This window comes from Corvus moneduloides, chromosome 1 (assembly GCF_009650955.1).
Source record: "Corvus moneduloides isolate bCorMon1 chromosome 1, bCorMon1.pri, whole genome shotgun sequence".
Lineage (NCBI taxonomy): Eukaryota > Metazoa > Chordata > Aves > Passeriformes > Corvidae > Corvus > Corvus moneduloides.
Window position 1 is genome coordinate 122,346,531 of NC_045476.1, and position 72,089 is coordinate 122,418,619.

The 72,089-nt window shown below is 38.1% G+C and overlaps 1 protein-coding gene and 1 long non-coding RNA gene across 4 annotated transcripts; one reads left to right on the forward strand and one right to left on the reverse strand.

The window, feature by feature from the left end:
* Positions 1-1,522: 1,522 nt before the first annotated feature.
* Positions 1,523-29,874, reverse strand: LOC116451573. 3 transcript variants are annotated; one of them, XR_004243233.1, is made up of 6 exons: positions 29,791-29,874; positions 5,202-5,356; positions 3,746-3,825; positions 3,443-3,490; positions 2,841-3,007; positions 1,523-1,596 (listed from the first exon to the last, which is right to left on the reverse strand). It is a non-coding gene; the product is annotated as an uncharacterized LOC116451573 (long non-coding RNA). The 3 variants fall into 3 exon arrangements; XR_004243232.1 differs by lacking the exon at positions 5,202-5,356 and having other exon boundaries at positions 29,791-29,869; XR_004243234.1 differs by lacking the exons at positions 3,443-3,490; positions 5,202-5,356 and having other exon boundaries at positions 29,791-29,869.
* On the forward strand, positions 29,851-31,850 carry NPBWR1 (neuropeptides B and W receptor 1). Its single transcript, XM_032125168.1, has 2 exons — positions 29,851-29,936; positions 30,371-31,850. Exon 2 carries the CDS (start codon positions 30,415-30,417, stop codon positions 31,396-31,398), a length of 984 nt encoding a protein of 327 aa, XP_031981059.1. The 5' UTR covers positions 29,851-29,936; positions 30,371-30,414; the 3' UTR covers positions 31,399-31,850.
* The last annotated feature ends 40,239 nt before the right edge of the window (positions 31,851-72,089 follow it).

The window sequence follows — 72,089 nt, forward strand, 5'->3', positions numbered from 1 at the left end:
ACAGCGGTTTTCTATCTTGGAGTCCTGAAGTAGATTTAAGTTTTGTGTCTGATGCTGCTACTGATAATCTATTTCCCTGGACTGGAAATAATTACTGCTATCCAACAGCTAGGTTTTTTTACTTTAACACTCACAATAGCTGGGAAAAACATTTTAAGCACTGTAATTAACGTAGTTTAATTGACAGCCCAAATGCTAAAATCTAAACAATTGAAGATTCAACATCAGTTTAATCAGGCCTCAGACCTGCATTGTGCATGTCTGTAATTATATTCTGAATTTAATGGATAGTTATTATAGCAGATGCTACTTAAAACTTATGAAATCTTTACTTTTGAGTTGATATGCCTAATTGAAGTTAAAAACTATTGCACAGAGTGTTATAAAAGACAACAATAACCATTTTATTTGTTGAAATATTGACATTAAGAACAATAAAGGAAATCCATCAAGTACACAAAATGTTTAATCACTTAAAAAGAAAAAAAAGACAACAATAATTTTTTAAAAAGGCTCTCTTTATACCCTATAGATAGAATTTTGAAAAACTATACTAGAGTTTTCCATGCACAGAGAAAAATGCAGAAATTTAATGACAAATTTAAAAGGCATCACTAAAAAGCAACTCAATAAATTATTTTCTGTCTGTTTCCTGAGAAAAGCCTCACAGGGTAATAACTCTCATCTATCTGGGAGGCAGAGAGCCTGTAGGCTGAAATTACCTACAAGATGATATGAACTATTGTGTTTTTTACTCCAGAAAAATGGCACTTCCATCTAAAAAGACGGTATTGAGAAATTCATAAAATATAAACATCATCATTAGTAATCTTAATGAGTGCTGAGCTTTTTTTCTGAGCTGTAGCCAAAGTCAAATTGAATTTCCAGACAAACCATTTCTACCAAGTCAGTATTGAATGAAAAACCATGCTGCCAGGACGGCAGAGCAATATGGAGGTAATTAGCCTTCACAAAGAGGGGTCCTAATAATGCTTACTCATTGTTCTAGGAAGTGAACAATTAGATGTGTATGACCTGATATGAGTACACACGACACAGCTTTCCACATGAAAGACACTCCTCTGATGAAGAAATCCCATCCATCTTGTAGAAGACTTCAAGCAGTGAAAAGCCTGGATATCTTTGTCCTGTCCTTGACACCAACTATTGTTTCCTTGTTTATAAAGGAAACAATATTTATATTTTATTTGTAAAGGCCAATACCTCTTGTACAAGAGGAGGGAAAATGCCACTCTTCCCTTTCTCCCTCTACACACCTCTCAGACCCTGTTACCTACTCTTTATTCAAATAAGCTGTAACAACCAGGGTCCTCAGTAGAGGTATTTATCTGCACTACACTGTGCAAGGAAGGCGTATTTTTGTAAGCTACAAAATCATGCTTACAGATACCTTACCAATAACCTTGCAAGTTTGTCAGACCTGTCAACTTGTACCATCACCATAAGAAAGTGGAAGAAAAGAGTAGACTTTAAGGAAGGAAGCTTAAGAACTCTTTACTTGCCTTTAATAATCAGAGAAGCTGGAGGCCTTAGGACTTGCTAAGAAAATGCTGTTCTAGATGATTTACAGAAATACTGCAAATAAAAAAAAAATCTCTAAGTTTGCTTCAAAACACAGTCCTGAAATTCAGCTTTCAAACTGGCAGCAGTTGTATTAGATGTCATCTCATCATCTCTTAAAAAAAAAAAAGGCCAAGTGTTCAATATTTGGGACCAATTGTAATCAAAAGCTTGATCCATGTTTTGAAGTTTGTGATCAATATGGAATCACTTTAGTGTGCCACAGCTTCAGTAGGCATTTGGCAACTTCACAACAGTCTTAAAAAACAAAAAAAATTAGATATGCAACTGTGAGTCCAATGGTCAGAAAAGAGGTGTTTGAAGTAAACAAATAGATGTGGTTTTTGCCTGTAAGCCAGAATTTTGTTATCACATAGTCAGAGACAACCTGGCACAGACATTCCATTTAAAACTTCAAATCATGTATATTTTTATCCTATTATGTTCTTATTTTCATGTCTCATTCTGCTTTCAATAACCAAACTCTTAGTCTTTAATCAAGCTTCTGGAAATCAATGTCTAGCAAAATGATTTTTTGTTTTAAAACAGATGCATGCAAAAATGTTAAATCTTCCTTCTGGCACTTTATTCAACAAATATTAAAGAATATCACAGCTTTCTTCATGCCTTCTCTATTTTTTCTCAGCAAAAGCAAGCTATGCTAGACTGACAAATTATAGATAGTGCCTTTATAAGTGATCTACTGTAGGAAGCATAAAAATACAATTAGGATAAATCATTTGAACACATTCCTTCATCTAAGAATGATAAGCTGCAATATCTCTCCATCTGTCCTGTTGACATCTATATCTTTCACACACTTGTATCTGAAAATTATTTCTTTCAAGATTAATCTGACTACATTACGCATTGTTTAAACACAAACCTTTAAACTTGATTCTGTGCTTCAAAGTATAAAATCAATGTTGTCCTTCAGAATTATTCAGACATTGAGAGGGAGTTTCATCTATGAGCAGATGAATCTTCCCATTAGAATTTCTGAATATTTGTTTTCCATCAAGCTGGCCTCTTAACCACCTCTCAGTTTTCTGTTGATTGCAGCATTATGCCACATTTCACAAGTAATTTATTTTATTCTGTCAATATTTACCTGTAAGACCGTTCAAGCTTTCCAGTATTTACTCAAGATCTTAACTTTTCTGGGAACAGAGACAGAATGTTTACTATCTCAAAATCTTTGAAATAGGTTACTAATCAAAATAAACATATGCTAAAAAAAAAGAAAGAGTAATATTTACCTTTTCTGTCAAAATGAACACAAGACTTCTCTCACTTAAGCTTATTTCAAAGGGTTATGTGCACTTTCAGAGTTCCAAAAAGGGGTAGTGACTTAATAGTAGTAACAGGAGCCAACTGGGAAACCATGTCCTTGTTTCCAATGGAAAATATTTGTCTTATTTGTTTTCTGGAAGAGAGTAAATATTTTAAATGAAAGGCAGATTTCCCAAAGGAAAAAAAGATAATAAAATGTGGAAGAAATGTAAAATATGTAGGAAACCAGAAAAAGTATGGATTGGCAATGACTGGTATTTAACAGTGAATTATTTGGTGGGATGAAGGACAACACTGAAAAGAAAAACATCTGCCTGAAGAGACTTCTCTATCACAGCTCCTGAAGGGTGGGAATTGGGATGGATCTGAATATTTTCGTCTGTATTTTTTGCATAAGACATGCACCATGTTGATGTCAGTGATACTTGCTGATAAACCTATGCTAGGAGCACTGCCAATACAGATGAAAATGAAAATATTCCATAGGAAAAATTAAGGGGACTTGATATTTAATTACATTTTTGTTAATGTTATAAATGCCCACAAGTTTGAGGTAACTGAGAATGACCTGGATATGGCAGGCAATTTCCAACCACAAGTCAGTATTATGATCAACCTGTGAAAAAAGATAGATGTTATTCTGAGTTGCTTCCAAAGACTCAGTCATGAAGTTCAACATGTGATGTGCATTCAAATTATTACATACAATGAGATCATATAAATTCAAATTATTGAATTAATTGAAATTTAAAAATACGAGACCTATTAAAAGCCACAAAACCTCTCATAATTTGTGTGGCCAAATGATGAGAAATAAAAACTTCCAAATGTAGAGTGAGGAGCTAATATATTGAAGATACTATTTCCATACCTGTTCCCAGAAAAATTTTGGAAACACTTTTGAGGCAAAAATTCAAGTTACAGTTCAGGCCATCACTGAGCAGGATTAAGCTGAAAAAGAAAAAAGAATCACAAGCAAATCAAAGCTGAATTTTTCTGGGGGAATTTTTTATTTATTGTCTGCTGGGGGTTGTTGTTTGAAAGCAGAGACTGTAGGAAACATGAAGTGCAAGTTTTCAGTAGGCAGCTAAGAAACCACTTCCTGAGACCTGTTACTATACAGAACATTATATGTTGGAATTTTATTGTTGCCCACAGTATTGCAAAATTACATTCCCTGGAACATATTAATTTATTTGGAGTTATATGAGGAAAGAAAACTAAGGTATTGCGTGTTTTTTGAACAATGGTATATTATAGAAATTTGTTGCCTTTGGGAAACATTCTGTCAGAAATTCTTCTAATATTCAATAACATCAGGTGGGGAACAAAACCTTTGAGGCAGGAATGGGTCTGAGCTCAGAGCTACACTGTGAAAATCACAAAACTGGATTTCACTGTGTAATGGCTTCCCTGAGCCATTGTAATACAGTTTCCTAGATGTCATCTATTCCAACACAGGCTCTCTATTCCCACCATTTTAAAATAAGCAAAGGAAACTCATTAAAGCAATATCAATTTGATTTTAAGCATTTGATTCATCTTTTTTAGAAGAATATCATGTGGAAAAATTTGTGCAACAGATTTGAATTTTGCAATTGGCCCAATTCCAACATAAAGAAAGTCTGGACATCTAATGTCATCCCAGAATAGGTAGGATGTATCTTGGATATCAAAGAAGATACGAGACAACACTTCCTCCAGTTGTTACACGCTAATCCAGTTTGTATTCTTGGGCTCCTTTCCTTCACTACTCTCATTTCACCATAATAACTTTAAAATCTGTGACTCTCTGACAAACATTAAGCAATAGTTCAGACAAATCCTCCATTTTCACTTGTTTCTCTGTAGTGCTTGAATCCCCAAGTCTACCTCAGTCTTAAGCATAGTCCTGTGCGATTTCCGACTGTGTACTGGTGCAAAAAAAACCCCAAAAGTGTCAATGAAGTTTTAGTGGCAGTCCTTAGCTTTGAAGACGTTTTTCTGAAACTACAAGTAATTCCAAATACACCTGCATACAAATTGTTTATTGATTTCTCTAATACTCCCATGCAATTTTTCAGACAGTTGGAGTTAATGAACTTATTTCCAAGGAATCCAAACCTATATTCAACATATGAGACCCAACAAATAAGTCTTTTTCTTGCCTTTCACATTTCTTTTTTTTTATGTGTCTAGAAACAGTCTTTCCAAAACATTTTCTTTTGCCATAGTCTGATCAACAGAAACCAAGGTAGTAAGTAAAGTTTATGATTTTTCAATGAGCTGAATCCACTTCAAACTAGTTTTTCAGGTGTATGAGACTAGGAGAGATGTTCAGATCTTACCCTGTAATATCTCACTGTAACAAAGCAGCATTCAAATGTAATTTTGTCAGCTTCTGATCATCCAGATCTGGCCTAATCACAACAAATTAGAGCTCCTACTGGAGCTGGAGTTTGTTTGCTCCAGTAGGCAGTGATTCCATGGGTCATGTTCATGTCTGAAAACATTTGTGAGAAGCATTGTAACCAGCTGAAATAAGCTTTATAGATAATCTAAAAAAAATTATTTCATCCTAGTAATATGACAAGATGTTACACCATTCCACTTGTAAAGAAACTCTGTAATAAATGACCTGTGATTCACTAGAGAACCTGAAGTTCAGATAACTGATTCAAATGTTATTTTGAAGTCTTGTTTGACCTATTGCATTGGATTGGAGAATGGAAACCCTGGCCTGCACCTGCTCCTTTCTTCTGAAGGCAATATTTCCTTTGCCCCTTAGTATATGTGACAATATGAAAGTTACATTAATATTAACTCTGTTGGTGTTAAACCTCAAACTTTAATTTAGGCAAGCCAGCCTGTGACTGATGACTGGTGAACCCACTTCCATACATACTCTGAATGGCGGTTTAATTGCGTTTCATGAGATTGAATACATAAATCAAAGCCCCTAGGATTGGAAAAATTTTATTGAATAACCTACTTCATGCCCAGGTATTCTGTAAGATAGGACTGATTTCAATTAGTATCTGCAATAAAGGAAAAACTGTGAGCAAACCGACAAGGATGCAAAATCAACTATAAGGATATCTTCAAAATATTTCTCCTGATATTTTCCTAGCAAATGTTTTGTATAAACAAACAAAAGAGAAAAAAATGGTTATTTAAGTTTGTGATTTTCTGGGTCTGAAGCCATCTCTACTTCTGGTCATAGTACAGACTGAATGAGAGCCTCCTTGCTTTATTTAGGTGACAGATTATTACAGTAACAAATGTGAAAACTGACCAAAAATGTCTGGAGATGGCAGAGGCTGATGGAGCTGGAGCACATGCGCTTGTTTCCCTGTTTGTTACAAAGTACATTAAAAGTCAATGGAGGAGAGAAAAGGTGGAGAGCATCATCCAACGTGTTGAAACACATCACATCTCCTACAAAAAGGTTGTCTGTCTCAACATCCTTCAGCATTTCCATTTCTCACGACTATATATGTCCTTACCTATTTCCTTATCTGTATGCAGTCAAAAAATTGACTGGTTTCTTTTATGCTGAGTCTCTTTTAAACCAGTTCTTCTGCTCACACTCCTAGGAAAAGCTCTCAAAACCTCACTTTACAAAGATTAGACAGAGTCTTTTGTGTATTCCAGATTTTTTGTCTGCTTCTCCATCATCTACACTCCCTCCTTTAAATGTGTGTGATTAGCCTTCAACAGTACCATTACCCTTACTTCTCTTGCAAGTAATCCTTCTCACTGGACATGGTCCTACTCTGAGGCTCAGACCCATGACTGATTGCCTGAAAAGCTGTCTTACACAACATGAAAATTAAAAGCTCACATTTTCTCCTGCACTGTGTACCTCCTCCAATGTGGGGGGAAAAAAAACGGAGTGGCAAAATCAATAATGAATAGTTTTGCAATTTGTTCAGATGCAGAGAATTTCTCTCCCAGGACCAGGAACAGAACTCAAAAACCATTTTTTAATCAACATAATAAAGCTTGGCCTCATTATTCTGCCTCTATGAATTCAGTGCTTTTGGTATACTGGCATTGTTGCTGTTGGCACCTGCAGCTTAAGAGGCTGAATTATAAGACCAGCTATTTAAAAACATGAGAGGACACAGGATCTGTACTTTTTTCCTCAATAAATTCCTATATTTTCCATTTTTCAAATGTTTTTATGCTAATTATTCCTTGGCCAAAGCATTGAAACAACTTATTTTCTCCACTCCACAGTGGTTCCCCAAACAGAAAGCTGCAGTCCTGCTTGTTTTCATCATTTGGCCCTCTCTGGTTTATGGAATTTCAGTCTGTAAGGAAACTGCAGTCACATAAAAGTCAAAGTTATTACTCTCTATCAAAAAAAAAAAAAATTCAAAGGCAATTATGCTATTTTTGCTGTTAATGATCTTAATTCAAGGTTTTCATCAATGCTATTATACTGTAGATACAAAATTCTTCCTATGGGCTCTCCAGTGGCTTTTTTGGAAGATAAATTTGTAAAGACTCCGGGGATAAACTTTGCCTCAAAATTACAGTCAAAACTAAATAAAAGTAATTAGCAACCTTTTACTGTCTGTTAGGTCTTCACATATTCTGACTTGAGCCACAAGAGATGGCCAAGTCTATTTGTCATTATCATTTTTTCTGAGTGTGTCTGTGGTTCTCCCAGTCTCCAGATTAATGCATTGTGTTTGTCAAGTATTAGCTGTCCTCGGTGGATTTCAATGCCCTCGTCTTAGAATTCAGTTAATTAGCTCAGGGTGCAGGGGATAGGGAAACAAAAAAAGAAAAAACTAACAAATGGGGGAAAAAAAATGAAATAAAAAAATCCAACCAAAAAAACCTTGTGAGAACCTTAAGTGTTGGAATTGTAAAAAGATGAGAGGCCCGGCGACTCCAGCGGGGAGAGTTACTTGCAGACCAGCCAATGTGGTTGATAAGAGCAAAACTCCGTTTATTAGCAATCCAGAGGCACTTATATAGTATACCAGCTTGTTAACTCTTAAGTGGCTTAAAACTTATTAAAGCAAATTTCTACTTCTACATAATTGGACTTACATTGGCAAGCTTCTACAGTTATGTTATGATTAAAAGAATTCAGAGTTTATCTTCCTTCTCTCTCGGTCTTATCTACACAGCTGTACCTTCTCAAAACTCCCTTCTTGTTCCCAGCTTGGTTCTCACAGAGATTTTTCTCATGGAGAGTTTTTCTCACACACAGGCCTTCTGCTTGCAGACTCTTGCTACAGTTCTTTTATTGATCCCATATTTCTATGAATGATCCATGTCCCTGATCCTTTAATAATTCCCAACACTTAAGAACCCTGTATTTTATAGCATCCTTTATATATAGAGAGAGAGAATATACTATATATATATAGTTCATACATATTTTCCATTTTCAGTTATGTTCCTGATTCTGTCTTCACACCGTAATTTTCCTGTAAACAAAGTATTGCCAGTAGAGTGAATATTCTCAATTGTTACTAAAAGAGTGAGTTGTATGCTTGAATAGTGTTTTGGGAGTAAGAATCAATATTTAAGGTCAAAAAGTTGTCTGGTTTTTAAATTCTGGTTTTGGTTTTATGCTGCCATACATGTAAGAGGATTTTCACTATGATTAAATTATCCCAGAGAAAAACAGGATGTGAACTGGACCACATGAATTTCAGAGCAGACAGACACAACCATGTGATACCCTACACAACTGTGACCCAGTTATTAGGTGGAGGAATGAACTTTGTGCTTGTGGAGCCCCAGAATTTTCCAGATACTGCATTTATGAAAAAGTTGGACCTTTTATTATGATCTTTTGAAAAGGGTAAGAGGACAATTTACCACCATTTACTCCTCTACTATGGAAACTATGAAAACTAGGACACACAAAAAGTTAAATATTCCTAAACATAGCATATAATTACAAAGGCACCTGAATGGAGCATGCCATTTTCTATGAAGCTTCTCAATAATTCATTATATTCTTCAAAACTTGTTGCAGAACTGTGAGGTTTCAATGCAGAAGTTGATTACCTCATTAAAGAAAAATGAGGATTTCACTAGAACTCCCCATTCAAAACCTTATATAAGGTTATATATAAGGGATAACTTTAAAAGTAAATCAAACTTCCAATTTATATCAAGTTGATCAGGGCCATGTCCAAGCAAGTTTAAGCATCCCCAGTGGATGAAGGTTGTACAATCTCTCTGGTCACCTGCTCCAGTGATTGTCCTATCTCATTGCTAAAATATTTTTTCTTGAACGCATCAGAAATTTCCTTTCCTGCAAATGATGATTAAGAGACTGAAATTCCTGCATGTCCTAGTTTCAAAAATCCTTCAGGGCTCTCTGCTCTACTGCTGCTAAACCTGTGACAACAGTTGAGAAAGGTTTTAATAAAAATAGAGAGAAAAGAGGCAGAGAACTGGTTTGAGGGCACAGATGATAATTGCATGTTTCCTCATTTGCTCCCTGGTGGGACCATACACACACAACTGGGTAGCTACCAACAAGAGAGATGTGAGTAGAAATTGGCGTTTCAAATGTTGACTGTTTAACTCCAGAGAGTTTATGTTATCTATTTACCACGGGTTTTTTTGAAGTCCAGCAGACTGTGGAACCCAGAAGAAGACAAAGGTTCTGAGATGCCCCTCTAACCCCCCTAAGTTTTTAGCCTGGTGAAGTAATTCTTTGACGTGTAGTGAAAGAGCTTGTTGCTGTGACACTGATTGCACAGATTAGTGTACAACCACTGATGCAGCAGCATAGATCAGTGAGACTTAGACCTTGGCTCCTGATGTCCAGCCACAGTAATCAAGTCCCAAGAAATTCAGGATATATGCCTAGCAAACATGCAAGCTAACACACATTCAAAGTTTCAGATTTTAAGTGAGTAGAAAATAAAGACATATTGTATCTACAGCCTAGATCAAAAGATCACCGGTTTTACACAGTCTCAAAGTATTTAGTGAGTTACATGTGCCTATATTAGATACACAGATAGACACAATACTGTAAGGAAATTAAAATTACATTAGTGTGCGTTGTACAGATTTATTGTATTTTAATTTTAACTAAATTTGAAAAGAAATTAAATAGAAATAATGAGAAACTTATTCCAACATTTGTCCCACTAGATACCTCGTAATTCTTATTCTGTGATTTTAATATTGACATATAATGAACAAAAGTTACTTCCCAATGTGGTTATCTAATACCACTACACCCTCAACAACGCCCCTAAAGTAATTGAGGCTCGTGAAAATTATGTATCTAGTTCTATTTCTTGTGTCAGAATAAGAAACACTCCAGAACTTTCAAAATACTGAGTAAAGCATGCTACATTATTCACAAATATTTCTTTCAAGCGACCAGCTCAATTTATGCCAATTTATATCATACAGCCATTTCAAAACTGTGCAAGTCTCCCCCCAATGACACTCCAGTCCCAGAAGGGAGAAAGGCTTGAAGAGCAAACATTTAAAGCTGAGCTGAGTTTATGCTTCACAGGAGCACAGGGCTTAGAAAACAGTATGAAACTCTGGCAACAGATCTGTTTGCCTATGAAAACATGACTGAATCTTTTGAATTACTGAAGAATAACAACATGGTAAATCACTGCCTGTAGGCAGTACTTTATTGACCTGTGGAGCAGGAGATGGTGTGACTGTGCTGTTCAGCCTTAGAGTGGGCTGTGACAGATGGGGGCTGTGGAGAAATTAAACCAAATGATAGTTTGGTGCCTGAGCTCTGAGTGCTGAGATGAGCACATCAGAGTAACTTTCACATTAGCTGAGGAGAGTGCAATAGATCTCAGCATTGCACCCAGTGATGCTTTTCACCTTTTAAATTTTATCCCATGAACTACTTTGGCTTCTAATGAGAATGTCTTTTTTCCTCAAACAACATAGTACAATCTGTTCCTGCAAGTCATATTGAAAAATCTGTTCGTAGGAATTGTTCCACAGCAAAAGCAGAATGTTCATGAAAGCCCCAGCCACAGTGAGGTGTTCTGTTTCACAGGAAGTCCCATTAAATTTCATTTTTGATACAAAGAAAAAGTGTAAATATAAAGATTTATAGCTGGGCAATAAAGAGAATAGAAAGACACATAAATGTAGCAATAGACAAATATGTATCTGACTAAATTATGGTGTTATATTCTTGCCACACTAAAAATATTGCAAGTATTTTATGCTGAAAACTCAGGTGATCCTTTGAGAAAAATAATGCTAACATTCAGAGGAACTCCTGCTTTGGTGATGGATACTCACTGAGAATTCAGAACATCCAGGAAGATGTCAATGAACTATTCCAGTTTAAAAACAGCAGCACTGGTTTATTGACTGGTTCTGTGTAAGAGGCCTCCCAACAACCAGGTTGGCTGCAAGTCCTACCAAAACAGCCAGACTTACTGACTCTGACTGGAGTTTCCAGGAGTTAATATAATTGCTTGTAGAAAATCCAGACTGCCAGTCTTTTCCAGACCCATACGAGTACCTGGGTACTACTTTCACCTAGCTACAGATACGATGCTCCTCAGAAAAAAACACTCAGGCAACTAATCTGTTGAAGTTGAAGGAAGAATTCTGCATCTTCCTGCTTGAAAACACCTGCTACTGGTCACCTCACAGGACTCAGAGTAATCCCTCAGTGTCAAGTTTAGCTTCATAATTAAAGAAAGAAACCTATTTCCGTGATTCTAAAGCTCTGGTATTTAGTATGATAAACTAATATTCTTTTCTGGCAAGTGTTCTTCATTTTTAATCATATAACAAAACAGTAGTTTGTTTCAACAATAGGAAGGCTAGATATGACAAGCTGTTGTTCTACAAATGAGTCACTGTCCTATTATTCTGGTTCTGAGGCCTGAGGACAAAAATATGCCATTCATTCTCTATAGATATCCCAATACTCTTCCCAGAAGTATCAAACCAGATAAGACTTCTTTTCTTTGTCAAAATACTTTGGGAAGATGTCTTCTAGTGACTTTTTTATGACCTACTTTTTTTTTTCCCTCTGAGGCCATGAAGAGGAAGAATGAGCACACTGTTTAAAGTGTTGGCCAAGCAGTCTAGAGTGGGCTCCAGCATCACTTGAATGCTTACACATTGCACCAGTGTGCAGGTAAAGGTGTGGAAGGAAAATTTCCTCCAACAACCCCACTCTAGGTGCTGCTGTTGGACTCTGGACATTTTGCATATCTGGAAAAGAGCAAACCAAACTGAAATGATGACACCTTGAATGATGGGTTCTTGGTTTCAGTTCTATAACAGTATAATAGCCTGAAAGGAAAAAGCCTTCATTTTTAACCATAGAGTGGTTTGTGTATTTGACTTTCAAACTCTTTTTTATTTACCAGGTTTCCATTTTAACTATCTTCTATCCACAGCTGATTGCTGAGCAATTGTTCTCTGGGGCATACGGATAAGAAGGGTTTGGTTTCCCATACAGCTCCATAGTGGTGTTGATAACTTGCAGCCTGTGGAACAGCTATGGGCACTACAAAGAACATTCAAACAAAGCTTTGCTTTCCTTGCTTTTCAACTTGCTCTGAGTAAAATCCAACTATAAGTAATGCCAGAAAACACAACTGTGGCAAATGCTATTTTGGAAAATAATTTGTAATGCTACTAGAGAATATGACTATGAGAGGAAAACATTGAAAGTCTGAAGAACTGTCATCACCCAGCTGCCTATTCGGGCATCTCCAGCATCACAACTTCTCCATGAAATGCTATTTGAGAGCTATTGTAAAGAAAATGAGAATATCTGCAAAATACTTCACTGTAGAGCATATGAAAAGTTTCAGAGGACCATTCATTTGCTGCACAGATAGAATGAGCAAGGAAGCAAATTACTTTTAATCAAAACCACACTAAAATATCCTATAACAAAAGACTAGGGAAAAAAAGGTAATCTAAGTGCAGACAGAGAGATCCTACACTAAAAGACTGATGTCTGTATTTTACCAATCTTTACCTTTTTATCTTCGTTTTGGAGATAGAAAATCATTCATTTGACTTGAAAAGTGATTTAAAAGGGCTCTAGTTATCAAGTTACAGCTTGCTAGAAACATATGTAGCAGGGTGGTGATAAATTTGTCAGGTTCAAATAGCCCTGTTTATCTAGACACAGACATTGAATTCAGAGTTGCAAGCCAGACAGTGCAGATTTAACAACCTTTGCTTGGCAGCAATCTACTCTTTGTACTCAGGAGGCTGATTAAATTGGAGTGGTCAGCCTGCAAGACTAATAAGACTCAAAAACACAGTCCTGTGTCTAGGCTTCATCAAGGGCAACAGTATTTGTTCCTCACTTTTGCATTTTTATTTTACAGAAAAGCTTGTTTAAATTCTGGATTAATAAATTAATAAATAAAAGGACATTTCAATTGCTATTGAAAACTGCTCTATTTCACTGCAACATCATCTGTAATTATGGAAGAATAAAATAACAAAAAGTATAGCCATATCTTTATTTTCTCAACATCCACTGATGTAAAAGTGACAATTTCTCATTAACTAGTATCAATACTGATCTCTATTTTTGTAAGAATAATAATAAAATGACCTATTCTAAATTCCCCTTTTTAGAATACTTCAAAATTGCAGCATGAAATACTTTCTTCTACTCAAATTCTAAGCTATTTTTGGTTGTATAATAATGAGTGAGAAAATGTAAAAGGCAGAAGTTTCGCTTCCCTTGAAAATACATAAACTTCACAACCACCACCATCCTTTTTAGATATTCATGCTACGAACCCATAGTTGAACATTAATCTATGATTAATGAAAAAAATATTAATAGGGTTATATAATTCTGAAGAACACCTCGTTTCTGTTGCTTTGCTGAAGAGATGTTTATTTGCATAACTGGATGTTTAGGAACAAGGAGTGTAAGTGCAGCTGGGTTTGGGTCTGCTCAGAGGCCCATTCAGCCTGGTAACGTGTCTTCAGCATGGCCATAGTTACAGTAAAGAAATGACATCCTGTGGTTCTCACACAACAAAAACCAAAGGTTTAAAATAATCTTTGCATGAATATAATTCCAATAGGACCACAAAATTAATGTGGACTTGAAAGGATGATTCAGCACTGTCATCTTCAGAATTTGCAACCACTCTGCAGCTAAAAGAAGGAAACTGCAGATATTCATGTGAGTATTCCTTAATCCCGTGCAGATTGTGAAATTCAGTCTTGACAGATTTCTTAATTTTTAGCTTTTAATTTCTTAATTTAAAACAAGCCAAAAAAAGAACAAATAAAGATATCGGTAATTTACCTCTCCCTATAAAACACTTCGCAATATCTTGTTTGCATTTAGAATGAAAATATGTTATCAATAACATGATTCCATTGAAGATGTTGGTTTGCCAGAAATGAGTTTAGCTAATACTTTTAACAAGTCATTTATGGTATTAATTAAGTAATTTAAGTATTTTAAAAACCTGGTTTTAATATATTGCAGTTTATCTTTGTCTCATGAAAAAGTTAGCTATTAGGCAAAACAATTATTTTACTTTCTTTGAAGGGAAAACTGAGAACAAAAGATGGTAAATTGCTGATCATCACGGATACATGCTCCCTTGACAATACTTTTATGGTACTCCCTTTGAGGAAAACGTGTAAATTTTCTGATAAGATGCTTTTCTTTGGTGGAAAAGAAGGCAAAATTTTAACATCTCCCTAAGCCTCAAGAAACCAAGAATAAATTATTTTTCACAACATGGTGAGTGGAAAAACTCTGAGATGTATGGGGCGGGTGGGTAGGATTTCAAGATTTTTCAATCATTTGACTTTTTTTTTAGATTAAAAATTCCAGTGGTATGCAATTACCATACTAACAGAGCTAAGTATTGCTGCTTTTGGGTAAGGTCAATCTAGATGTTCTAGAAACAGAAACACTCCCTATGAAGAGTTCTAGATTTTCTTAGACTATAATATTTTATATTTTAAAAGGTGATTTTATGTTAAAATAATTGGACATGAGAGAAGGCAAATTTTCCAGCAGGAAAAGAAAATTCCTAAGACAAAAAAGTAAGCACAGCCATGTCCCATCCAACAGCAAGTAGTTATGGACTACTTTGCTTCTTGCTAAAGAATAATGTTGGTTTTAGCACATGACAGTTTCCTTTGCAATCTTTTCAGGACAAGAGGATTATTTATTTCTAGTGTAAATCATCCAACTGAAAAAGTAGAACCTGTTAGTGATGAGCAAACAGCACTGTGTGTGGGCATGATTAATGCCATGAATCCCTCCTTATTTTATTCATAAAAGGGAAAAAAATAGATGTATGAAAGACAAGAGAAGGTACAACACACTCTAAAGTGAATTTTTAAATGTAGGTCTCGTGCTGCCTTGAGCCAAGGATGAGTTCTGCAATGTGTTTTTACACACACTGACTTAGCTAATTCCAGGACTTTTGCTGTTTCCAATCCTGGAAATACGAATCCCAGCATGCATGGCATGGGTAACTGTGACATTCAAATGGATTTACACAGGCCACCTTATCTGCTTTACCAGCTGTGTATGGTCTTTTACACCACAGTGCATTCCAAGGCAAGCAAACTTCACTTCTATCATAATTGGTGTAGAAAAGAAAGTGTACATGGGGAGCATCTGTGCAAGGTGAATAAGACATGAATGGGGCCAAGTCTGAAATCGTCCCAGAATGTGGCTCTCTGATATTCTGTATCTAAGGCTAACCCTCCTCAAGACTCACTGAAACCCTTAAAGTTTCCATTATTGTTTATTTCACTCTGTGGAAGACTAACATCAAGGAGCATTATCAAAAGTATTAATTAATAAATCAGAGTGGAAGACAATAAAAACCACAGAGAAAATCAAATTGCAGAATATTAAAAAGAGCTTGGCAATGTGGTAAACAAATGTCACTGTCAATCACTTTACATGAGGGACATTGAATCTGACTGTTCTCACCCTGGATTAATGGTGTACTAGGAGGCAACTGTGGAAGCACTCCATCAGTCCACATGCAAGGTGATAAGGATGGACAATGACAGAGTGCACACAGTCACTGCACTGGGAGACAATGGATTAAAAAAAAGCTGGTTGAAGAATGGATCCCACTGATTTCCTTTTGCCTCAATCCAAGTAGGGTACACTGAGATTCAGTGGGCATGTGAAGCTCAGTGAAGTTCACTGGAGATTTTTACAGGTGTATAGAATGTCTGTCCCCATAATAAAGTTCTTGAGTTCTGTTTGTTAAGGCTTTGTGTTGTTTTGAATGGTGCAAAAAAGAATGTTTTGAAAGATTATTTATTTCTTTGTGGTTTCAAAATATGAAACAAATTCCTAAACAAGGTATTTTTAAAATAGTTTCTCCTTTGAAGATGTCAAGGTTTTTTGGTTTGATTTGGTTAAGAAATGAAAATCAATACCTTCAGAACTAGTAAGAAATGTCTAATTAGTTAACAGAAAGGCTAGCTTCAGAAGAGATGTAGTTTTGCTAGTGAAGCTAAGGGGGTCTAATGTCTTCCTTCACAGTTTTACTGACAGGAGCCAGCATGGTACAGTGCATGCTAGTTTCCTGATGTAGAAATGTTTGCACAACTGCACAGTTCTTCTCATATCTCCTGAAATCTCATGGATTTTCTAGTCCAAATTAGATGTGCTCACCACCTAGTGCAGTTAGGGTTGTCATTACTATTATTAACCTTAGGAACGGGTATTGTTCAAGAGAAACAAGAACTGCATCCTGGGGCTTTTCAGCACTGCAGTCCATTGCCCTGTCCCCAGGCGTGAAATGGTACTGATGGAAGTGGGGCTTCACAGCAAGTAGCTAATTCCTACTTGGCTCAGGACTTTTTTCCCCCTAAGTACTAAAATCTATGACTTGCAGAATGCAGAAATTGGCATGCAAGCAAAACTGATTTGGGGTGTGTTTGTTGTAGTGTGTAATCATTTCATCTGCAGAAGGAAAGTTAACTGTTATCTGGAATTAGTGCAATATCTGAAACCGACAGTCAATGTGCAGATCCACAGTTTAGTATTTCTACCTCTAGAACACACTAAGCCAGAGAAATCACACCTTAACAGTTCTGTCTCAAAAGATATCTTACTGTATTATAAACAAAGATCAATATATATTTGTGGATTTATTTCTTAGGCACTGTCTTGCTGCATTTCACAGCATTATTTAACCAAAAGCATAAAACTAGAGACTGTCTAGCTTTAACCACCATTCAATAATCATACAAGTATTAAAGGCTACATCCTTACTCCCCTTCCCTGAGGATTGTATAAGTCTGTTCTGGTATTTGTTCCCAAAGATTGGCAAGCACAAAGATGGGTTCTTGGGAAAAGTAAGAATGGATTTAGGGTAAGCTTTTTAAACAGCTTTGAACAACTGCAGTCTATAAGGACTGAGACTCAAAAGGCACAATACTATGCCTTCACATATCTTCACATTTTATGTAAAGATGTACTGGCCGGTGCTTGTCAATATTTTTTCAGCTGTTTATGGATTTATTTTTATCAGATAATAATAATAATAATAATAATTTATTATCAAGAAGTCCTCTGGAAGAGTCTATGTTGGCCTTAAAGTCACTACCAGCCTATGTTGGAAACGCTGGTTTGGTTGATAGATTAAACAAATCATGAATTTTCCTAGTTGCTGAAGTGCAGGGTAAATACTTTTACCTGATCATCTGTGCCTCATTGAAGTCACAGACATTAGTAATTTTTTTCATTAAGCTAAATTTAAGCATGATTTTTTTTCTCCCTACCTTCACACACTCCAAAGGAGCTAAAATTTAAGATGCCACGGACACACTCAAGCAACAAAAATGATTATTCACTGGTATTCTCATTCTGCAGCTGGCAAATGTGAACATATGAAATGTGTAGTTGCTGATAATGGTACTAATGGAACAGATGTCTCTTCATATTGAATCTGGCAAAAAGTAAAAAAAATGCTGGATTTTTTCATCTGCTTCTGTGTGATACATTTGATGCCCCAGTGGACATGTTAAGTAGCAACACTTTTTGAAGATTCCTTGAGAATTGGCATCCTGACCACGGGAAAAATACATGATCTTGGAATGAAGAAAACTCTTGGCATTTACCACCTTAGCTTAATTTTCCCCTTCTAAGACATAATTTATTCTAAGAATAAATCCCCAGCTTCAGCTAAACTGAACATATTCCCCATTTTCCCTCTGTGCCTTCACCCAAGTCTCCTGCCATCTTCCTTCACTTCCTCAAGTTCACAGGATACCATTTGATGAGCAGCTCTGTGGGACAGGCCCCTGGTTATCAGCACCTGTGCAAAGCCACGAGTCTTGCCTGCCCCAGTGAATTGGGTAGATCACACCCTGCAGTGCCAGAGCACTGATGCTGCGCTGGGCACCAGCCAAGCCAACGTAGCAGCCCTTCTGGGCAGTGTACTCCATGTCTCCAAAGCTACATGGCAACAAAGGGCTTCTTTATGAATTTTCATATCAAATTCCATCAGAACTGAGAGCTGAGCATTCCTGTGGAACTCTGACTCACTGGAAACATGGCTAAAAAGTGGCAGAAATAAGGTAATGATTTTTTAAATATATGTAAATATATCCTTTCCCCTCTGGTGAGACAAATCTGAGAGGTCTGTAAGGTTCTTTTATGCTCCTGGTGAAGTTCCAAAGACTGTAAGTATGTCTTACTGGTTAGAATTAGCAGCCAGAGAAAATTAAGAGTTTCTTATGGCAATGTTGTGGGCGTGGAGTAGGGAATATCCTCTTTAGGATTACTTGGAGGGGGCTGAAGCAAAGTTTTAGAAATTATGAAAAACTTGAGACTTGGTAACACGGAACACGTGAAAATACATGAAAAAAAGAAAGTGCTAAAATGAGAACCAGAAAGGAAGATAAGCAGATTTCAAGGACTGTCAGAGTGAAGGTAGCTTTTCCAAGGAGCCTCAGACTCACAGAGAAACCTGACTTACTGTTCTCACTGACTTTTGATCTAAGTTTCATGCAGCAGGTTAAGAAGGTGAGACCAAGAACAGCCATGGACATGTTGGAGAGAAAGATCTGGAGCAAATACTCCCTCCTGCTCAGTCATGTTCCTCCCTGACCTATATCCCCACTTCCCACTCTGAGACACTCTGGCACCTCTTCTGCCTTCAACTTGCTTCATTTGCAACCAAAAAAAAAGGTGCGAACAGATTCTTTTGGCATGAGAAAGCTTTCAGACCACCTCCTCCACAATCCCAACTGTGATCAGCCTGGGTCTTCAGAGTTCAAGCTGCTCCCATTACCTACTCCCTATACAATTTTCAAGCTGTTTTTAAGCTGTTCACATAAGCACTCTCAAGTAACCTCAAAAGAACTTCTGCTATTGCAGTTAACTAAACAAGGCACCATTGATGTGCTCTAGAGTATTATAGTTATCATACTGTTCACTATAGAAAAAGGAAAGAAAAGTTCATGTTACCTACTTTACAATGCTAAAATATGATGTGGACATATTCCAGGCATACAAGAATCCCACTTCCTGTGACTGAAATAAATGACAGATCAGAATTTGCAAGGAACAAGTTCGGCTGGCAAAGAGACAGAACTGTCAGATTTCTCACTTGGGTTCATTGCTGACAGACATGGACTCCAGGCCTATGGCTCCACACACATGGACACATGTAAGCTAAACAGCACCCAGAAAAACAGTAATCTCACCAAAATTAATTATTCCTTTTAGAAAGGGAAATAGTTCCACCAACAACGTTATTTTTTCAATCTGAAGTTTCCCTGATGTGATGCATCATTATGAACTTTCCCTGATGTTTTGTCCACTTGGGCCAGCCACTTTTCCAAAGCAATTCCCTGGCACTGCTCAGGAGAGGCCAAGGACCATTCTTAGTGGGCAGCACTCCTCAAGCCAATGATTTGGAGACAGGATTTAGCACTAAGGATACTCACTGGTCACTCCTACAGGCCTCAGTGTCTGAAAAGTAATAAATAACTCCAGATAACAGTTCATTTTCCTCATGCAGACACAAAAATTACACATTGCAAGTCCCACATTAGGTTTGCTTGCATGCCAATTACTGCATTCTGCAATTTAAAGTTTTATATTTTAGTACTTAGGGAAAAAAAGAAAGGGAGTATTCAAAACCTGAGTATTCAATATGAGGCAGAAATAGCTGGATGCTGGGTTCTACTGCAAATCAGAATAGTTAATGATGTACCCATTTTTCACAGTCTTGGCCACAAGCCTGACTTTTTTGCCTCTTATACTGGCTGGCAACGTTATGGGTCCTAAGGACAGATTTAAATCAATTCTGTGCTTGCTAGCCCTGAGATATTCTTTCCAGAAGAATTCCTGGCTGCCTGGCGCTATCCAGATTGAGTTGAGGATGTCATGAATTTCTCATTTTTTTACTAAGAGAGGAAAAAGCCAACTATTTTGAGAAACTCCATCTGTGTTAGTGCTACCATGATTAGAGATGGAAGTGCTTGAACTGTCTCATTCCTTGTCCTGTAAAAAGAGTTATCAGCAGAAAGGGCAGCACACAGGTTGAACATACTCCTGTTTCTGTATCAAGAGGTTGACTGAGGCAGATCCTCCTGTTTGAGCTGTCTCTGAGAAATGCTAATGGTCCAAATCTACTCCTCTGGCTCTCTACAATATACTAGTTTTCACAATTAACTGCAAGCCTCCCCACTCTACCTTGAAAATTTTTAAGTTTTATTTAGACATTAAAACAGGCAGCACAAGAAGAAACACAACTTAAAATTGATCACAGAATTATAGAATGGTTTATATTGGAAGGGACCTTAAAGACCATCTAGTTCCAACCCCCTTGTTATGGGCAGGGACACCTTCCATGTTGCTCAAATGATAGGACGGGGGGGGATAGAAGTATTCCTAGGCTAGGGCAGTCCAGCTGGCAATTTAGGTATATTAGTCCATCAGCAAGCATATTGCTCTGTGTTTACACATGGTGGGAAGAACAGCAGGTTGGAATAATGTATCCCATAGAAACCACAGTTTACCTAAAACCACCGTCGTGCACACAAGGCTGTGTTGGCCTAGCCCCCAGCAGCTGAGAATGCCAGTGTTCCTGTGATTATATGGCAAACTGAAGAACAATAGTCTGTGTCTAGGCTTGGCACAGACCTAGAACTGTTCAAAGAGGTGAAAATTGATGTGGGCCTAGTTACCAAGCGGCCTCAGGCGACAAATACATGAGTCACTTACCAGAGCAATTAAACTTGTGACTGCCAGGCTGAAGCCACAGACAAGACAACAGAATTGCAGTCAAGAAGTAATGAAAAGTTTTCAGCCAAGGGCACTCGTCACAAAATAGGTAACAGTATTCCAAAACTTCAGAGTCTTGGAAACGTAAGTAATCAACAGTGCATGCACAAGCAAAGCATGAAACAACAAGTATGGTGCTTGCTATTTGCATGGCACAAAGTTTAATGGTAACATGAAGAGTTTAGAAGAAATTATTTTAGTTTTCTGAGTGAAGTGCTAGAAAGTCCTTGCATTTCAGCTCACATACAGAAATCATTCATTAGCTATAGGGGTTTCCAGCCACTGGGAGCTAGCAGAAGGGGGTTTTACCCCTCGTGTGCCAACACAAAGAAGCCCGGAGGTCAACGCTGAAAACCCTCTGGAAGGCGGCACTCAGTGCCCAGCACACGATGAAAACGGGGCAGAGCTCCTCACCCAAAGGGACTGGATCTCCCTGTCGCTGTCAGGCAGGCACACAGGTGAAGGCAAAGAAGAAAGAGAGGGGACTCTCCATATGTGCTCCACGCAGGTTTATTCCAGTGAAACGACAGGGACGAAGAGGCCAATTGGTGGGAGGGTCCAGGGATCTTATACTGGGTCCAGAATAGGCGGGGAAAGGGATCTCAGCCAATGGAATAGAGACAAGCAGGTGACAGGAAGGGAACCAATGGGAACAACACATAGGAGGGACTCAGGGAAGGATCCAATGGGGCGTCGAGGAACAAGGAACTTTCTAGAACTAATACATATTAAAAAAGGAACATGAATATACATAACTTCATACATAAAACAGGAAGACAAAATACTAACCAATGAGGGGAAAATATGCAAAAGACAAAACAAGGGACTCATGGGTTCTCACCATGACTGCAAGTTACGTGCTAAACTTGGGTTGCTAACACCACAGCTGGTTGCTTGTGTTTTCCTCAGGAGACAGTGGTTGAAATCACCTGTACCCCCGCAATTAACCAGCATCTAAGCAGTAATCTAGGCAGGAAATGGAGACTATCTGTAAGTTCCTCTGTATATGTAAAGGCACTATGATTTCCTTCCTTCTTTGTTTTCCTGTTTTATGTTTGTCTAAGATGTAGATGCTGCTTCTTCATTTCACTGTTTAAATGATTTCTTAATAGGATGTCTTTTACAAAGTTGACCTTCTGTCTTTCCCATCCCACAAAAATCAGACTGTATGTGATAACTTCTTTTCATAGACCTCTTTTCTTCTAGTTTTTTTCCAGTCCTCTCTGCCTATGAATTGGTTTTTTTGGGAGGTTTCTTGTTTGTTTGTTTGGGGGGGGTTGGTGTTTTTTTTTAATTTTATTTTACTTTGGGGGGTAGTTCAAAAAAGAAATCTCTGGATTGCTTTTAAGCATCTCTGAGGTTGGTTTTCTCGCTAAAAGCCTACATGAGTTTTTGCCTTCTTCTCCTACATTGTATTGCCAGAGCATTGCCTTAGAGGTACATAGACTTGTTCTTCATGCTTTGTGATGCTTTGAATAGCATGGGCTTTCTGATAATGTTCCTGATTCTGGGAAGGCTTTTTGTAGCCTGAAAGTGGTGATAAACACATCATGGCTAAGGCAGATGAAAGCTAAGCATCAGCCCCAAGACCAGAGTTGGCTTTGCCCCAGCAGAGATGACTGTCTTTGCTTCTGGAAAGGGAGTAAAACAACTCACGAAGTGCCAGATGTTGGTGGTTCACAGACTAAAAAAAGCTTGGAAGTATTTTATTTGAACGCTTAACTAAAGGGAAAGCAATGGGAGAGCAGTGGAGTAGAAAAGGTTTGAAGGAAAACTCAACTCTCTGAGACTGATAACTTTGGCTCGATAAATGTTGTAAAGAAAAAACCCACACCATGTAGTTTCATCATTATATCCAATAATCAGTATTTGCTGCTCTGCCCAGCTCTCTGATTTTTATTTCAACAAGCTTTTCTGCAGTAGGAAGCTTTTATTCGCCTTCAGCCCCAAGCAGTCCCACTGATGTTTTTTTCACATTTAAATATCTTTATTATGTGTATATTTAAAAGATATTATTAATTATTTGCACTATTTCTTAAATAAATGTCTGCAATAACAAAATTGTTCTCCTGCAAAATTACTTATTGAGATATGAAGTACTGGTGTCTTCCTGCTCCTGTGTTGTGTTTAATGCAGCCAGCCAATGGTTAAGAGCAAAGGCTCACCAACAGCTTGTCTTAGTGTGAAGTTGGACACCACAGCTGCCAAAGGTCTAATTTAGGTGTTTTCTTTGAAGATGATGTAGCTCAGTGGTGGGAACTTGTGGGAAACTTCGCTTACTTAAAAACCAAATGATAAAGCAGCAGCCATGGCTGCAGAACAGACAGGGATGAAAGAGAGAAGCTTGCAGACCCTCCTGGCTGGCTTTCCTGCTGCAGGCAGCATCATCACACTGTGGACCTTGAGATAATGCACCACTTCTTGAGACCGTATGGACATCGATGCAATCTTCCCTATATAAAGTGGAACACACTATTTAGACACTTAGGGATAGTTTCTAGATAGTTTGAATGAAGGGCTTTCCTCATAGACAGCTGTGTACTTGTCCCACAGGAAACCGAGGTTTAAATGTCATGCTTGGAACAGCAAAAAAACACAGAGAGAGGGTGTAAGCTGGCACCTACTGGACTGCCTGGGGAGTCATCAAGAAAACAGACATTAAATGCAGCAAGTACAGAAACATGGGCCTTACACAGGTGATAAACCTAAGATCAGAACTGTTTCCAAAATACATGGACAAGTTCAATAATAGCAGCCACATTAGTACTTGGCTCAATAATATGTTGTGGTTTAGGAATGGTATTTCCCAGTTTAGTACTCCTACTAAAAAGAAAACCACTCCCCTCCCCACTCTGGCTCAATATTTGCATTTGACACACTTGTCATATATCCTTTTGGTATATCAAAATTCTATTTATCCTTTCCAACAAGATTTACATATCTATATATGGATTTTTTTTTCCCAATCCAGTCCAAAAAAACTTTGTTCCTTATTTGAGAAAATTTTTTATAATTGTATAAGTAAAATGAAATTCAAAATATTGTGAAGGTTACATTGAATGTATTCTTTGATGCCTTGTCTTTGAAAGGGTGTTCTTGAACCTGAGGTTTCTCCCACATGTTTTCTTACTCCTTTTTATGACTTATTAACTTAGAACAATCTTTGTAGTAGTAACACCCATATATAAAAGGATGTCCCATTCTCTATGTTTGATCAGCATTCCAAGGTTAACAGATGGAGATTTTATTACCTCTTACCCTCAGTTTTACAGATTGCTTTTTAAAAGATTAATCCAAAACACACCACACTGGTTTCATTAATACGATGTACTGACTTTGTTGGTCCTTGTGCCTTATTATACACTCAGTTAATATAGACATGCTTGGAATAAAAGCCAATATAAAAATCAAGAAGATGTATGTGAAACTCTAGACTGAAGACACCAGCTATGAATAATATCAGACAAATCAAAGTGCATGCTGTGGAAATTTAAACAGCATGTTAAGAAAGAAGATCTGGTATGCTATCAATTATGGAGCTGCACTTCAGCAATTGCTGATCAATCTTTAACAAGTTTATGACCTTTCTGGAGTAGTTTTACCAAATAGCTGCCACATTTCAGCAGCAAAATTCTTCTTAGGAGAATTACAAAGGTTATGTGACAGTTACACACTAATTCAGTCCTATAATCTGAGAGCTTTAATAGCGAGCTAAGAAACCCAGCTGCACATGAGAAACAGTTTAAGAGTGCGAGTTTGCATGCAATGACAAGTCTGGCAGAAGGAAAAAGCAAATTCATTTGAGTGTGTTTCCATCAGGTAGGAGGAGTGGTGATGCATCATGATAGACTTGGTATATAAGAAGAAACCTCATAGTGCCCAACAGTGTTCTTTAAATGCCGGAGAGCCTGCCCAGGGAGCCTTGATTGTGTGCTGAAAACAGTAAGAGGATTGGCTGTGATGTCTCACTGCGGCAAAGCTAAAAATTCGAACAAGTTTTTTGGAGCTTGTAGAGAGGATCTTAAATATCTTACAGTTTCGTTGGGTTTTTATTAAAGATCTGCCTTGGAGAACAGTAATTCCATAAGTTAGTGACCTTAATAGCAAAGATAAAAAGCAGAATTTCTATTTCATCATTTGTAGGCTGAAGAGCACTCAAGTCTTCCAGAAGTTTTGATCAAGTTTGGACAGCTGCATTTTGTATTGCAGTTACTTCTGTCCTGTTGCTAATTTTTTGTCTTGCAAGTGGATTCCTTTTCCCTGATAATTTAAATGTCCTTCCAATTCTCATGTTAGAATAGCAAAGTCAATGAGGAATTTATGGAACTGATTCCCACTACATCAAGCACAGAGTCTAATATAAGCCCATCAATGAGTTTGTAAGAACCTATTGAAATGAATGGATTTAAAAGAATTGCTAAGTTCATCTGACTTAGGCAGGACATTCTCTTTCACAAATAGATAACAAAGACAAAGACATGTGAGGAATACATTGAAGTTTAGTGAATTTTTTATTACAAAAAACCCCAAACCCCAAAGGCAACAAAAACATGCACATAGGGGTTTTTGTTGGATTTTTATTTTATTATTATTCAGCTACTGCTTTTGCTTCTCTTCAATTACCCTTGTTATGCTTCACTCATATTGTACTGATTAACTACATGTACGCACACAGATATATATATATACACACACACTTGGGTTTAGAACAAGCTGTTTAGTTTTCTTTTGTTTTAAAAAACTCACTGCTACCAATCACATTTTAAAAGAGCTCAGAATTTATTTCTAAGGCCTGCATGGTTCAGCTGCTCACCACCTGCGTGCCCTTCCAGCACACTGAGGTCTAACACTTATTCACACTGATGCAGTGCCAGAAGTCAGCTGCTCCCACAGAATGCAGCTGTGGGGAACACAGGCAGAGAGATTAGTTCAGTCTGTGGGACACAAGCTCATCTTACTGGGGTGATATTGAATTGAAACCAGTAAGATGTGATAGACACAGGTTGATTACTTGCTGAGTAATGCAGTGCAAAAGACACCATGCACATATCCTCCCATAACAGCTTCCCAGTGTTCCAGTCCTACCTCACAGGACTCTCTATTTCTCCAAATACTGAGTTTGCAGAAGCCTGCCAACCCTGGCTAAATCAAAACAATCTGAAGCTTTGCCACAGGCCTTGTTTACTGATGCGAAACTTTGCTTTGATACTATCACAGACAAAGGGCATATAATAAATTCCAAAAAAACCCAATAGAACATACCACGAAACAAAAAACAAAAAACAAAACAAAACCAAAAAAAACCAAAAAAAAAAACCAAACCAAAACAAAACAAAAAAAAAAACCCAACCATGGACCAAATGAAAATAACTGGTCCTCTGATCTCAAACAGATGAGGCAAAAGGAAAGACAGTAAGAACTGTGTTTGTCAGCTCTAGAGAAAAGACACTGCAGTGTTCACACATGGAAAAGCTCATCACAGGGGACAGAAAATGTTCTGTTCTGAGCTTCCATTTGGGGCAGGAAAACAACCAAAGTGTTTACAATCACAACAAAACGTCAGGGTTTGAAGAACAGATTTTATAGAGCAAATTATCTGGAGAGGCTGTGGTTCTGCCATCGCTGGATGTTTTTTGAAAGGATTCATGCAAGATTGAAAAGATTGATAGAATTTGTGAAGATTGGTGTAGAGAAGTCTGATCTTGATGTCACCTGGCAAGTTTAGTCCTTTATACCTAATGAATAGCTCTATTAATCCAACATATTTTCTCCCTCAAGGGCAGGAGTCACAGAAGGAGACTCTCATGTGAAAATTTTTGAGCTCCTCCACATCTGTGCATTGTGTTGGCAAATAAGTCAGTGCCAAAGGCAGAAAATGAGTACATTGCAGAAGCTGCACCCTAGCTCCACTACTGAGCTATTTTCTGTACTGATTGATGAGGCACTCCTGCAAAGAAAATTATGTGGCGCCTTTTTCCCCACTTGAGATGATGGAAGTTCTTCAAAACTGACCCAGTTCACCACTAAAATGGATCTCTCTCACATGCATTTAGCCCACAGGAGAAAAGGATATACTCTAAAATTCAAACATGGATCAAATGAACAGAGAAGGTACGTCATCATTATGATGAAATCTCAGCTCTTAGTGGCAATTCATGAAGTCATTTTCTCGTTTGTTGCTCATCTAGGTCACCAGATCACGATACTTAAATACATTAAAGAGCCAATTATGATTTAAACTGCTCAAAGAAAATGACATATGACTTCTTCTAACTTGGACAGCATAAACTGCTTAAAGTATTCAGAAGGAAACACAGAGATATTTTGTACACACATATGATGATGATTACAAATCACTGTCTTCTCATATACTGTGAACATGCCAAATGACCATCTGGTACAACTTTGTCAGCAGGCACAGTTCCACCAGAGGTAATGGGGTCATAGTTAATTGGCCAAGAGCTGGATTTGGCCTACAGTTTTTAATGACTCCTAGAGAAGCTGCTGTGGCTATCAGTCTAAACTTCCCAATCCTGACAGTCTCAACTTGTAGAAGTCATCAGGTTATTCCTAACATTTCTCATTTCTCTTTGCTTTCAGCTGAAAGGAAGATGGTCTGTGCACCTGCTGATACATTGAGATACATGCTGTGGCTTGGACATATTCACAGAAAAATAGAATTTCTAGGTTTATAGTAGTCAGCTATAAACTTATAAAGCCCTTTGACTGCCTTTCTGGGAAACTGATGTTATAAAAGGGGAAAATAATTACTTTGAGGGCTGTGTATAAAACCTGATGTCTTTTGATGCCTTCAAACATTACATCAATATCAGCAATGAACACCTGACAGTAGAGGCAAATTGTTTATAGGTGTGCTGTACAGACAGCTACAATTCCCTGAGTAATGACAGCAGTCCACATAAGCATTGGAGGTTTATTAGGCCCAAAATCTATTTCTTTGGCTACCAAGAGAGAGGAAAAATGCAGATTCCTCCTAGTCAGATTTCTATTAGAATTGCATTTTTGACCTGACACAGTCAAAAAACCCAAACATTAACTCCACAGAGTAAAGTTATTGCTAAAGTCAGGGGATCTTTTTCTGGGAAAAAGAAGATTCCCAGTTCAGGCAATGATAAACTGAAAGGTGGGTACAAACACTACTGTGAAAAAATTTTTGCACACATTAAGGTTAGGTCACCTCCAGCACTTGCATGTTACCAAGAAAGTGCCTACAGAGGACCAGTATGGAAGAATTCCCCAAGAAACTTCTCGGTATTCAGCATGATAGGGCACCTCTGTCATACTACTGCTGCAGTATGGGGAGTAAGCACGTTGAGTTTCCAAAGCTATATTCACTTTCAGACAACTGTGCCTAAGACTTTAGGTCACAAAACCTGACTCAAATGCTAGCTTCTAATAAACTCCATAGCAAAGGTGACATTTTCATTACTTGGATTGTGAAACTATAGGCAAAAAAGGGAAGCAAAACTCCATGAGGAGCCTGCAGCACAGTATTTATGTCATTCTCATGGGAGCACACAAGAGTGTGAACACCTTTTATTCTCAAGTATTTCTGTAAAGGAAATAAAGAATCACAGAGCAGAGAGTGTGCTCTGTATGGTGAAGTATCATTTGCTATACAATGTAGCTAGTAATCTGAAATAAAATAAGACAGCTACAAAAAATCATAGTTACAATGAATCGAAGGTACTTTTCTTGTCCTTTTTCATGTATTTACTTAATAATTTATTTGCTTGGGTTTTAAGATTGGTGATATCCTGCTGATCTAGGTAATTATGCACCAGAATATGGGACAATCAGACCCAGGCTGTGTTTATCTCTCTCCATGGTATTAGCTTACAGATAATAAACAGTTATGCCAGTTTGCCAAAAGATGCATATATTACATTATTAGTAATTTTTTAGTAATTATTGACAATGAATGTGGTCAGTATTGCTTGTAGCATTAAAAAAAAAAAGAAAAAAAAAGTTGTTTGCACTTCTGATTTTAGGGATGCAAAAATTTTGTCAAATGTATTGCAAGCCCATAGAATTCTGTCATTGAAAAGGCAACAAAAATGAAACTAAAGTTAGATAGATTTTATACCATGTACTTTTCAGAAAAAAAAACCCCAAACATGATAATCAGGAAAGCTGAATTATCCTCTTGAAAAAGATTGGCTTCCCAGGGTTATATTCCAGTTTATTGCTAGCACAGCACGAAGGAGTCAAAGTGTCAGGCAGATGCATAGGGTCTATTGTTCATCCATCCTGCCTCTGAATCCCGTGAAAAATACCTTTTCCTGGCAAGATGCCAGAATCATAGATTAGTTTCGGTCAGAAGGGAACTTTAAAGGCCATCTAGTCCAACCCCCCCTCAATAAGCAGGGGCATCTTCCTCTCGTTCGTGTTGCTAGAGCCTGATGTACATCACGCTGCCCACGCCCCGCGCCGGGACGGTCCCAGGGCCAGGCAGGCGCTGAGCACTGAGGTCTCAGAGACAGCGAGACCAGCAGATGCCACCTACAGCTGGGATTTTTCTCCCCATTGCTGCACTGCCAGACCTCGGGAAGAGATGTGACTTCCGGTAAACAAACGCACAAGTCTCTTTCCAGCGCCCTAGCTTCCGACTTTTAAACCATCCTCTCTGCTGTTCGCGTTACCTGTCTCTTGCTGCCCAGATCGAGACGGACACGGCTGTAACTCTCAGGATCGAGCAAAGAGGGGCACCGGCACATCCGTCCTGCACGGACCCAGCACCGCATCCCGCCGCTCAGGGAGCCGCACCGCCGCAGCCAGGCTGAAACAGGTCAGTGCATCCTTGCTCCACTTTCAAAGTGCTCTGTGCAGTCGGGAACGGGGTGGGTTTTGCTTTTTGGGGAGCATACCGAGGACACCGGCTCCCCCAGAGGGCAGGACTCCTGCCATGGGCGCCCCGAGGTCGGCGTGGAAGGCGACCGGGTCGGACCTCTGGGCTCCCAGGCGAGCGCTGTCACCCTGCGATGGTCGGTCACTTCGGAGGAACCCGAGGCTGAGCACTGACCCTGCACGGCACTCACCTGTGTGGGAGGAGGGAAGGGGCAGCCTCTGGGTCACTTGGCTACTGGATAAGCCCTTGGTAATCTTCCTTTGCTCCCAACAGGGTGGTGGTGGGCAGTTTATGTGAGATTTTGGCTTTTGGATGTGCCAGAGGAGACAGCCTTGCAAAGAGCAGAGGTCTCACCTATTTTTCACCACTTCCAGGTCATCCTCACCACCACTGATCCTAGCCATCCTCTCCTGTAGCCATGGAGAGTTCCTCCCTCCCTGAAATCAATTCCTCATGTGCAGACTGCACTGGGAGAGGACATAGGGGCCTGAATATGTCCACTCCTCCACTTAGCCCCAGGTACTACATCATGGTGCCTGTCATCTGCTCAGTCATCTGTGCTGTGGGACTGACAGGCAACACTGCTGTCATCTATGTAATCCTCAAAGCACCAAAGATGAAAACGGTAACCAACATCTTCATCCTCAACCTGGCCATTGCTGATGAGCTCTTTACCTTGGTGCTGCCCATCAACATTGCTGACTACCTGCTCCTGCAGTGGCCCTTCGGAGAGTTCGTGTGCAAGCTCATCATCTCCATAGACCAATACAACACCTTCTCCAGCATCTACTTCCTCACTGTCATGAGCATTGACCGCTACCTCGTTGTGGTGGCCACCACCAAGTCCAGGAAGATGTCCTACCGCACCTACCGAGCAGCCAAAATTGTGAGCCTCTGCGTCTGGTCCTTTGTCACTGTCATCATCCTGCCCTTTACTGTCTTTGCTAAGATACACAAGGAGCAGGGGCGCTCCCACTGCGTCTTCGTGTTCCCCCACCCCGAGAGTGTCTGGTGGAAAGGCAGTCGGATCTACACCCTTTTTCTAGGCTTTGTCATCCCAGTGTCCACCATCTGCACCCTCTACACCACTATGCTCTGCAGACTGAGACATCTGCAGCTCCACTGCAATGCAAAAGCCCTGGACAAAGCCAAAAAAAAGGTGACAGTGATGGTGGTTGTTATCCTGGCTGTGTGCCTGTTCTGCTGGATGCCCTTTCACCTTAGTGCGGTGGTGGCCCTCATCATGGACATCCCACAAACTCCACTCATCATTGAGATTTCCTACTTCATCACCAGCCTAAGCTATGCCAACAGCTGCTTTAACCCTTTCCTGTATGCCTTTCTGGATGACAGTTTCCGGAGGAACTTTCGCAAACTGATAGATTGCAGATCCGCCTCATAAAGCCAGCCCAACCCTCTGCCCTGTCCTGTGTCCCTCCTAGAGTCACCTGCTTCTCCTGGGTGACTCCAGTCTAGAGAGTGCTTTCTCTCCAGTCTCCTTGTGATGGCCCACAGGGCTTCAGGTTGTCTCACTACCTAAGACACGAATTGGGGCCTGGTGCGTCTTTCTCAATTGTCCTGCACTCATTTCCTTAGCACTGCTTTCCTTGCCCTGTGTTTTTGGTTGGTTGGTTACTTAGTTAGTTAGTTAGTTAGTTAGTTAATTAGTTAGTTAGTTGTTGGGTTTTTTACATTCCTTCTCTCTAATGTGCTTTCTGACCTAGGTTTGGAGCTGCCACAGGTCTCTTTTCCCTTTTTCAAGGCATTGTTTTGTGAACTCAAGACACGTGACTGTCTCAATCACTGGTGATTTGTAAAGCTCAATAAAAGTGTGTTACCAACTGTCCTGCTTAATGATTCCTCAGTCTCTTTCCGTACCTGCAGGACCTGCTTACCCAAAGTCTTGCAAACTTAGCAATATTGAAAAGGCACAACTCCAAAGGATAAGGAATAAACCAAGGTATTGAGCTCATTACGTTTTACAGGGGACTAAGATAAGGTAGTCAAAATCCATGATAACATGTAACAGAGCTATCAGTCTGGATTTAAGGAAAAAAGAGCAAGTCCTCCCTAATGAATAAAATACACAGGTGTGGGTTTGGAGCCACTTGCTGCAGAAAATAGCTTAACAGTGCACTTGGTCATAGTTTGCAAAAAAATGCAGCTTTTGTTTATATCAGAAGTGGTGAATACTTTATCATTTGTCATGTGTTTATGGGCTATTGCACTTACAGATATTTAGTTTGTGGTCCTAGAAAACAGAATCAGAGGGTATCTTCAGAACCAGTTACCTTTTGTTTGAAAAGATCCTTCTGAAACATGGAGAATATCCTGACTTCTTCCCTTAGAAATCACAAATAACTTGCAGTGGTTAGGCTACTTTTAAACTATCCCTCACATACTTGTATTCCACTTTTTGGTAAGATTTATTAATATTTTTCTTAAGAAGGAGAAGTGAAAAAAAAAATATAAAAAAATACCCAAAAGAAGGTTTAATTTTACCTGAAGCAGGAGAGAGAGGGTGAAAGTTTCACTAGAATTCATATGTCCAAACACTGCATGAGGAGGTTTTTTCCTCCTGTCTCATCTCCTCTTTTAGTCCTCTAAGGAAATCTACAAAAATGTTGAGGACTGAGAAATATCTGCAATCACTTAACATTTCTCTTCTTAGAGGTGTTCACTGCACTTCCTGCAGCAGATGCTAAATCAAAGTAGCACAATTTTTTACATATTTTCACCTCCTCTGAAAACAGAGAGATAGGGAATGTGGCTAAGGAATTGCATTTCCACTTACACAGGAGGGCATGATGGTTTTCAGGAGGTGCATAAGGATTTGTATGGCACTTGCTCAAGTTTGCAGGTTGCTCCTGGGAGACCTTGCACCAGGTCCTTTCCCACTGCTGCAGTTTAAAGATCTGCCATAAGCATGGAAAGTTTCCTTTGTGAAATCCTTCCACAGAAACTCCAAATAAAAATTTTACTTGCAGATTATAGCAATTATGCACCCTGATACTTTATAATAACATATAACTGGGTTGACACTTAAATAATTTCTCCTTATAAGACATTGATAATCCCTGGGACAGTCAATGCTAAGTTCAACACCCAGGCTAGCTTTTATGGAAATGGAAGGACTCCTTTCAGGAATTACAGTGTTGTTCTGTTTCATTGGAGGGTGGATGATTTGACTTCCATCACACACAGAAGCTGGCCTTTGGAAGAGCAAGCCCAAAAGGTGTGGAGCACCCATTTCCACGCTGCAGAGAAAAAAATGTGCTTCGAGAACCAGTGTCCCACACTTTATCTTTCTGCCTGAAACAAAGCGTAATTAAGTTTTCCCACCAGCTGCCTGGTGGTCAGTCACTTGCCATGGAGAAAGAATTTAGTCTTTATGGGCCAAGTAGCAAAATCTCTCTTTGTTTAGGCTGCTGCTACACACACCACCTCTCTTTTATTCTTCAGTCATCATGTCCACAACAACATTATTTGCTTAAAGACTGCATGCAGTTTAAAAAGTAAGCATCTTTATTCTCCGAAAAGACATTTGCAGCACCGTTGTGCCCTCTTTGGTGGTGGTCCTTCCCTGGAAACTGATGAATGCCAGTGAAATAAAATTCTCTGTCAAACAGTGACCATAGTGGCACAGATTTGAACATTGTTTGTGATAGTGACCACCTAAGTGCTTTGGTCATGCTGCTATGCAGTTACATTTGTCTCATCACCTGTCAGGGCTTCTTTTTACCCCAGAAATATTACTGAAACTTTGGTAGCTTTGTTGTGCTTCTGAAAAACCTACTCTGTTCCTATACATCAAACACATCTCTGAGATGCCGACTGATAGTTACAATAAGTTATAAGAACAGTCAGGTTTGTATTCCATTTTTATCTAGCTTTGAATATCAAAATTGTAACTGTTCCTGAAAAATATAATCTGGTTCAAGTTTTTAAATAAATAAACAACTTTCTAGTCTAGATCAGTGTGGAGAGGGTTCTTTAAAATCTTTGTATTTCTCAGGAAATGGGAAAGCATTTTAAAGTATGCCTTTTCTCTTAGCCAATGTTTCATTTCATTGTCTTCCCCATGCTTATTTTTTGTTTTCCTAAAGGGAAAATATGAGAAGAATTATCTATTTCCAAATTTCACTTCAAAGTAACTTGGATTGCTTGTCTTTTTTCTAGTAGAATCATAAAAATGCAAACAGAATACCACCTGTTGTAAGCACAATCCTTCCCTAAATTCCTTCTCATTCTGAAGCCACATCTTACCTATTTTCACAGTAGGGTGAACATCTGAGAAGAATTCACTGTTTCTCCAAATGCTGGAGTTTTCCCAGGGTTGTTGGTCACAGAGCAGACTGAGGCTTGAGCAATGCCCAGCTCTGACAGGGGTGTTCAGCTCAGTCTCCTGCACTGGGCAGCCCCCACCTTGCACAGCTGTGCTGTCTGCAGTGTCTGTGACGTGTCTGGGAGCCTATCCCACTGTAGGAATTGCAGAGGAAGTTGAGTCTGGAGAGCCTGAGGAGGGTCCTGAGTGCTAAGTAAGGCCTCCTGGCACCTTGCAGAGCTTCAATATGAAAACACAATACTTAGTTCTTGCTTTAGCATATGCCTGTTTTGTTTGGGAGACAGAACATTCTGGCAGAGCCTAAATGTGACCCAAACCAATACTCAGCAGGAGAGGTTCAATTTTCAATCCTGCTGGTCAGCAAGGATGGCTTGGTGTTGTATAGATGCTAAACTTTGGCTCCCAGAGCAGCAATAGATGATAATATAACAATAAATTTGCTCCCTTTAAGCATTTCTTTTTTCTTTTTTCTGGAGGAGGAGTTTTTGCTCCTGTTCAGCCCATGTTTAACCAGCAATAATGAAATTTAAGAGTGTCACATTGGGAGACAATAGAGTTGCTGTAAGGAAGTATTTTATATACATGGAAGTATTTTATATGTATGAAAATTATTAAAATAAAAATGAATTCATTTTTTCCACAGCATAACTATAACTTGCAACTGATATTGCAGATATTTGATACAGACTACCAGAGGGAAAGCAGAGAAAATAGAAAAACAGATTATATAAATAAATAGAATAGAATTAAATTTTCTGGCTACTTATGCCTTATCCTTTCCCTTGTTTATACTCCTCTGACTGGTGTTGAATTCAGCATTTTGAACTGTTGGCCACTGCCCAAAAGCATGCATCAAATTTTGTCTGTGAGGGGGATTTTTGGCGGGGAACAAGGTGTAAGGGGTAGGAAGGGTTGTATTCTCAGGACTGTGGTTGGTTAGAGCACAAGGAGAATACACCTGTATAATGCCTGATGCCTTGCTCTGCAGAAATCAGGGATGGGAAAACTTCTGGGACACAGAAGGGTCTGAGCCTTGGATAAACACAAAGGAGGACAACAGGTGTTTGCTGGTTTGATTGCAGTAAAGCCTCTTAAGTCAAGGCAGGAGAGAACAGTGTCATTTTTTTCTGTTTAAGTCAGTATTCAGCTTCCCACGTGCCAAAATAATGTGATTAAACAGAACCAGGCCTCCAGCTTGTGGCAGACTTGTCAGCACCAAATCTTTTCAATACCTTGACTTCTAAAAGACATGCACTGCTTCTCATGAACATCTCCCTGTAGTCTCTATATAGCAAGCTATAGAGACCCCGAGGGTAACCCTGTGTGTGACTGTCAAGCCCCCCTTCAACAAGGAACCTGAGTCCATGTGTCGCTTGGTGGCTCAGACACATCCTGGGAGCTCTAGTTAAAGACCTCTGGCAAACAGATATTCCTTCAGGACCATGAGTTTTCTATAAATTGTGTTTAAAAATCACCCTGCATACATTCCCAGCAACAGCAGAGTTGCCTGACTATTCCTGAGCCAGCTGCCCTAAACCCAAAGCTGATGTTGACCACCACTCCTACATTTCTGGTTCCAGAACGTTTCCAGTGCCTGCTCCTTTTAATCAATGAAAATGATCCTTTTTTCCTAATAAAATGCTTGTGAGCAAAATCTTCAACAGTTTTCTTGTACTTTGCCAAAATAAGTACTCCCATTTCTAAAGAAAATTAATACTCTATTTTTAGGTCTATTATTTTTAGTAATATTTTTGTCATAAGGACTTTATCTTAAATGAAGAATACACTAATTTTGCCTAGTTATGTTTGAGCAGATGGAGTTTCCCCCTATGAGTTCAGAAGTTCTGGAATTTTCAGGGCCTGGAAATAAAATAAACATTCCTTTTCCAGAGACTATTCCCATGAGGCCCAATTCAATGGCATGATATCCAAAAATTTTAAAAATAAAACATAATTAAATTAATTGCTAATTAATCAAAGAGAAAAAAGGATCTTCTATTCACCCAGTGCAGACAGCAGATGAAAGAGCAGTTTACAGGCTGGAATTTAACAGACCAACATTTAGTCTAACACCAACATTGTTGTCTAATGCACACAGCACAACATGCAGCTGGTAAAACCCCTGTATGTTCACATGTGCAAAGGAGGCAAGTTTGTATTAAAAGAGACTGTGGTTCTTTTTCTGGTAAGCAGCTTATATGAGCAGCCCAGTCATGACAGGGAAATATTTCTGTTCTTAACCCTGTCTGAGGGCTAATTGCTCACCAGTGTCAGTAAGGATCTTGCAGAAAAGCCCAACCCAGTTACAGTGGTCCCCAGCCCCTTCAGCTTGTTTGGCCTCTTTCTGCTTCAAAATAGTTCCCTTGTGGACAATAGAAAAATTTTCTTTCTCAATAGAGCAAGTTCTTTACGTTGTTTTGCCAATTTAAAGCATGATTGCAACACAAGGCAACCTCTTCTTCTGCTTTACAAAGTAAAAGAAAAATTAATTAAACTCTGCATAGGTTTTATGTATTTTCCATTTTCCCCATCTTTTTTCACTTTCATCTTTAGGAAGCATGAAGAAGAAGCACAAACCACCAACTTATTGCTCTCTGAAGGCACAAATGCTTCTAGAATCTTTTTTTACTTACAAAACCTTTATACCACCAGAGGGAGTACAAAGACAAATTATTCAGCAAATGCACTGAATGGAAACAAATTTCTGCTGTCATGCCTGACACTTAGCATGCATTTTTCTATGTAAGACATATTTTCCTCAAATTTTATTCAAATTTATTATTCTATGATAAACAGAACTATAACAAAATAGCTTTAATAAAGGTCAGGATTTTGTAGAGGAGTGATCCCAAAGCTGCTTGCCATTTTTCTGTTTCTTTGTAAGCATCCTCTTCCAGTATATAGTAAGAATTCTCACTAAGAATGATGTCTGGATGCAGCTGAGGACACAGCAGGTCCTCACGTTCCCACTCCCACTCAATCAGCCCCCCAGAGAGACTGGTTTGGGGGAGTGTTGGGCAGGTGTCACTGACATAAAGCAGAGCCTGTGTCAGCAGGCAGAGGCCAACTCTCCTCCACACCATTCCTCAAACCAGGGCAGCCCCAGCTGCCTCCGGGCAAGGATCTGTGTGTCTCTGTACTCTGCTTCACCCTATTTTCATTAGCTGGAATTTTTTTCCCCATTTGCCTTTTTGCTGTCCCTGGTTCCCATTATCCCCACACTGTATTTAATGTTTAGGACACTTCCCCTCCTTTCAGCTTTCAGCCCCGAGATGGCACTGGTTCTTCACTGACAAGCCATCACTGTTTTCCTAAACCAGAGTTAAAGACTAAAATAAAATGTTCCCGAGCACTAATTAGGACACTGTGTTAGAGGATAATAAAAATTAGCAAGGGGAAACAAAAATATACTGAATTTTTTATTGCCAAATATATATAAAATATCATGGATTCTTATACAATTTTTTTTTAAATGGAGATTAGTACTTTCTAACAAGTATTGGTTGAATAAAGTATGCCAAAAGCATAGGAGTAGTTTGGGTTAAACCTAGATTAAAACTCCTTTTTGCTCCTAGATTCAAATTTTCAGTTCAGACACTAGACAGATCAGTAAGGGAACAGATTCTCAACCAAAACTCTCAAGTCCTTAAACAAAACTGGGGATTTTCTTTAGAGAAAATATGTCCAAAATATTTTATTTTTTTAAGGCGTATATTAAGTAAAAGAAAATCTGTATGATTCTAATAAGGAGCAAGCAGCTTAATAATTTAAATATCTGGCAGAATTCTCAGGAGCTGTAAGTGCAATGGGCTTGGATACAGTTAGTGTGATTTTCATAAATAAATAGCTAACAGTGTAATGTGTCTTTATAGAATATTACAGGCTCAGGTGTTGCTACAGTTCCCTTCAATATTCCAGTGTATATTTATGTTTCTTATTGCATGGCAGTCATGCAACATGCCCGTGTGGCAGCAGATCCCTTTCCTGTGGGAGGAAATCTGGGCTACACCACCTGGCACCTGGTGGGTTAGCACTCCTCAGCTCTAGCTCTGAGGTGCTTTTCTTCTGCATTACATCCCTGCCTAATGAGGCCAACCTAAATTAGTAAGAAAATGTTAGAATAGTGGAGGTGCTGGTTGGTTGTTGTTATTTTCTGCTGATAATGTGGTTGCACTGAGATCCTAAGTAGTCTGGGTTGTCGTGGTAGACATTCACCCACCTATAGAAAATTAAGAGCTTCACAAGAGAATTTGCAACCTGACAGAGACAGACACTGTCTTAATTTTCTGGGGACACTGGTCTCCTGGAACACTGAGGGGACCATGAGCCTGCTTCCCTCCTTATGTCAGGAGAGACATGTATTTCCCAAGGTGTACTTTTCATTTCTGCATTAGATTCACCTTAAAACTGAACCTGAAAAATTGTGCATGGGCTTTTATGCCTCACTCCCTGAATCTGTGTTACAAAATGGATCTTCAGCTAAAGAAATAACAAGGTTGATTTCTGGTTGGCATAGTGACATAGCAGCAGTATGCTATATAAAACTACCATGTGATTTATATTAGGTACCTATGGAAGCTATTGTCTTCATATTTGATGGGCCTTAGAGTTTGGCATTTGTTCTCTGTGATGAGCTAAAGCTACTCAACTATCAGCAAGAGTTTGTGTGACAGATCATTGTTGGTTTGTGGTGCTGCAACATGTGATGAGAAATTTGGACAACAAAATATGTAAACTTATTATAAAGAGAGAAAGCACCTAGCTCTCATTTTTGGAGATACCTTGACCAGTTTGAAAAACCAAACCCAAAACCAAAAAAGCCCTGTCTTCTAAGGAGCACTGAAGTATTAAAAGGAAAAGATTCAAAAGATTATGGTAATCTTTCCCTTCTTCTAAAGTTTTGATACTTCTCTGATGTTCTTGTTCATTCACAGAGGCTATATGTGGTAAAGAGAATAATAAAATGCTAAACATCTCCTCAAAAACTGCTATTCCCAAAAAGCACAGAACAAACTTCAACTCCCTTGACAAACTTTTTCAGTGTGATAAAGAGTTCTGCTGACTCTTACTTAAACTCCTCTGAAATCAAAAACACATCAAGAAATGTCATCTAGATAAATTAATCCTGGTATAAATAACTTAGCACGCAATTAAATAAACCAAGTCAAACCAGAATATATGACAGGAGAATCAATGCAGAAATCACTCTAACAGGCCCTAGTGGAGTTAGCAAACATATTTTGAATTTTTCCCTGTGTCAGTTACAGGACTCTTATTCAAGGTTGATTAAATCTGAGATGGCCAGTCTCCATCCCTCTGTGACTAGGCAGTAAATGAGGTGGCTCTTGGTGGCTATACTACACGGTTAATTTTTTCCATGTTTTCAAGGACCATAACTACTGAGTCACAGTACTGTAGCCAGAAGCATTCAAGACGAAAAATAATATCCATTGTAAAATGCTGAAACAAATCCTCTATTTCAGAGTTACCATTCTGGATCAAACCAATGGTCTCTCATGACAATCAGTCTATTTTTAATGGATCCTATATTATGTTTCCTGATGTGGTGATGCACAGCTGTTTTCAAGGACATTATTACATAATGTGTGTGGGCAGGTGGCAAACATTGTTACCTGTCAGAATTAAATCTGGCAAGGCAGAAATAGAAACCTTTTACAATTCTTTTTATTATTTGTACAATGAGAGCATACAGTGGGCCAATAGGATTTTCCTGGGTTGGGCATTCTGCAAAACACTGACGAAAAGATTTTGGTCATAATAAAATTAAAACTAGTCTCTTTAAGGCAAAGAAATAAGTGGACAAAGGAAGAAGTTCTAAAGGGTAGGAAAAGCAAATTATGGATAAACTTAGATTTCTTTCCAAAACATGGTCTGAAATTTGAGAAGAAAAATAACAAAAGAGAAGACAGAAACTCTCTAGCAATCTACAAGAGGTGAGCAGATGACCCTACATACTGCATGTCAACAGGGCCCAATTCCATTCACCAGTCACATCTACTCAGGGAGGGAATGTTTTCCATCCACTCACCAGATTCAGAGGGCAAGGATAGGGAAATCCCTAAAGCAAGGATGAATACCTATTCTAGTTTATCAGAGCATGTGAAAGACAAATGGGGTTATATACAATGCCAGTATTCATCCAATATGTAACTTTATTATCAGCACCTACATGCTACATTAAATTAACTCTTCAGAATAACTCCACAGTTAGGACAGATCTCACGTACTGCTCTGGGGAAGTCCAGGTTCCACTGTTTTTTCTCAAATTCAGACCTTGCTCACTGAAGATGTTAAGTCAAGACTTTCTTTTCCTCCTCTGCCCTATCAGTCATCCCATCAATCTCTCTTTACAAGTTCACAGGTGCTCTGCAAAACTGATTTCTTCTACCTTTTCAGGGTCTTTAACATGTCCCTATCAGAGAGTCAGGCTTCACTGTGCATTTCCTCTTGTCTTCTGAACTGCCTCAATCAAGTTCATGCTACCACTACAATGGAATGAAGTAACATGTTCTTTATTGAAGTGTCAGCTGCTCTTCTGTTCCTCTCTTGTCTACTTTTAGGAGACTCCAGCATCCTCTGCACAATTCCTCCCACTGCTCCTGCAAGGGGAATTTGTCATTTATGGCGTGCTGCAAAAGCTTTTAGGAATTGCAATCCACCTGCTAAGAAGTTCACACCTGTCAGGGGCCATGATGAAAAGCAAAGCAAAGCAAGGCAGCAGCAATGTTACTTTTTAGAGGATGTAAAAAGAAAATGTGGCATAAATGAGTAACTGCTTCCTTTGTTGTTAAAAGGTGTTTGTACTCAGAAAAACATCTTGCAGCAATTTGTTAAAAGAGAATCTGACCCAAAGTTAGCTGATATTAATAGGAATGGGGAGAAGAATGGCTCTCAGATGCTTCCATGCTGGGGGTGCTGCACACTGTCTAAGGAACCCAATGCAATTCTCCGACAAGGGCTATGAACCTCCTTAATATGCAATGGTAAAATTACCAATGTTATACTTGCAATTATATGTATAAATCACTACTAAACACATAAATAAATGAAGCAATTTATGACATTAGATGAAGAAATTATGAACTTAACCATATAATTTCTGTTTTACAAAATTGCAGAGAAAAAAAAAAGAATGCTATGAACTAAAGATGTGGCTAAGCACTACAAGCTATAATACTAATATGTACAAGGAATCAAACAACCTAAATAATTTACTAAACTCATGAAAATCATACAAATCTTAATATTATAATTTCCAACCACTTTCCCAGCAATTTTATTGCAATGAATGGGTCCAAAAACTGTGTCTTCAATACTGTTCATAGTACATTATATATGTATTATAACATAGTATGTTAATTCAGTTGCTCCAAATTTAAATTACAGAGTTTTTTACTCCATTCTAATTTACTTTCTAACAGAAAATTTAACTGGGCAGTATTTTATTATTAAACAAAAAAATCTGATTGTCAGGTTTTGTGTTTCTATTGCATGTTGTATGTGTAGAACAGTAGCTACAATATGCTAAGTAGAAAACTACAGCTAAAAATGAATTTTCTACATATTTGGAACTCTGCTTACAAAAATTAAAAGTAATTGAAAATGCCTGAGAAATTTATGCAGTGTGTAATTACAAAGTGCTAGAAGTACGATTATAGACTTGCTAATAAGCTTTTCATTTCCTTCCCCCTTATTTTAAATATTGCTTCATCTTAGATGATTTATTTCTTTCTTTCATAACAAGAGAAGGCTTTCCAAAATGAGGATTTTTATAGAGCTTTGCTATTTTGCAAGGGAAAAAGTTTCCAGGAACTGTTTATATTCAGCAATAAGCTCTTACATAATAACATTATTTTAAATAAAGTTTATGTAAACCTCCTAGAGCACCTTGGTCCAATGAATAATAAATTAGAGCTGTTCAGTATACTCCACTTCTTGGAATCAAAAGTAGTTTGGATGGGAAAAAAATCACAACCAAACAAAATAACCACCAGGTCTTTGAAATTATACATGCCAACCTTGGCAACATTTATCTGGAAGCAGCTACTTCACCGCAGCCAGAGTAATGATGATTGCTCTTTCCATCACTAACCTTAAGATCAGGGGGAAAAAAATCAATTCTTCAGAGAAACAGGGAGTAACAGGAAAGAATTTGCTCTAGGAAGGATGGCATAGGCAAAAAGCAAGGAAAAACCCCAAAGAGGAGTCCTTAGTTCTGTCCTTTCTTGTTCTCTTTGAATAAATGGTGCATTGTTTAAGAAGTCTTAACTGCAAGGAAAGACATGCAGTTGAGGTGCTCTTTGCAGTCTCACTCAGTTGCCTGTCCAAAGGCTGCCTAGTCCTAACTCTGTAACAGTTTAAAGCAGAGAGGGCCTGCAGTAGGGATGGGCTTACGGAAAGCCTCCCTGAGGGTCCTCACCACCAAAACTGTGTTTATCTACCACAAAAGTAATGATTTCCTGGGCTGCAAATAGATGTTTCCCAATCTAGCCACAGCCTGATGTGTATCCAAGAGCTTTCTTGTTTTCACTGCAGCTTTCATGTCTGAATGTAGAAACTCAACAAATCTGCACTTATTAGGAAGTTACTTTAACAAAGTATTTCCAGTTGACTCTGACAAGGACTTTGTAAAAGCAAATTTGTTTTTTCTGACTGTTTGCCTACATGATAACAGAGATAAGAGAGCCATGTAGCACATCATGCCTTATCTGTTGTTTGTCACTAAAATAAGCATGAGGGGCAGCACCTGGTCTGAGCAGTAAGTTTGAACCACTAATGAATACAACAAAGACACCTTGCAGGGTCAGATTAATTTATCTGTGGAAAAGAAGTGCAAGAGTGAGCACAATATTTTCTCCACTTTGCAGGTGGTTTCACAAAGTAACAGCAGAAGCCAGGTCTTTTCAGAAGTCATATTGTAATTGAGGGCAACATAGACTTTGAAAAAGACTCACCTCAGTAAACTCCCTGCAACACTGTCTCCTGTCAGTTCATGCTGGTATCACACAAATACTCCTTTCCTCATCAAGAGTATGGCTTTGCCTTATAATGCACTTGTATGGTTTACTCCTTTCACAACAGCAGTGTATATATATTTAACAGCCTACTGAGTCATCTGTATCCAAAATAAACTAATTGTAATAAATTGGAATTTTCATTAAAATGAGGCAGGTATTGATATTGTGTGTATATATATATATATATATATATACACACACACACATTACTGCTTGTGTCTCCAAAGCAACGTCAGCTCAAAAGCCCTTTCAGGACACAATACTATGGTACTGCTAGGAACACATTAATATCTTTCTGCAAAGACCATCTGAACTCCCTAAAGTAAAATCTTTGCCATCTGAACCTAATCTTACACACCTTTCTATTTCCCATGAAAATCCTAGTCAGTGTATTGATTTTTTCCTTCTGCACAGATTAGGAACTTTTCAAATACGCTAAACTGGAGAAATAACACAAACAAAAAATAATTCTGAGAATTGATCTAACAGGTAATTTTTATTATTCCTCTTATGAGAGATAGCTACTCACATGATATTCTACTGAGGGGAGAATGAAGATATGCATGCCAAAAATCTAATGCAGAATATGTTCTAAAATTATAACTACTGTGAAGTGCATTTCAAAGCAGAAGTGTTGTTCAGTGTTGGGAAAACAGGAATAAATAAATAGAAAAGGTCTGTTAACATGCTTCGATTGAGGTCTCTCCAAATTTTGAGGTTGCTTTTGCCATCCTCTATCAACTAACTCCTCAGCGGAGAATTTTCCCTGACTGAAAACATGATGACCTGACCAGATTCTGGCAACCTGCTTTAGCTGAGCTGAAGATGGAAATGTCTTTAACTGTACTTTCTTGAAATACAAGCTGAAGAGTCATCTAGTTACCAAAAACCCCAAGCAAGAAAAATAGTCTTTGCACTGTCAGAAAGACATTTCAGGTCACATTATGGCTGTTATAGGTAGATTACTCACCCTTTATATCAAGATGTTCACCTTCAAGAGGAAATATTTTCTCGTTGAAGTTTCTAAGAGACAGCATTTTATCCAAGCAGATGGATGCTAGAAACAGTTTTCCTTTAGGAAAAAACTAATTCTTACTTATTTAAAATAAATACTATTCACATTCTAATGGTGTTTTGTATGATATAGGCATTATATATATTTTGTTTCACCCAGCTATATCATCCCACAGTTATGCAGGCCTATAGATTATGCCAGTAATCCTATCAATAGTTCTGTAACAATACAGTATTTCAATGAAAGAGAAGAGATTATCTAAACACATAAAATAATGTCCTTCTGAGGGATGTTTGCCAGGAGTTAAAACATCAATTTTTTGTATCTGTTACATTGATCTATAACACTTTAGCAAATGAATTTCACATGTACTCTATGACCTCTCATAGGCTTAAGAGAAAAAAAAACTTCTTTGAGCTGCTCTTCTACCTTTTAGAGTCTTCACTTTTTGATCTTATCTGAGTCCTTTTCAGTATCTCAGATAGCAGAAGTGTAAAATAATCTCTCCATACAGGCAAATCAGCATCAGGTTCTGAGAAATAATTTTTTAAACAGAGAATTCAAGCACTGAAGGGTTAATGGGGAATGCCATTTAATCAGTTCCTCAATAGTGTAAGTTCACAGCAGTTTCAAGAGGACAGTAGTATTTTTAAAGGCTCTTATCATACCAGATTCAAGCCATACATTTAGCTACGGTTACATATCCTCAAATTAATTTTACTGCACTACAGCTGGTATCAGCTTATCTTTGTAGCACAGGCAGTACCAGTGATGTTTTAGGACTAATATATAAAAAATAGTCTCTAGTTAAAGCTATTAATATCAACAAAGGTGCAGGCTACTTTGCATGTATAACCCACCCTGAAACATCAGTCTTGCAAACAAGGCAAATGGATAAAGACACAGTCACTTTCTCCACTCAGAGGAGTATTTTCAACTTGTTCATTCCATTGTGCCAATCATGTTTTACAAGGTACAAATGTAGAATTCCAAACCTCATGATTTCTTTTTTAAAAAAAGTACTAGGTCATTTGTAACCTCATGATGATCAATCAAAACTTCTTCATGACATAAAGAAACTAGCATTTCTCAAATTACCTCCAGGGAGGATTTTGTTTTCTTTTATCCTAGTTTGGTTTTCCAAATTAGAAAATCTCCCTCTTTTGAAAGTTTCAGTTGTGCATTTGGGTGATAGTTTCCACCTAAAAACTAGAAACTAAATCCATCAGATTTAAGTTCAAAATGAATAGCATTGGAACCCAGCTAGTGTGAGAAGGAGGGGAAAAAAATTACCCAAAATTTATATAGACAGGAAAGCTTGTATATCAGAACTGCCAAGTGATCCCTGTTTGAAATTGGTGCTCCTTCCTAAACGAGGAGGTGGACTGCAGTGGGGCAATTAGTTATCTAATTACTCATGGCAGTGTTGTGTACTCTTCTTTAAGGGGCCATGTTTCTGAATTCCTGCCTTTAACATGCGTTTTTTCCTTCAGTGACTAATCAGTATGGATAAAGTTGGACAGCAGAATTAAAATCATCCTTTTATCTGGCAAACATTTCCTGCTGTCTTGCTTGTGTACATTTGCAGTGCTTCTCAAACCTTGCCCTTCTTTCACCTCCCCTCTGCTGTTCACCCACACCTCCCTTTACCTGGCATGATTGACAAAGGAGATAACTACCTTAAGTACAGATGGACCCCCAAATATTGGTGCTTTGGTGTCAGAAGCTGCCTAAATCATTCAGATATGCTGTTGGCTGGAGTGCTGCCTCTCGAGAGCCTTTGGAGCTTGGTCAGGAACAGGAGAGGAAGGGGCACCAGGACACCCTTGCGCCAGTGGAGTGTCCACAGCCTAACCTAATGATGATGAATGGGGGTAAGACATTCTCATGCACTACAGACTAGAGGGAAAAGGGAAGAATTAAAGTCTGAGAAGAGTCAGCAGTATTTCCTGCACTGTATTTCAGGTGACAGAGATGACCAAACCAGCAAAAAAATATGAAAAAAAGTACAAGCCCCATTACCTTTGTGCCTTCTCCCTCCTGCAGGCAGTGCACCTCCTTCCAAACTCTAGGCAAGTTGCTATGGAAACTATCAGCATGGCTACAAAAATAGGGAGGAATTATAGATTTCATCCATATATATGTTATTTAATTTCATTAAAGAGAGATAAATGATACAAGGTGGCAGACCCTGCTACTAAGACAGTTTCACCCTGGGGAAGGAAGGACCCTCTGCAGAAGGGATCTTAGCTGACCATCAACACTTTGACCAAGGTCACCCAGAGGAAAAGAACATCAGCAAACTCTGCCCCTCTTCAGCTGAGAACAGTAAGTGCAAGATGCCCATCAATGACTTTCGTTTGTTTGTTTTGTTGAACTCATGTAACCTGCCAAAAAAAGAGTCCCATCACTCCTTTCCTCCTGTTTTGCATCTTGACATCGCATTAGGAATTTATTTTCATGTGTAAGCAAAGAGGTTAGGGGACCATTTCAACACTGGTAGGTCTCTAAGAAGGCACTGGGCATAGATGTCTCCATCTCAAATTTAGCTATTTGAAAAGCAACAATGCAGAAAAAGGAAATAAGAGAGTAAAGAGAGCAACATATGACAGGGGTGCTTTCAAATAACAAGGTACACAGTTAGACCCAGCCTTTCCATTTCTCCCATCCCTCTGAGAGTTTAAAATATTCCTATATTATTTAATAAATTTGAAGAATAAAGTCAAATATAGCACTGTGTATATAAGGAGAGCTGTAGAAGGAGAGAAAGAGGAGGTAAGGGACTCCATTAATCATTCCTGGATTTTATTTTACTTTCTTAAAATTAAAATAACTTAACACTTGCTGAACAACCACTTCAGAAATCTTTGCAACTCAAAGCTTTTTAATGGCAGCGTACAGATGGATGGAGGGAACTGGAAGATTCAAGCCATGTTACTCTACAGTTCTCCAAGCTGCATTAAGCAGTCCTGTATAGGGAATTTGGGAGAACCTGGCCAGAACCTGTGCCTTCGTCTTTTCGCCTTCAAACTGACAAAAATGTTTCCTAACCAGAAAAAAGGGTATGGTATGTTGTAACTAATTTAGCTTCCTCTTAATTCTCTCTATGGTGCTGTTTTTTTATTCTCTCTCTGTCCTGCTTCACTGAAAAGAAAAAGGAAAGAATTACAAGGTAAATTCCATTTCCTGACAAAACTTTCAGAGCTATAAAAAATAGGCAAGCATTGTAAGTTTAAGACTGTAAAAAGAAATCCTTGTCTTCCTAGGCCCCAAACCACTAAACACTGATCCAGTCATAAGCACATGAGTAATTTAAGTGAGCTCTTGGATTGAAGCCAATAGATAAATGTTAAATATGTGCCTGTCCCAGCCAATGCACACAATCTGGTTTTAAATGTGACATTTACATATATATATATCTTTTGCAGTTGGGGAGATTACAAAAGCTGTTTATAAACCAGAACATAAGGCTAAAATCGTGATTAAAATTGTCCTCTCTGGCGATATTGTGAAGCATTGTATAATTTTGTTTGCAAAAGCTTGGAAAACACAAATATTAATGCAATTTACATTTAGCCCACTTTCTATGAAATATGACATGTAGACAAGCTATGAAGAGTAAAACAAACAGATTCTATGCACAACAGAAAATTTCAAAACAACTAAAATCCATGGGGTGTTGTTGAGTGTTACCTACTTCAGTGGCATTGAAAGACAGCTGTGAGTTAAAATTACAGTTTAATTTGCATTAATGCATTTTCACAAAAATCACAGAAAGAGGAGAACATATTTGCTTTTTTTTTTTTTTTTAACTGAAATTCAAGGGAGGGAAAAAAGAGGATGTTTTACTCCACAAAGAAAATAATTGTTCAAGTTTGACAGGCAAATTGAGCTAGCTGCATTAAAGATGAGTGAATTTAATGTTTCCAGACTCAAATTTTTTGCAGGCTTAACTGTGAGGTAATAAAATAAATTTCAGCATTTTGTGGCTTAGATAACATATTAATATTTTCATAAGTATGTTTTCTGACACCCAGTCAAAAATAGAGATTAATAAACAGAGATGCTTCAGCATTACCACAGCATAAAAAGAGAAGGACCTAACCCTGCATCCTTTCCATATAGCAATAACCTGCCTGATCCTGTGATAAATTTGTCCCGGTGGGACTTCGTTGTTCCATCACACTCATGAAAGTGAAGAGGCATCTCTATAGCTTTTTAGCTAATCTTATTGATGTCTTTGCAGAAAACTCAAGCAGGTCTTAAATTGGGTTTTTAAGGGGCTTTATGCCCATTACTGCTGCAGTTGACTTTCACGTATCTCATCCTACAAGAAATCTGCTTACGCGCTGGAGCTCCCTACACATTCACCATCAGATCAGGAAATGCAGAGGAGATGGGATGGGGACACTTGCATGAGCCTTTGAGAAGAAGGGAATGCTTAATCTGGCCCACTGGTTGGGAGCTCCCACACTTTACAACACAACTCAGCAATCTCTGCTAATGCTACCTACATGATTGATACTTTTCAAAATCGAACATGGAGGCAGACACTTTCTTCCAAAGATGACTATGGCACACATTCATCCCCAATCCACCAGCCTAGTGGAAAGAGTTTAAAGAGGAAGTAGATGAAGTGCAACTAGTCAAGTTCAGTGTTCACATGCTCCAGTATCCTCTTGTCATCACAAAGGTGGTGCAAGTCTTAGGACCTCATTAAACACACCACCAATGCAGAGGTGTTCAATGCTACATGAAGGATTTTCCAGTTTATGTTCCCGGTTTACAGTGGGATTAGCTCAAGGTGCAAGCTGGGACACCATGTTTCTTCATCCTCCTGTGACATTAAGGTACCCAGACAAGAGGTTGAAAAAAGGATAATGGAGCGAGCAGAGTATGAGTGTGTGCTTCAGGTGCTACTTGGGTGTTGTCCAAAAGACTGCCACACATACATGGCCTACAAAAATGGCATGCAGGACTGGAGCTGAGGACAGAGAGCCTCACAGATCACAGGCTTAGGCAGAAGGTCTGCCATGTTTGCATGTTGGTAAGGTGGGGGTTACTCCTTGTGGGTGGGAAGTGTTGTGCAGATTCAAGGAATACTTCACTTGTGGAGCAAAATGGGGCAAGATTGGGTCATGCCATGCACTGCACAAGTGATATGGGGTCAACTTTTCCTATGCATTAGAGGAGTCTGCAATTTTAGCAGAGCACAAGATAGGTGGAAATCCACTTTACCAGTGGTAAGGAAGGGAAATCGTGTGGCAGGGTGTCTGCTGGGATGTCCACTCAGTTTGGGGCCAGAAGAGTCACGATTTCTCCTAAAAACACTGAGGTCTTGGCAAAAGACTGGAATCTAAGAGATGTCTCTGGGGAAACTCCTCAAATCAAAGGATACGCCAGTCACATCACTGCCCTGAGGAGTGGCAAAAGATGGTGCTTTCCAGGATGTTCCATGTAAGACTGCAAGCTCAAGCCAAAGGAATAACCTGTTAGCTCAGCTCAGTGAGCAGTAACAACCTCAGCTCCCAGCAAAGGAGGCAAAGGAGGGATTTGGTTGTGACAAAATAGGGCAGGCTGGGCAAAGGATGAACCTGGATGTGACTCATCAAAGGCCTGAACAGGTCCCAGCTTCACCAATGACTCTTGCAGCAGCACAAAGGACATGGAAGTTTCAGCTAAGTCAAGATCCAAACCAAACCCCTGCATAGTACCCATGAAATACCCATGATCCATCTTGTTATATTTCTTCCCTGATCAAGGGACAAGAAGACAAGTGGCAGACAGCTCCTATATGTCAGGTGAAAAAAGCCACAAATCAGGAAAAAAGTTTTTACAGATACTCCAGCCCAGGAATTCCTACATCTGATCTGAGAGAATTATGTTCCCAGCACACACACATTCTTCAGCAGTATGTGCTTTCCTGCAATATCATCATTTCCTCTGAGGATCAATACTGACTGCCAGTTCATCAGTTTGGGAAAATTGCTCTCCTTCAATGAAAGAATGTCTTCCTGTATGAGAGTGGGAGAATTAATCCAAACAGCAGCAGAGTCCAGGGCCCACACATCTCAGAATTCACAGTAAAATTGCATAATCAGCTTGCCAACGCCCTAGGGCTTTTTATTAGGCAGTTGGCAGCAAGCTTCAAATAGGAGTTCCTTTGTCCTAATTCTTCACACTGACCATTTTAAACCTACCAAGGACTACGATGAACAGAATATGAAAAGATGGGGTACACATGACCTCCAGAAGTACTGCTGTCTTTTCCTAGACACAGGTGATTGTTGCTGCCTGCCCCCAACGTGCAGCAATTCCCGCTGCAACAGGTGATATTTTTCTTGGCACCTCTATTTTTCTTCCAGGTGTTGGATGCCTGTCATGGTTCACATATAGATAGACACATATCCCAACAAACATAGACACACAGCTGGACAAAGGCACCCCAAGCCTGATGGTCTTGCAGCATCTGGAGCTCATTCTACTTCTGGTATTTGCTGCGTGAGTTGCCAGGGAAGATCAGAGAGGTACCTCTGAGAGGTATCCCAATACCACATCTCACCACTGGGTGATCCTGTACAGTCATTCCGAAAGGGTCTTCTGCCTGTGTTTGTTCTTCACGTCCCTCCATCTCTGTTCTAGGGTAAAAGCAAACCTCTCCTCCACACAGGGGAAACAGGACTCCCAGAAGATCACTACAAAGCCCAAACTCTTGATATAGTTCTTGCTGGAAAACCAGTAGGTCAATCTCACAGTAGAGAAGGGACAGATACTTGTCAGAGACAGGAGGTTGAAGAATTTTTGATTGCTTGTTTTCAAGTCTCCCTTTCATGAAAGATGGTTTTAGAATTGCTGGATATTGCCAGTGCAACCCCCTTGCATGACAGATATATGTAAATTCATGGTTATACATGAATACATGTGTCATTCAAAGACAAGTTTCTCCTCTAACACCCATTTACACAACTCTTTTCTGAAGGAGCAAAGAAATGAGACACATATTGTCAGATTGAAATGGGTTCTAGGAAGATGTTTCTCCCTACATTTTTTCACACATTTCCAAAACAAGAAGCCCTCCACCCCCCAGGAACTCCACATTTTCTCAGGTTCCTCCTAGGAACTCCACACACATCGAAACCGTGCTGCTGTGGAGGTAGATAACATCATGTTATTGCCAAAAATAACCCCTAGAATTTGCTCAGCACAAGTTATTGTTCTGCATAAGTTACCCGTGGGAGTCTTTAAGCAATTATTTAGACCACCTCTGTCCCACATTGAGTTCCCTTATACCCTGGATGTGCTCCATATATGCTGGCAACTTTCAGCACAGCTCATATAAGCTCTCAGTTCTGCAGCTGTGAGAAAAGTGAGGAAAGCTGTAAACATTTACAATGACTATTGATGACCAAACTGTTCAGGTGCAAAGGAAACAGTCCACCTTTAGTAGTGTAGATGGCCACTCCCGGGCTTCATGTCCATTAGTGGGATGCACAATATGGAGTACAGTTCAGCTGCGTGTTAGATTTATCCCTTTCTGAAAGTGTAGGACTGGCAGTGCCACCACTTCAGGGTGTATGTTCTGGCAGCTTGAGTCCACACCTGCTCATCACCAAGGAAATCCATGAGGTTGCCCTCAGACTGCCTGCTGTGGCAAGCAGCAAGGATTTTTGTCACAATGTGTAAGGCACTATGAACCTCATATGAGAGCAATTAGGTCTTCTACCTTCACAGGAATTCATCAGTCCTGTAGCAAAGAGATGGACCTTCAAGCATGATTCAAGTGAGAGCCTTCCTCATAGACAACCAAGAATCATGATGTGAAGTGTTGGAAACATTTAAGCTTCACATTTTAGATCTTTCTCTGCAAGCACCTCAAAGGCACCTCTGCCTCAATCCCAAAGTGCTGATACCACTAAATATTATCAGAGAAGCAATATGACAGAGCTACAGACAGCTGGCATTTCTACTCACTGATCTGTTTTCAAGTATGAACTACCAATAAGCAACAATAAAGAAAAAAACATTTTAATTTAACAGAGTAAAATATGTAACTATAAAGCCTTTTTCACACAAAGTTTGCCAGCAACACGAGACAACAGAAGTGATAGATTATCATATGGTGAACTGCTACACTCTTTTGGAAAGCTATCCCTGACATTACCAAAAAGAAAAAAAAAAATTCACAATAAATATAATTACGTACTTCTATGGGTCACCTGTAGGGAAAATTCAGACTCAAAACTGTCATTTATGACTTAAAAGTTTCACTGAGCTTTAAAGAAATTTTTCCACATCTTCAGCAGTTTTTGCAAGTTTAAGGCAATGAACAACAGATTTTCTGTGACTGAAATAGCAAAGCTATCCACTCCTGTATATTCAGTTTATGGCATATCATAAAAACTTGACAGGTTTCAACACTGCCCACAGTTCTCAACAAGTGAGTCTTTTCCCTGCAAATTCTGAGCATCCTTCCATGAGATTTTCAATTACAGCTGGGGGCATGTCCAAAGCACTGCAGAATTTGGCCTATGAAGATGGAGAAAGGAAGAAGGAATAAAGTTTGTTTCCCCACCTTCTGCGTATTCCTACCTGGTCAGTCCCCATGGCTTTGAGCATGCAAACTGAACCTAGACCCAAAAGAAATAGTTATGCCTGACAGCATACTAGAAAGATACTTGATAAATTATTAAGTAAAGTATAAAAAAGTAAAGCATAAAAACCCCCAAATTATTAAGGATCTCCAAGATTAGACGTAAGACCAGGAACAAAAGTCCTTTCTCCCATTTACTGTCTCCTAATTTAAGGTAGACTCTTGAAAGGTATAATCTAATGTAATCTAATTTTTGATTTAGAAACAATATAGTAACCTCGACAAAAGCACTAACTTTATTGCTTGCTTCCTATTGACTGTTAATATTCAGATTAATTTAATTTCAATAAATATTGATTTAATTTAAATTGAAGTGGATTGCAATTTTTACCATAGTTCAATTACATTATTGCTTTACAGTGTCAAAGTAGGTCTACTAGTGTAGATGAAAATACAGCTTTCATCTGCTCTGGAGAGCAAATGTCATTAAAATCAGTCTAGGTCCTTTCAGGATAAAATTTTCAATAATCCCCATGAGGATACCATAATCTGAAATTTGAAATTCAGCTATACTTTACCTCCTAGACAGATATTTGGCAGTCTTTAAAGTTAGCACTCAGAGTTTATAATGAGAGGTCCTGAACAGACTGTATTTCCTGGGTCAATGCTGATAGATTGATAGGATCCTATATATATAAAAGCCCATCAGTGCTTCTTCAATTCTACTTGTTTTCTCACTCAACTTTTTGAACCCCACTTTAGTGAAAAAAAGTTTTAGAAGCTCATCTTTTTATATAATCTTTCACATATTCTGGCCTATTGCTAAAGCATCTGTTGAAAGTGTTGGCCAATGGTAAAACACACATTTTTCTTTCATCTCTGCCATAGCTTTATTCCAAAACTGACTGTATTTTGGCAGGAAAACACTATTCCCATTTCTTGGGAAAGAGCATCTCTTCTTTCTCCATGCCTAGAAACTCTTGCTACCTGTGAAATCCCTGCTTTGAAGCAGTAGCTGGCTATGCCATGCGACAGCAGGGACTCAGAGAAGCAGCAGTGGTGACTGAAGGAAGGTGTAATGACAATTTTATCCTTCTGTGCTCTCTTTGCTGCACGTTGTTTCTCTCCAACCTTCTCAGCCCTCACACACTTTCCTACTGAGTTTTTCAGTGTGCTTCTCATCTTTTCCATGCTGTGGGGGCATAGCTTGCACTTTTAGGCCAGGATACTGCACACTCCTCTATTTATGTTGAGAATCTAGACTGCACTGAGGTAAATTCACATCTTAGGATATCTATATTGATTTTTTTTTGTTTGACTCAATCTATCAGGAACACAAATGCACAGTTGTTTAGGGTTTTCCATACTCCTTCTCCAGATGAAAGGATCACTGTCAAACTACTTTTGTAGTGTTTCTGCAGATATTCAACCCTTCTGGTAGCAGACAGTTTCAAATTTCCCTTAACATTTTATATAATGGGTCTTTTTCTGATATAAAAGTATTGCTAAGGAAAAAAATCACCAATAGTGTATATGCTAATGACTCAAAATTATAGAAAATTCATGCTGACTTAATCAAATAAATTCACAGACTCTTTAAGGATGTAAAAGACCTCTAAGATCACCAAGTCCAACCCTTAAACCCTTTAACCAGCATCACCTCCATGCTCACCACTAAACCATGTCCCCAAGTGCCGTATCCGCATATTATTTGAACACTTCCAGGGATGGTGGCTCCACCACTTCCCTGGGCAGCCCATTCCAATGGTCAACAACCCTTTCATGAAGAAATTTTTCCTAATAACTTATCTAAACCTACCCAGGTGCATCTTCAGGTCATTTTTCTCGTCCTGTCATTTGTTACCTAGGGGAAGAGACCAACACCCCCCTGGCTATACCTTCCTCTCAGGCATTTGTAGAGAGCAGTAAGCTCCCTCCTGAGTCTTCTTTTCTCCAGTCGTAAACAATCCCAGCTCCCTCAGGCAACTTCCAGTCAACAGGAACCTCCTCAGTTAACCAAGACTACTGGTAAAGGATGGGAAGTAGTTTGGTGAGCTTCTCCACTATCTCCTTCAGTGCCCTTGGATGGATCCTATCCAACTCTGTGGACTTGTGAGGGTCTAAGTGGTGTAGCAGGTCACTGAACGTTCCCTCCTGCATTATGAGGCCTTCATTCTGCTCCCTGTCTCTGTCTCCCAGCTCAGGGTGCTGGGTACCAGGAGAACAACTGGTCTTACAGCTATAGACTGAGGCAAAGAAGGCATTAAATACCTCAGCCTTTACCTTGACCTTTGTGACTGTGTTTCCCCCATGTCCAATAAAGGATAGATATTCTCCTTAGCCCTTGGGGTTTTTTTCTGATTATTAGTAGAGACACTTTTAATGGTCTTTTATAGCAGTAGCCATATTAAATTCCATCTGGGCTTTGGCCCTTCTAATTTTCCCCCTGCAGAACCTCACAACATTCTTGTAGCCCTCCTGAGTTACCTGCCTATTTTTCTAAAGGTGAAAACCTTTCTTTTTCTCCATGAGTTCCAGACAAAACTCTCTGTTTGGTCAGGTTGGCCTTCAACCCCACCAGCTCATCTTTTGGCACCCAGGGAAAGCCTATTCCTGTGCCTTTAAGATTTCTCTTCTTAAAAAGCATCCAACCTTCCTCGACTTTTTGGCCTTCAAGACTGCCTCACATGGGACTTTCTCAACCAATCTCCTAAAATTTCAGCCAATTATAAAAAGGGAAAAAAATCCAAATTCCAAATAGTATCAACATAAACATAAATATCAATAATTTTTTTAAAAAAAAACTGGCAGCATCTATTCAATCATTAATTTTATCACAGTATTTATTTTCAGTTAGGGCAATACATTTAGCCCACTTATTTTTCTCCTTTTCAGCTATGAAACACCACAAAATGTCACACTTTTGTATAATTCCAATCAGCAAATACTTGATAAGGGAAACAGAAAAGTAAAAATCATGGTAATCATTAGATAAATCAGCTTGTTAGCAATTAAAATAATTTTCCCCTTGTCTGTAATTTTTCTGAAAAGAGTCATTTTTAGGGGTTATTATAAACTATAACTCAACTGAAATTATTACAGTTAGAATTCACAATTCATTGCAGACTGAATTCAGGTTTTGACAATAAGAATCTTGAATAACACTGATGTCTTTTTCCTGCTTTAAGGAAACAATCCTTTGTGATATTGCCTTTCCATTATTTTTTACTTTGTAGCTGATTAATTATCTCAAACTGATGGGTTTAGAAGACAGAAACTTAAAGATTATTTTAATTTATTTAGCTGAGGGAAGCTCTCTCCTTTAACAAAACTTCATCTTCCTTCTCAGAGGAAGATGCTGCTTTTATCTGACTGCAAGAAAAATGGCTTTTGGGGCTAATGACAAGGCCTGGATACTCCTGTTAACTGGTAGAGGAGCCTAAAGGCCCTAATTTTACTTCTCCCCGGGTAAACCCATCCTTTCCTTCCATGTGTCTTTTGAGGCTGGAGACTACTGAAGTCTATTAGCAAAACTGCTGGAATCATTTCTTCTTATTATTGAATGAGGAACCACTGCAAAACAGAGCCCTTGGGTCATTTTCTCTTTTAAACTACACGACAGAAACAGGCAGCCTTGCTGTGGCTTGGGACTTTCTGTTCTCTGACCTCTGCCATCATTGCTGCTCCCCTGCATAAATACAGCCTGAGTGTGTTGCTGCCCTGCCTTCCCACTATTTGCTGCTTGTTCACAGGGAGAGTTAGGGAGAAACAGGGCAAAGGCTTGGGTCTTTTGGAAAGGTTTATGCATTCAGTGAATAATAACAGTTTCTAATTGGAAGGCACTGACTCATCCGTCCCTGCTGATGTTTCAAAGTCCCTCATCATAAATAGATGCACATAACAATAATCTAAAGTGCATTAAAATTCCTTACTCTTCCACCTTGGCAGCACAAGCTGCAAATATCCTTTACAGTGCAGTTCTGTTACCTGGGTGACCTTGCCAAGTGGGAGAGAGGACCAGCACAGGGTGCCTTGCTGGCAGGCAGGGTGACACAGTTCCTGAGCCACAGCCAGCAGCACAGTTGCTACAGGGAGTGGAGACCCTCCACAAGCACAGGAGCTCAGGACAGATGCTTGGCAATAGACTTCAGCTCAGTTACTGCATCAGCCAGGTGCTCCAACCTCACTAATACCTACAGATTGCTTGTGTCATTTTAGCTGCTTTTTTTGGGGTACTATTTTGAAATTGGCTCTAACAAATGTGGTTTTGAATCTTAGAGACTGGGCATTTCCTTGTGTCAGTATTCCTTTTTTTGGTCTCAGAAAATATTATTTCACATGAACTGTTGAAGTTGCTCAGCCTAATATTAATCATAACAAAGTGTCTCTTTCTCACTTAGAGCATACAGTTTCTCTTAATGCCTACTTGACATGATTCAATTTCATGTCCTGTCCTTTCTGTAAAGGCCTATTTTCCCCCCATTTTTAAAATGTTTACTCAGCAGATTTAATAAAGGAATAGAGAACAAAATCTTTAGAAACCCCAGTAATTCAGGATTACTGTGTTTTGCACAGTGATAATAATCACTTGAAGTTAATAGAAGCAGTATTTCCACAGATGGTATAATTTGACATAGCTCCTAAAAGTCCTTATTTACAATTTTTTTCTAAATTCTTACAGTTATAATAGCTGATTCTTTTCTTGAGCACCAGATTGTTTTCACAAAATGAAAATAAATTCCATGACTTTGCTACAAAGATTAAAAGGATCTGTGTTAAAAAAGAGAACAAAAATGTTACACATCCCTTTCCAAGTGAATTTCAATGAGAATTAAATTCATAACACCTCCCACAGATCCAGATGTAAGTTACTTTATTACTGTATTACTGATCCTAACCAATATCACCTGTATGAACTTCCAACAAACTTCAGCTGCTCTTCTGTGACATTTTTAATCTTCAGTACTAATTGCCACCTTCTGTTCACTATATTTTTTTTGTTTTCTCTTCATATTCTCAACAACAACAATAAAAAAGCCATAATAGTTTTGTATTTGCTACATAAGGTGCATTTTTTGCCTTTATCTTTTTAACACTGTGTCTTTCATACACGAATAGAAAAAAGCTTATTTTTACACTATTGTGCACTGGTCCTTCTTTTTTCTTAAAATAAGTATCCTGAGCAGAAAATCTTATTTTTTTTTCTCTGTTCTTAGCTAGTGAGGAAGACCTTGCTACAGACAGTCTGAAATTGGATGGGGATATAAATGCTCCCAGAAGATATCAATACATATCTTCTCAAACAGTCACCACCTTGTTTGAAAACAAATATGACCTCCACAAGCGTCAAAAAATGAATAACTGTTTGACAGATGCTGATAAAATTTGTGGTTTACTAACTGCTTTTAAACATTGCATTCTTTTATTCTTCTTCCTGCCCGCAAGGTGTTACTGCAGTATTAACCAAAGGGGCCAGAAGCGCTTGCCCTTTAGGGAGCTGAATGAATATCAAAAGACGCGCGTTAAAAAGGTTTAATCTCTTTAATCTTTACCTACCTTTATTTAAAAAGGTTATAAAGAAAGGAGCTTTGGTAGAATAGGTGAATTATACTAAGGGTAAGGGGTAAGAGCAATGGCTTAAGGAAGATAAAGGCATTTTAATGCAACAGCAGGAAAGGGGTAATAAGAAGGAGGGAGGAGACTATCAGGCAAACTAATTTCAGTAGTTGAACTAATATGGTCAATAAGGCTCTAAAGTTGATTCAGAGTGTCTCAATACAGAGCTCAAATATGCCCCTTCATTATAAATCCCCTAGACTCCACCTAGTTTAGAAGACTGCATAGAAACTAAGCAAAATATTTATTTAAAAATATTTACTTTAAGACTGTGTACAAAAAAACTTTTTCTTCAAATACATTGAAATCTTGAACATTATAGACAAATGTGTTTCATGTATTCTTCCACTGGTATTGCAAAATTACACTAAAGATGTCTATGGTCTAATGAAGTGATTTTAAATGATCATTTCTTAGCTGCTGATAAGTGATATAATCATAAATTCTTCCTCACAAAAAAAAAAAAAAATCTTCTCCCTGATAAGCAATGACTTTCCAGACTTCAATAAATTATGTGTTCAACTTGTTTCTTTGGAAATGAATGGCATATTGCAGTGTGTCATCTCAGCATGCCAAAAGCAAGGTTAATAAACTGTGACCCTGACATTTCTGAATGGATCTTTATACCAGCAGTACTAGGTAAATACGTCTCCTATATCATCTCTACTACCTTCAGTTTATCTCAGCTGCCTTTGCAATAAAAATGTAGCAGAGAACATATTAAGGTTTTTTAAAAATGGAAGGACTACTCCAAATCAGAGAAACACAGGTTTGAAAATGACTGTTTATTAGGAATGGGCATGGATATTCGCTCTGCTTTTGAACAAAATTTTGGTTTGCTTGTTGAAGAGATGGGCAGTATTCTTATATTCCTCCATTCTCTACTCAGCAGTTTTTAGTCAGTCATGGAAAGTTTTCATTGCAGCAAATGTTTTTCTGTGTAAGAATCTGGGATTACAACATGGAAGGGGGTTGGATAACGACAAGTTCTGATTACCCAAAAGAGTAGCAATTCTTCTTCCTCACCTGAGACATGGAGAGCAATAGTTAGTAGAGAAAGAGTACTCAAACACCCACAGGACATGGAGGTCCTGAGGGGAAGAGAGAGAGATTATGTTCAGGAGGAGTTGTTCCTTTTGGGATATTAAAGCTTGCTATTGTTGCCAATTGAACCATCTACCTGGTATGAGAGAAACCAGAGGAAGTCAAAATGGTCAGAGAAAAAGAGAGCAAGGAAGATGAACTTCTGAAGAGGGAAACAAGGTAGCCAGGTCTAAAACACAGTAGGAGCTGAATTTTTTCTAAAGTGAGAAGTAGGACAGAGTAAAAATTAATGGAACTGGATCTAAGGCATATGATTCCTCTGCCTCTTGCAATGATATAATTTGATTCTAAAAATCTTTCAGGAACTTCAGAAAAACGTTATTTTCTACAACTGTAGAAGACGAACCTTTGACAGAAATTCCTTTGACAAAAAAACTGCTAGATTTTGAGATGGAAAACCAAAAGGTCTGCTCTCAAATATCTAAATATTAAGGCTGTTTCTACAAATTGCTATTTTTGATTCAAAGTTAATAAATTGTATAAAATGCTCTTTACAATGGAATGCAAGAAAATGAAGAATTTCTACTTAATAACAGAATACAAAGAAGGAAAAAACCCAGAAGATTTCAACTGATATAAACATAAATATTCCATTGATTAATAATTTTCCACTAATAATTTCATGGCCCATTGGGTACCCCTTCACTATCACTAAAATTCCTTTAATAATTTCCCAAGCAGAGAATTAAGGATTCTCTTCTAAGTATTTTCCTTCTGTGATTCATTCCAAAATATATTTTCTTATTTCAGTAGAAAGGTAAAGTAGAAAGTCATGTAACAGCGTCACAGTTGTATGGCTTTCTTTTATTTTAGCAGCATTTAATTTTATATTTGTAAAACATACCAAGACATTCCTCGTCTGCTCATCAAATTTGGTTTTTTCCTGGCAATGCTATTTTAAAACTTTAGTTTGGGCTTGTTGGTTTATTGAGGGTTTTTCCCCCACAGCTTTCAGGGCAACCATTTAATTTCTTTGTGCTTCTCTTCATCTTTTGAGCACTTTAGTTTAGAAAAGTAGCATTTAAAATTCAGTCAAGTCATCTCTCTCAGTAAATTCCCCCCCCCCCCTTTCAAAAGCAGATAAATAATAAGGGAGAAATGAAAATATTTCACTCTGCCTAAGCCTAAGGCAGATTTATTGTTTTGATTTCAGTATTTTTGTCATTAGACTTTATATTCGGAGTTTAAAAATGTGATGTTCTTCCTATTTTGTGGGTGAGATGAGTTTGTGAATGGATAAATAATTAGAGAAAATAAGGTCATGTTACCAGTTCAGAAAACAATAACACTTTACTAATATCAGTACCTTAAAGGACAGCAAGAAAAATTACGAGACAGACCCTATCAATAGGTATCATTTTCTCCATTACAGGTAAGCAGTTTGTTCCTGTTAAGTCCAGGATTACTCAAAGTGACTCTACTGGTTTAGTCACCTTTCAGTCAGACTAAGGCAAATAATGCTGTGGTGTATGGTCATCACAAAAAAGAAAAAAAATATTAAAAAAATAATAATCAAAAAACCAAACCCTAAAGTCAACACAATGTTTGTCCTCAAAGAGAGTAAGACCTGCTGTGGGTACACACCACCTGGCTTTTGGAAGAATGTCCTGTTCTCCTGTTCCCACTCTGCATTACCACAGCTTTAACTTGGAAATCAGCTTTAATCTACAAGTTGAGGTCTGTTAATTGTTGGATTGCACAAACTGCAGGAAAATTCTAATTCATAGAAAAAAATGCTTTAGTGAGAGCCTCTTTAAACCACTGGAAACAGAAGGTATGCAAAGGTAAGATCTCTCATTGCAGAATTTGTTTACCAAAAGAAAAACACAACATGTGGGAAAGTTGGTTTTTTTTTTTTCCACTTGAAGCACTTGGTAGAATATCAAATCGACTACATCTCTTCAAATTGCTAGGACAACTTGCTGTGCAAAGTTTGTCCTTCCAAGTGAACTCTATATGGTTTTCCCTTACAGAAAATGATAGAACAATTTTATTAAATGCCATTTATAAAATTCACTCAGTTCATGTTTAACTCTGGATAGTTTCAAATTTTTTTAAATTAATGTTACTGAATAAATAATAAATGAAAAGAAGTAGCTTCTTATCCTTCATGTCCTCTTGATGCAGTTCCTTTTGCAGTAGGCAGGGGATTTTTTCTTGGCCATATTTTCCACTACATGCCAAGATACTTCCTTCAGTCTCATTCCAGAAATAAGAGCTTGACATATTTGAATCAGTTTTTAAAACCACTTGTCTCTGCTTCTGCATCAATTTTGGGTTCATTTCAGACAATAAAACACAGCAGCTTTGGGGCTTGAGACTAAACTATTCCTTTATCTCAGAGAAATAGTTAACTCTTTGGTTTCCTTGGAGTTTTTAAACCTCTAAATATCTCACTCCAAAAGAAGAGACATTATAGAAACAAATTCTATCTGCACTGGTTTTGGGGGCTTTGTGGCTTTTTTGTTATATTCAATATGACTTATGAAAGGATGGTGTCTAAATTTGATTTCTTAACATGATTTTACCAAGCTGGCATTAAATGAAAAAGATGTCACTGATTTTCAACAGCCTGTTTTATCCAAGTGATAAAATCCTGTAATTTCCAACCTCCTCAGCTGCTCAGCAGATACTCAACTGCATGTAGAGGCTGGCCTAAGCCTGAAAACTTGGAAAACCATGATTTTTATGAATCCCAACAAAAATTCAGTTTTTAATTCCCAATCCTTGACATGTCAGGACTCCACTTATCAGAGGTTGTGAGACTCACAGATATAAAATTTGCCCCCATCTTTATTACTTTGCAAGAGACTTTATTTATTTACATCAGACTACAGTATTACATGCCTTATTGTGCCTCCAGTAATTCAGTCACTTGAAGAGAGTACACAAAATCTGTTTCTCACACTGTGTGACAAATCCTGTCTGTTTGTCATGCCTGGTGTCTATATTTAATTGTAGCCAACAGTGTGTGGGTAGGCCCGAAGAGCTCCAAGTAGGAAGGCAGAAATGGCAGTGACAAAACCTGTGGCATCAATACTGAGCCACAAAGTTGCCTCTGGGCTTCCTTGCCCTCTTTACAGCTGTCTCCTGGAACTGGTGTGACCCTGATCATCTGCTCCTCACTCCAACCTCAAGAGGGATGAAGACCCAGCTGTAGTTGTTTTCAGCCTATCAAGTGTACCCTAACATGAACACTGTGTTTTGTTCATGATGGTATTAAACTGTGAAGCAAATAAAAATCAAAATATGGCCATAAAGCAAGATCTGTTTCTTTGCAAAAATTTAATAAGCATACTTTAGTAGATAGAGCTTTAGCAAATCTGTTCATGCCTTTAAAGTGCAAGAGATCTGGGACATGCTTCCAGGGACCTGCCACGTTTCTTCCCACCACCACATGTAGCACAGGTGCATGTTGGTGCCCACAAAATCCCACGTTCCTAGATCAGCTCCAGCCTCAGCTGCTCTCCCATCAACTCATTTTGAGGAAGGAAAGGATCTTGAAGCCAACTAGACTGCATTACAGAAGGCACATAATGTAAAGGTATATGCAAAATTGTGGCAAGCTGAAATGGGTATTGTTCTCTAGTGTGTTGCTTACACAGTTCATCAACTTCAAGTCATTTCTGATTGGGATAGTGCAATCTTTAGGGGAAGTTATGTACCAATCACAATAGTACACATTCACAACAGTAAATAACAACTGAAACAACAATTACAATTATTTTGATTAAGTTTTGTGCAACAGAGTAGTAATCTGTTTCAACATAAATTCATCAAAAGGATTTTTTTAAATTTCTCTTTTGTGTGCACTTCTCTAAATGACAGCATAATTTGTTAACAGCTTTGAAAGAGTTCTTGATAATCATGTTCTGTCTTTTCTTTATGTAAACTGTTAAGTAGTTACAGACAAATAACCCATTTCAACAGGAGTCATCTATATAAAATTATGATTTTTAAAAATAATCACAGCAGAAACGCAACTGGTTTTTTTTGAGACCAAATCTTGGAAACTCACAAGGTGACGATTTTTTATTAAATTTAAGAGGTCCATGTTTTTAGTTATTAACTGTAATTTTGTCTATTCATGAATGTAGAAGCAACTATTTTCTCCCTGCCTGGAACCTTTCTCATTACTACCAAATCCATTCTTACATGAAGACATTTTCCAAACAAAAGATATGAGGCCAAGTTCAGAGTGCAGCTGAAATAATTTCTTCCTGATCTGAAGTCACTCTTTTGTGCCTGTATTAGGAGAGGAACATTACTTTTTCATTACTGTCATGCATTGCTCATTTCAGTCCTCCATTATCCTTAATCTATAGACTCTTATCTTACTGCTTTCTCCCCTTCAATAGCTGCCAATCATCCTGTTTTATATGGAGCCTAGCCATAATTAGTACAACTAGTCACTGAGTACCTCAACTGAAAGACTCAAGTGCATTTAGCTGGAATATCTTAATTTGCCTTTTTTTTTTTTTTTGGCAATAAAAACACCAAATCTGAAGAAAGTTGCACTTAATGGTCATGGATGTCTTTGCAAAGCACCTTCCGTATTTACAAAAACTTCCTATGATCAGCTTCGCACCTGCTCTTGAAACACTTTTGGTAACTTTGCACAACTCCAAGGCATGCCATGATTCGTTTGTTACAAGAGAGGCCAGTAGGTCCCAGGGAAAGGAATGAAATTATTGTGTATGTACATATGCCTCTGAATGTCATTTCTTCCTAGTGGTTCTTAAACCTGGTGATCAAATGTCTAAAACTCAGATTATGACCATTGTCTTCAAAGAGAGTAGAAATACCTGTTTCCACACAAAATTGCCCTCTCTTCCCACAATTTTTTTCGATACCTTCTGATCAAAGACTTCAAAGATACACTTGGACTTCTTTCCACCCCACAAGAAATAAAATCTTTTAACAGTTCAGTCAGGAAGAGCCAGTAAGAATAAAAGAATTGCAGCATGACTATTATCAGTGATTAGGCAACTCTCTTGGGAAAGGGCAAAATCCCTTTTCTATCCTTTTGAAGTCTGTCTCTGGCCTTTTGTCACTCAGTCCTTAGCTAATATGCATCTCTAGCAAATAGTTTATTGCCTTGAACTTGAGAGTTTCAGACCTCTCAGGCAATGACAAAATGAAAAATGGGGTACCCCACAGTCTATGTAGAAGAGGGATAAAAATATTTCAAGTCTTTCCTTAAAATGAATTGATGAGGACTTTTACCCAAGACTTACTGAAGGAGGATACAACTCTGTGGAGCCAAGGTTCACCTACTTACTCCCAACATCAAAGGATTTTCTCGTGGCTGGTTTTCCCTACTCTACTTTCCATACACAACATAATGTGTAAAGTACTCACTGTAGGATTTAGACTGCTCTTTGTGAAAGGTTTGTGCTGCCTTTTCCTAAGAATGAACAAAAGTCTCATGCAGTAACTGATTAAAGGACCTTCTCCTAGACAGAGTTAGTAAGTACATTCTAAACCCTTCCCAATGTCAGTCTTAGAGGTGAGACCACAATTTAGGCATGGTGAGGTGGACTGTCCTGCTATTGCAGAGGTGCTGAATGACTTCAATCCAGAATGCAGATGAATGAAGTGTTATAATGAGCACTGATCAGATGATGATTTAATTTATTATATCAAGTCATGTAACATTAGATCTCACAGAGAGCAGACAATGGATGTAAGAGCACGCAGAAATAGAAATATATCCCTCTTTAGGGCCAATGTCTTAAATCCGCTCATAGCAGCCCTCATAGGTCTTTATTTTTTAATACAATTTTTTCAACATCCTCAATTAAGCCTGGCTATGTATCATCTCAGTAAAAAGCATCGTGGTCAATTGTTTAAGATGTCAACTTCTGTTCCAGTATTAAAGAAAGAACAGCATTTGTGAATGACAGCAAGCTTTTAACACTGTTGAGAACACTGTACTAAATACTAGATGTAGAGAAAAGAACTTGTTTTTCTATTTTTTTATCAGAATTGTTCATAATGGGTTTTTATAGCACTAATCCACTTACAGGTTTTCAGGCAATGTGGGCGAAACCTGGGTGCTCCCAGCTGACAGTCAGCAGCAGCCTCTCCAGCACAGCACCCAGTCTGCCTCAGAACCAGTGCTGCAGAGACAGTTCTGGGTTTTCACATCCAAATGTAACTCCCAAAAGTCCCTGAGTCTGAGTTGCCCTGTTCAAAGCCCACAGAAGCTAGTAATGATACTCACAGACCTTGAAGCAAAAATACACTTTACTTTTCCAAAAGGCCTTCCAGGAGAGAAATGCAAAATGTTTTTTTCACTTGGAATTTCAATATTTCTTAGAAAGAAAGCAGTGAAGAAATCCTTATTTCTTATCACAGATCCAGTGTACAACAAATCCTAAATAATCTACAACCTTCTGGCAGCTTTAATAACTAAGTAAGAAGAAATCACACCGTGCTGCAAAAAACATCAATATGTACACAGAGTAGCTGCAGGTCTCTAATGTAATGTTACAATCTTAGCAGTATTAAAAAAAAAAACCAGAGTGAAGAAAATAAAAATACCTAAATCTGTATACTGAGTCACAATAGTGTCCAATTGCCCATATGAAGTTTTTTGACATGATTTGCTCTACTCCTGTCTTTGGCAAGCCTTTTTATAATTTTCTTACATTGCTCTATTACCCCTCCACTCCATTTTGCATGTCTACACTCATCCACAAGTCCTTCCACAAGCCCTGCGTTCTCCTCCCTGCTGAAGTTGATCTGCAAAAGTGAGTAGAATATTTTTTGTTTCACCATCTTGTTCTCCCACCTCACCATTGTACTTTTGTTTTACAGTTATTTTTAATTTAGGGGACGATCAAGCCTAATCTTGTATATGATGACAGAGCATTTTAGATTGTAGTGAAAAACTGTGCATATATGTCTGTAAATGCAGATATTCAGGACTGAGCAACCAGCTACTATACTTACATCTTTGTTCCAGAGATGCACTTGGAAAATCGGTATGTACTTGGATAAGGGATCAACAAGGAGTCTGATCTGAAACCTATGGGAAGACTCCCATTCATTTTAGGAGTTTAGAAATATAGTCTTTCATATGTTGTTTAGTCAGTTTTAAAGCATATTCTGAGGAAATTTCTCCACATAAAGTAAGCTACAATTCATAAATCATTTTTAAAACTTCAGAATCTTTACTCAGCAGGAGAAATGCCAGGAAAAATTAAGAACAAATCTGTGCTTGCAAATTCATGCTTCTTTGAAGGCTGATGGTAAAAATTAAAACAAAGCAAGTAAATTATACCAAAGTAAGGTAGAAAATGAATTAATTTGAATTAAATTGAATTTATGCAAGGATGCTGCTAAAAATCACTAAAAGTAAATTTTTACAAGAAGAAGCCCACAGCCCCCAATTATACTCATAACATAGCATGATAAATCAACAAATCAACCGAACATCATCCAGATTTTTGAGAACTTGATAGCCAAGAGACATGACAGACGGCCGAGTAGCAAACACACAGGCATCTTTCTTTTGTGAAGCAAAGTTTTTTCCAAATTTTCCCAAAGTGTAGTGGCTTCTTTTGCTGAGTTAGTTTACCTCCTACATTTGGAACATTCATAGCAAAGAAGAAAGGAAAGCTTGCCAATTTCAGAGCATTCAGATATTTTAAAACAAGAGCCAAAATCTCAAAGAGTTTTCATTCCAGCTCTGCAAATGGAGAAACTGAGGAACAGATGGATTGAGAGGGCTTCTTGTGCACTGAGAAACTCCCCTTGAAACCAGTCAGCGGTGAACACAGATTTGGTGAAAACAAGATTTCACAGTAAAGCTGACTACTGGAATTAGAAATGGGATCTAACAGTTCCCTCACCCTCATGCTTCAGAATCCAGGTAAAACCAAATCTCTTTTCTCAAAATAAGAATCTGATATCTTTTCAGAGTCCATTCTCTGCTAATCATTGCAACAGGTTTTATATCCCAGAAGAATACATGCCAATCTTTTTCTTAAAATCAATAATTTTCTGACTTGCCTTTGCCATAGAAATGTGAGATGGACCCGATTTTGAAAAAAGATGACTGATGAATTGGACTTTATAGAGATTTACAGCAAAAATGATGTGGTTTATTGGAGGACACCTCGTAGCTGCTGGCATCTTTGGAAGGACTTTCACACACCTGGCACATCCCTTCTCAGCTGCTCAATTTTTTCCCACTTTCTCTGATTGTGGTCTTTTCACCAACAGTGTCAAGAATAAAGAAATCTGTATACCTAGAACCATAACTACAGTGTTTAAGCTCCCCATGCAGCCAACACTGTGGGATGTCAAACACATAAATCAACTATGCTATTTAGGTACTTCAAAATATATCGACTCAGTTTCTATATACATTTGAAATTATCTAAATAAAATGTTTCATCTTAGGTTTTGTTAAGGATTTTTCTGGGGGAGAGTTTGGGGTTTTTTTCTATATGTTAGAAATAGCAACTAAGTCTCAGATCATTTATTTTTAACCATATAAAAGATAAATTGTTTTCAGAAACTCGTGCTTGAACAAGTGACTTATTCTACAGCTCTCAGACACTGGTTGTAGGGTAGAATAGATACCTCCCTGAAGGTCTATTCCACTGTTTACTGAAGAATCTTCGAAGTACAATTTGAATTAGAAAAGTAATATTTAAATAAATACAACCAGGAAAGGTAAACTAAGGAGCATATTTCATAATAAAAAGTCATTTTATTCCCAACTTTATTTAATTTTTAAAAGTTTGAAATCAAATATTAAAATAATTTCATAAGTCAAAAAGAAAGAAGTATCAATTTTTCAATGAGAAAAATCCTTTTTCATAAACAGTTTTGAACTAAACTGACTGGCATTTTGGAACTAAATTTTCATGCTTGACTATATATATATCTTGGACTTCACTCTAACTTAATCAAGCAATTTATAGTCATGCCAGATCTAGCGTCAACAAAAATGTAAATTACATGAGAAATTAATAGCTCTGCTGCAGAAGAAAACTTTTAACCCTTCTAGACACTAGCTTAGCATTATAATCTTTTTGTGTACTCACAACAAATAATTTTTGCTCTCATGAAAAGTTTATTTTTCTGAGTTAACATTATTAATTTTTAAAACGTCTGTACTGAATAAGCTTAGAAGTGAATGTCACAAATAGTTTAACAACTTTTTAGCTCAGTATGGAGTGCTGAGGGAGTATCACTGAGCCTCCCTGTTCTGTTTTACGTGATGGGAAATGTCATAGAGAGAGAACATAAGGTCTGTTTCCTCTAGGCCCTTCCTTCACCTTGGAGTGGTGAGTGCAAGCCTGAAGAAAACCTTTCTGCCCAGGGCAGGCAGAAGTTTTAGAGCTGCCAAAATGATCTGAAAACTGTGAAGACTTCTGGGGATCATGGAGAAAAAGAAACCGATGATATTTAGGACAAGCTCATGTGCAAGCGCCTAAGTTTATCTGTAATTTGAAAATATAAACAAAGGTGAACTCATGAACAAATAACAATTCTGACAGAGCTGTTCCAATGTGAACCTCTTCTCTTTACATCCATACCAATGTAAATATAAATAACTCGAGCTAGAAGTTACTGGCACCACACTGATCTTAATCAGATTATGCAGAGGGCATTTTCGAGTTACGAGGCCTATAGACAGATCTGGAGTTCGCACAGTATAGGGGACAAAATAAAGGTGGATATATGAGTGCATAATATTCTGCTTAATTCAAGATAAAGCAATAAACATCAGGGGAAAAGTGTCTACAGGGACTAGCAATGACGATAACTGAAATGAGTGCATAGAAGACCAACAGGCTCTAGAAATAGACACATGTTGATTTTACTGCTAATCATTGCACCTACAAGGAGATTAAGGACTATAGAAAACGGTTTTTTACACTTTATAATAACATAATACATTGACAATGAGGTTTATAATTCACATTTGTGTCAAGGCTAATTTTAATCATAGTAGGGAAAAGGATAAAAGCTGAAAAACTGCAGTTTGCAAATATCACAGTATGTAACAGAGATAACAAAGCAAAATCATTTCCAAAATCATCTAAGAACATATATGAATATGCATTTTACATAGTAATTTAGGCAGAAACTATTGCTGACTTTCCACAATCAGCTTTAAAAGAGAACTGGGTTACATATTGCTGGTTAGGAAATTTAATTTGAATCAGATAAATTAGCTACAAGTTTAAATACATTTATTAAACAGAATTAAATCTCTAAGTGTTCAATTTCATTCGACATTAAAGTGACATCAATATGGTATGACATACTTTTCAAAGTGAATTAAGCAAATCCAAATTAAGGCTGTCTTAGTCCTAAGAAAAAGAAATCCCTGTAGGCGTTCACTGTAATCTAAACAGTCATTTTCACAAGTCCCTTTCTTAATGTTATGTAATTTATTCTCTGGGCTTCCTTGAATTAACCCAGAAAGAATTTCAATAATGTATGAAAAAACTCAAGTCAGATCCAATATTCTTTATGCAGGGTGAACTCCCAGAAACTTAATAAATCACAAGGGATATTGGACTTACGATAGTCGTTTTCCAGAGGATAACAAACTAGCAACAACTATGCCTCAGATTAACAAATAGAAGAAAGGCTATTAACTAACAAAGAATTTTACTGAGTTAGAAGCTTTAGATTTATGCAGCAGTTCTGGCAAATATCTATTTATATATTATTGGTTAAAATCAGGTGGGACACACCCATTTTTTCTGTTATGAGATGTTCTACCCTGGTCCTTCATCTGAATTTGCCCTATGGTATTATGCTTGGAGATTAATGCATCTTTTACTTCTGTATCAGTACACATTTTTTTCCTTGCAATTCCTTATAAAAAAGCACGTTAACTTCTTTCCTTAGAGAACTCTACCTTCCTTTTATTTACTGCTTTCTTTTGATAAGAGCACTTTAATAGGCTCATCTAACACACTAAACTATCCAACTGACCTCTTTAAGGAAGATTGATTTTTATTCCTCTTACATTATTGCACAACTAAAATGCCTGTTTGCAGCACTTTATATGAGATCAGAATCAGAGTGACTTGTAAATAAAGTAAGAAACAGCACTATTGCAAGTCAAAAGGTTTGAATAGACAGCAAGCATACTCATAAATGTGCCCCTCAAATGGGACTTGAGAGAAAACTTTCACACTTAACTTGTAAATAAATTTAACGTCAGTTACATTTTTTTTGTGTGTCATAAATAAGTAGTGGACAGAGCAGAGAGCATCACTGCCAAACATTGCAAATTCACGGTCTAGTCTAGTCTCACACTGCTTAATCAATTTTCTATCAGAAATAATTACATTAAATTGTGATTCATATTTTTAAAGCAAAATTCCTGAGGTAATTTCCTCATGGAATTCTTTATAACTCTAATGTACATCCATTTTTAAAAGCTACAGATACTGGCAGCCTTTCAGTAAATTCTATATGAAGATAAATAGTTTAAAAACTCCACCATGTCCCCCTCAGGCATCCCACAGCAGCTTCTAAACTCCCTTTACAGTTATAAAATTCACATACAATTTTTCATTTTCTTTTTGAAGTGTCACACAAATAATGACTTCTACATTTCTCAATGTCTCTTCTCTAATGTGGGGAAACCAAATTAATTCAATAATTTTATTTTGCAGAACTTCTGCCTATAAATATTCCCTGCATTTTCTCACATCACTCTGTGAAATGCAGTGAGTGCTTTGATATAACTCTAGAATTTTCTTCAGAGTAATTGCTTAGGGAGTTGTTTTCCAGTCTACATTTCATTAATGATGTGTTCTGATATATAGAAAATGCTTGTATATGTAAGTGTTTCATTTGGTATACAAGCTCAAAAAAATTCTGTTTAAAGTATGTCCTTTTGTTCTTATGAAAAATCTCTTCATATTTTTATACTTTATGAATAAAATTACAATGGTTCTGAAAAGGTAACTTTTTTGTTCTGCAGACAAAATATGAGCTTATTTATATCCTCACTGTCACAAGAAAAAATAATTTCTAATACAACAGAAAAGATAGATATCATAGAGTCATAGAATCATGGAATTATAGAATAATTGAATCATAGCATAGTTTGTGTTGAAAGAGATCTTCAAGACCATCTAGTTCCAACCTCCCCATCACAACCTCTCCACTACAGGTTCTCAGAGCCCCATCCAACCTGGCCTTGAATACCTCCAGGGATGGGGCATCCACAGCTTCTCTGGGCAACCTGTTCAAGTGCCTCACTACCACCACAATATAGAATTTTTTTCTAATATCTAACCTAAACCTACTCTCTTTCAGTTTAAAGCCATTCCTTCCTGTTATATGCTATAATGCCACTACATGCCCTTGTCAAAGTCCCTTCCCAGCTCTCCTG

What these genes read in the sequence shown, in the direction of transcription:
- NPBWR1 (XM_032125168.1), top strand. Translation starts at nt 30,415, where the DNA reads ATGGAGAGTTCCTCCCTCCCTGAAATCAATTCCTCATGTGCAGACTGC.